This window comes from Hippoglossus stenolepis, chromosome 10, assembly GCF_022539355.2.
Source record: "Hippoglossus stenolepis isolate QCI-W04-F060 chromosome 10, HSTE1.2, whole genome shotgun sequence".
Classification (NCBI taxonomy): Eukaryota; Metazoa; Chordata; class Actinopteri; order Pleuronectiformes; family Pleuronectidae; genus Hippoglossus; species Hippoglossus stenolepis.
The window spans coordinates 1,571,923-1,640,717 of NC_061492.1; the positions used below are offsets into that span (position 1 = coordinate 1,571,923).

At 42.7% G+C, this 68,795-nt stretch overlaps 7 protein-coding genes and 1 pseudogene across 10 annotated transcripts; 4 read left to right on the forward strand and 4 right to left on the reverse strand.

Moving 5' to 3' along the window:
• Positions 1-4,999: 4,999 nt before the first annotated feature.
• Positions 5,000-6,451, reverse strand: LOC118116584 (zinc-binding protein A33-like). The gene has a single exon (XM_035168365.2). The coding sequence runs from the start codon at positions 6,449-6,451 to the stop codon at positions 5,069-5,071; it is 1,383 nt and encodes a 460-aa protein (XP_035024256.2). The 3' UTR covers positions 5,000-5,068.
• Positions 6,452-17,586: 11,135 nt separating this feature from the next.
• Positions 17,587-19,120, reverse strand: LOC118116449 (annotated as a pseudogene).
• A 3,504-nt stretch (positions 19,121-22,624) lies between these two features.
• Positions 22,625-25,699, forward strand: LOC118116450. Of its 2 annotated transcripts, XM_035168151.2 has the most exons (3): positions 22,625-23,999; positions 24,228-24,383; positions 24,459-25,699. In XM_035168151.2, exons 1-3 carry the CDS (start codon positions 23,412-23,414, stop codon positions 24,771-24,773), a joined length of 1,059 nt encoding a protein of 352 aa, XP_035024042.2. In that variant the 5' UTR covers positions 22,625-23,411; the 3' UTR covers positions 24,774-25,699. The 2 variants fall into 2 exon arrangements, with proteins under 2 accessions (XP_035024042.2, XP_035024041.2); XM_035168150.2 differs by having other exon boundaries at positions 24,228-25,699.
• Positions 25,700-26,767: 1,068 nt separating this feature from the next.
• Positions 26,768-34,359, reverse strand: LOC118116638 (the record flags this gene model as incomplete). Its single annotated transcript, XM_047341678.1, is given in 3 exon segments — positions 26,768-27,018; positions 27,021-28,140; positions 32,986-34,359. Coding segments are annotated over 3 exon segments (2,745 nt in total), but the record flags the coding sequence as incomplete, so codon positions are not given.
• Positions 34,360-42,298: 7,939 nt separating this feature from the next.
• nubpl (nucleotide binding protein-like) lies at positions 42,299-51,000 on the forward strand. 2 transcript variants are annotated; one of them, XM_035168152.2, is made up of 12 exons: positions 42,299-42,392; positions 46,054-46,255; positions 47,244-47,385; positions 47,684-47,718; positions 48,622-48,712; positions 48,860-48,899; positions 49,017-49,107; positions 49,635-49,728; positions 50,061-50,155; positions 50,248-50,368; positions 50,477-50,559; positions 50,729-51,000. In XM_035168152.2, the coding sequence occupies exons 2-12, from the start codon at positions 46,127-46,129 to the stop codon at positions 50,789-50,791; spliced, it is 984 nt and encodes a 327-aa protein (XP_035024043.2). In that variant the 5' UTR covers positions 42,299-42,392; positions 46,054-46,126; the 3' UTR covers positions 50,792-51,000. The 2 variants fall into 2 exon arrangements, with proteins under 2 accessions (XP_035024043.2, XP_035024044.2); XM_035168153.2 differs by having other exon boundaries at positions 42,302-42,392; positions 50,061-50,146.
• Positions 51,001-51,447: 447 nt separating this feature from the next.
• Positions 51,448-53,879, forward strand: dtd2 (D-aminoacyl-tRNA deacylase 2). Of its 2 annotated transcripts, none has more exons than XM_047341549.1 (4): positions 51,448-51,703; positions 51,822-51,953; positions 52,173-52,242; positions 52,328-53,879. In XM_047341549.1, exons 2-4 carry the CDS (start codon positions 51,840-51,842, stop codon positions 52,639-52,641), a joined length of 498 nt encoding a protein of 165 aa, XP_047197505.1. In that variant the 5' UTR covers positions 51,448-51,703; positions 51,822-51,839; the 3' UTR covers positions 52,642-53,879. The 2 variants fall into 2 exon arrangements, with proteins under 2 accessions (XP_047197505.1, XP_047197504.1); XM_047341548.1 differs by having other exon boundaries at positions 51,450-51,762.
• A 343-nt stretch (positions 53,880-54,222) lies between these two features.
• On the forward strand, positions 54,223-63,867 carry LOC118116161. Its single transcript, XM_035167544.2, has 18 exons — positions 54,223-54,456; positions 55,615-55,738; positions 56,063-56,199; positions 56,286-56,455; positions 56,948-57,143; positions 57,414-57,673; positions 57,748-57,833; positions 57,921-57,982; positions 58,159-58,397; positions 59,096-59,285; positions 59,434-59,554; positions 59,866-60,007; positions 60,140-60,304; positions 60,718-60,814; positions 61,207-61,751; positions 62,236-62,359; positions 62,624-62,693; positions 62,978-63,867. Exons 2-18 carry the CDS (start codon positions 55,615-55,617, stop codon positions 63,304-63,306), a joined length of 3,057 nt encoding a protein of 1,018 aa, XP_035023435.2. The 5' UTR covers positions 54,223-54,456; the 3' UTR covers positions 63,307-63,867.
• Positions 63,868-63,975: 108 nt separating this feature from the next.
• im:7136021 lies at positions 63,976-67,761 on the reverse strand. Its single transcript, XM_035167547.2, has 4 exons — positions 66,856-67,761; positions 66,008-66,211; positions 65,585-65,795; positions 63,976-65,497 (listed from the first exon to the last, which is right to left on the reverse strand). Exons 1-4 carry the CDS (start codon positions 67,541-67,543, stop codon positions 65,245-65,247), a joined length of 1,356 nt encoding a protein of 451 aa, XP_035023438.1. The 5' UTR covers positions 67,544-67,761; the 3' UTR covers positions 63,976-65,244.
• Positions 67,762-68,795: the final 1,034 nt, after the last annotated feature.

The following is a 68,795-nucleotide window of genomic DNA, read 5'->3' on the forward strand; positions in this document are numbered from 1 at the left end:
GTTTTGTCCAGGGCCATCTTGGTTTTTTGAAACCAGATGTAACCATATTTGGAGCCAGAGAGCTCGAAGACACTGCACGCCCACCTCCACCTGCCGCCTGCACCCATTGGACGCTGCTAGCTGTCAATCCAGCTGTCAATCCAGCAAGGAGCATGGACCACACAGACGCAGAAAACACGAGTGTAAAAATCTGTCAAAGTACTTGTGGTCAAGTTAGAGAAGAGAGAGAATAGAGTGTGAAAGTAACAAAGAGAGTGAAAGTGAAAGAAGAGAAGAAGGTGACAGTCAGAGAGAGAGAGAGAGAGAGGGAGAGAGAGAGAGAGAGAGAGAGAGAGAGAGAGAGGGAGAGAGAGAGAGAGAGAGAGAGAGAGAGAGGGAGAGAGAGAAAGGTGACATTTAAAAATAGCAGAGGACGGAGGAGGCATGTTTAATTGTGTTTAATTGTGTTTAATTGTGTGTGTGTGTGTGTGTGTGTGTGTGTGTGTGTGTGTGTGTGTGTGTGTGTGTGTTGCAGCAGTTGCAAAATTAAAGTAATTTCTGTATCGTTGGCACTGCATCAATTTTCCCACAATCCTCACCTTCTGTGCCGAGTGTCACTGACAATAGAAGAAGATTTAAAAACCGTCCAAATCTTCCCCTTCGTCTAATCAGATGAGAGACTAGCATCACGTGATGAAAACACAGCTTGTTACCGGGATCAGACCACACGACATGAACCCGATAAAAGGTTTGAACTGACAGACGTGAAGCCCAGAGAGGAAATGCTAACTGTTTCCCCCCCCCCCGCCGCCAGTCTTTATGCTAAGCTAGGCTAACTCCTTCCTGAAACTACAAAACAACAGACATCAGATACAGATCAGGAGTGGCAGCAGGTACAACGACCTCCCTCTGCGCGAGCTTCATTAACTGTGCGTACGTGCGTCGCTCACTTTTTCAAAATAAAAGTGTTATTGTGTCGTTTTTCTATTTTTGTATATCTCTGCACAATTTGCATAATGTGTCATGCATTTGATGTAGTGAGTTCAGGTTTCATGACGTTTCTAATTCAATCTTTTCCATTTACGTTTCTAACATGCAGAACAAACAGAACGGAGGATTTGTTTTATTCTTTCCACATCAATAAAGTTATTAGTATTAATTATTACATTTCGCATTTCTGTGCATCGTCACAGAACCACAATAGAAACCAACGGAAAAGCTCAGACTCACAACAAACACAGTGACGTTCAAACATTAACCCGAACACAAGAAAACATCCAGAGTAGAGTTTGTTCCCAGCTGGGGGTGTAACCCAGTCCGTCCGCCAGTAATATTTCATAAAGTACTTCAGTTCACCTGTATCGCCATAGCAACCTCAGCCTTTTTTAATTGGAGCCTGAGGCCAGTCTGCATCCCTTTCATCCCCCCCCACACACACACACAGATGCACTTTTCTCACACAAACACACACTCTCTGCTCCGAGGCGTCGTCTCCCAGCGGGACGGAGCGATGTGGTGTCAGTCGTAACGGTTGATGTTGCAGGTTCAAATCTGGTTCACGGGCGCAGCAGCGTCGTCTCTGTTGCACCTTCAATACGCTCACAGTCAAACGCAAAACACTTTTCTAGGTCAAAAATATCCAACGACAAAACTCGGGTTGGGTCCAGGAAAAGAAATTGGATCTTTATAACAATGTCGTATCTCCGAAAAACGCAAGTGGAATTTTCTGTAACCGTACAAGGACGTGCTCGTTTGTGCAGGAAGCTGAATCGAGCCAGAGTCGTTCCATTTCAAAGAGTTTTGGGGAGAGGTTAGTACGTAAAAATGTAACATCTGCTCTTCCCTGTTGAGGTTTACTTGTATAAAATGTTATTAGCTTCCGTCTTCTCACCAAATGTCCCAGAACGACATGTTAACCTGCAAGTGACAACGCCCTCTAGTGGCTGTAATAGCTTTGATGGGAGCAAAGGAGGAAGTGAGGTCACGTTGTTGTGGTGTTGCGACAAAAGCTGCGTCCTCGCCCAGGGACCTAATGGGCTTAGAGGACTGCGAAGTGAAAACTTGTCCACGGAGGATTTCTGTGATCGGCTTTACTAACTTGTCCTTATTCCCGTCGCCTAGCAACAAAAGCAGCAGTTGGACACGAGTACGTTTTACTGCCAGTGTCCGTATCAGACGTTTTGGTCTCATTTATCTCTTTGACACACAGTTTGTCGCCGGAGAGCAATGAATCCTGGGATAGATTGGCCCCGATAAGGATCCACCTGTTGGGGCCTTGGTTGCTCGGGGATGGAAGGATGCTTTTGTTGACCAGGTTAGAAATGGGACAGTCTAGTCGCACCAATGTGATGCAGTCGGTGTTAAAATGCAGCGTCTGAATTGAGACACGGCTAAAGTGTGTTTGGACTCAGGAGGTCGGGGGTAATGAGGAGGTTAGGGTCCGCAGCAACCCTGCAGCTGCTTCCTCTTCTTCTTCTATTGTTTAATGCCGTCTCCACTTCCTGTGATTGGTCCGAAACGAACTTAACCACGGTTCAGTTTGATCCAGACCACCACTACATTTTGGTCCCGTTGTTTTTTCCGAGGAACATTTCACACCTGATGTTTTGGTTCCAACTGAAAAGTCTGAAACGCCGAACCAAACAACCCAGGTGTGAAAATGCTCTTAATCTAAGATCTATAGAAATCACAGCTCTGAACTCGGAGGATCACAGCAGCTGAGTCACTAACTTCCTTTGAATCAAAACAAACTGGTTAGTGTTCTTATTCTTATATTTATTGTTATGTCATTTTTTTGTATGTTTTACTTTTACGTTTATCTATTTAATGTCTTATTTATTTTATTTGTAACTTTGCTTTGAGAACGTTCATGTGAGTAAAGACATTATTAATATTATAGAAAAAAGCAATACGTGTGGACATAGCCTCAATCTCTCTGATGAACATCTTACATCTTTATTTATCTAATATTTATCTTCATCTTATTCCTTTAATAAAGCAAAAATCCACAAACCAAAGAAAGGAAGAAGGGAGATCAGACTTTCAAAATAAAACAGGAAACAGAGTGGAACACAGAGTGGGACACAGATAGGGACACAGAGAGGGACACAAAGTGGGACACAGAGAGGGACACAGAGTGGGACACAGAGAGGGACACAAAGTGGGACACAGAGTGGAACCAGGGAAACGCAGGTAAAGGTCAAATACAAACAAAGAAGCGATAATCCAAACTCTCCTTAATCAGGAGGCAAAGTCATGACGGTTCTATAGTTCAACGGAAGTAGTTCCAGCTCGTTAATCCTTTACTGTGTTTGCATCGCTCCGTGAAACTGATTCGTGAAGCAGAGCTGTTCAGAAACTGAAATTATGAAGAGAAAGAAATGGAACTGCTTTTTGCAGAGTTATAAATTATTCACACACACACGTCTGTCCGTCTGTCCTGAGGCTCGAGAGACTCAGGTGAACCACAGAGGTTATTAACACACACACACACACACACACACACACACACACACACACACACACACACACACACACACACACACACACACACACACCTTTAACAAGACAAAGGGAGGCACCATCTTGACAGGAGAAGTGAGCAGGGTGTTGTACTCCATCTTTGTTCTGTTTCAAACCAGTGGAGCGCAGAGCATCATGGGAAATAAGACGGGTGGGGGAGGGGTTTCCCCCGAAACTACAGTCAATCAACCTGAGACTTAAAAAGTGAAGTTTATGATTCAGAGAGTTAATGGAAAAGGAAGGAAGAGAAGGAAGAGAGGGGGAGTTGAGAGTAGGAGGAGAGCGGGAAGAAGAAGAGGAGGAGGAGGTTTCACCTTGTGAGACGGAAGACTGGAAGAGTGTGTGTGTGCTGCCTTAATGAGAAGACACACACACACACAACACACACACACACACACACACACACACACACACACACACACACACACACTGATGACACAGCACAATTGGAACCAGCTGCTGCTGTTTATCCGACCACAAGCGGTACAGCTGCGTCGTCATGGCAGCGAGGCAACGCTCAGGGGCTGCAGGCGGCAAGGTCAACGAAGAGTGTGTGTGTGTGTGTGTGTGTGTGTGTGTGTGTGTGTGTGTGTGTGTGTGTGTGTGTGTGTGTGTGTGTGTGTGTGTGTGTGTGAGAGTGTGGGAGTGTGGGAGAGACTCTTTCTAAGAAGACGAATGTGTCCTTCAGTATGAAGCCACTAAGGGAAACGTCCTAAAACTGTGACGTTACTTTTTAAAAGCCACTTTAAACTGTTTGAACTTTGACCTTTTTGTCCTGGTTACACTCTTCTGTTCTTCTTGTGCGTCGCTAAACTGATGATGATGATGATGATAATAATGATGATGATGCTTCACTTCGACTGTTTTGCTACATTTTCATGTGAAAGGTTTTGAATTGCTGCTGGTCCAGAAACGCAGATGCTAGGAAATAATGATGGAGACGCTCACAACCTGTCATGACCATAGTATGACAGGTTGTGTATTCAGTGTTTCCAAATCAGCTCAGGTTTGCTTAATAATTTGTGTGTGTGTGAAGTAAAAAGTATGACATTAAAAAGTAATAATTCATGAATAAACGTATATATAACTCGATTTAAAAACCTGAAACTATCTGAGTGTTAAATCCTACTTAATGACAGATAATGTTATATTTACATGTCAACTTAAAAAAGGTCAGAACTCTGTTTCTGTTTCATAGTTTTTATTATTTTGATCACAATATTAAAATCACATCACTAGGCTGCTGTTGAATAAACACTTTTACAGACAGAATCATTTTGGCTTCATCACATCAAACAGACAAATGTTCATATATGTTGGATTATTTCATATGTGAACAGACTTTATGTGATTAAACATGAATCATGTCTCATGTGAGTTTTAATAAAGTTTGTTGAATGTGAACAATGATCAGCTGTTATTGATAAATGTGTTTTTATGTGGATCTTCATCAGTTTGCTCGACTTCATGGATCCACACAAAATCTAAATGATAGAAAACATTTTCCATGAAAGTAAAAAACAAACCAAAGATAAAAATCAGAAAATAATGAATAAAATCTTTCTCTCTAACTGCTCTGATCCAGCGTCACAGAGACATTCACAGGTAACAGCTTCAAGTGATCTATAATGCTAAAGTATGGAAATATCTTCTGAGTGAAAGTGTGTCTGAAGGTGTGAATGTGTTTGTTAGTATCAGGATCAGAGAACGACAGTTCTCCTCTGTTCCAGTCCAGTTTCACTCTGATCCTCTGGATCTTCTGCACAGAGAGAACAGATGATGCTGATGGTGACACTGCTGTGTATTTACCTTCACGGAACCTTATTCTCCATGATCCAGACTGTTTGTTTCCCTTCCTCTGGACAGGCTCTGCTGACACACCCAGTGTCCAGTAAGTACTGTCTCCAACCAGGACGTCCCAGCTGTGAGTCCCTGAGTTAAAACCCTCAGATCCCAGGACTAAGGAGTAATAATCAAACCTCTCTGGATTGTCAGGAAGCTTCTGTTTCTCTCCTCGTCTCAAACTGGTCAGATCTTCAGACAGGACGAGTACTGGATGAGCAGAGTTTGGGTCCAGAACCACAGGACTGTAGGAGACCATGTCCTTCATCTTGTTCCAGATGTTGAAGCTCAGGTTGCCCAGATGTTTGGCCTCGTCTATCAGAGCTCCTGAGGCCAGCTGTGGATCATCCAGCAGGGGGCGCTGCTGGACTCGTTCCACTGCAGCCTTGTAGTTGAGCAGGAACGAGACGTCTTCAGCTCTCAGCTCGTCCTCTGTGGTTCTGATTGTGTCTGAAAGAGTCGTTATGTCTCTGCTCAGAGCCTCAATCTTCTTCTTCATCATCCGACTCTTCTGCTCCTCTTCCTCCCACAGTGCAGCCATCCTGGCCTCCTCTTCCTCCTCCAGAAACTGATGAAGCTTATTAAACTGCTCCTTGATCTGCGTCTCTGTGAGTCCGGCCTGGACCTTAATGTGTTTTGCTGTTTGTTCACACTTTACTTTAACACGTTCAAAACACTGTAACTTCTTCTTCAAGGGCTCCAGAGTTTTCTGAAGCTGCTTCTTGTGTTGTGGTGCAGCTTCATCGATGGGTCTGAATCTGTGGTCGCTGTGTTTTTTTGAATCTCGGCAGACGAGACACACTGGCTCCTGATGGTCCAGACAGAAGAGTCTGAGTTTCTCTGAGTGCAGACTGCAGAGAGCATGTGAAGAGCTCTGATCTCTCTCCTGTAAGAAGGTCTCACACAGGTTCTTCAACACCAGGTTACAAGGTGGTTCTGACCTTGAAGATCTTCTCTTACAAAGTGGACACTCTTTTACTTCTTTGTCTTTCCACCAGCTCTTCACACAGTCTTTACAGAAGCTGTGGCTACATGACAGAAGAACAGGATCTCTGAAGACATCTTTGCAGACGGGACAGCAGAGATCCTCTTCTAATCTGGAAGCCATTGAGTCTCCAGGTGAAGCTGAAAACAGACAGCCAGTCAGTCACAGCTCCACGAACTTCACTGAGGTTCACTTCCTCTCTGAGTCGAGGTGTTTGTTAAACTCACGGTCAGTGTGTGGAGCGTCGGCAGGTTGTAGTTTGACTCTTCTCTCCTGTAGCTGGACTCACTCAGGACGTCTGGTCTGGTTTGGTTTAGTTTGGTCTGGAAGGTGAATGTGATCGTCTGGTTTTCAGCCTGCGTCTCTTCAGGGAGGAACAGATGCTTCCTGGTTTCTCTGGTGTGTCAGGACACGATTGTAAAAAGTAATTCAAGCCTTGGATTTGATAACTGGTCAAAAGTCATTAGGCAGCAACAAGCTCACACAGACAAGAGACTTGGTGTAAAATAGCTGCTTGAATATGTTTGTGATCTGCTGAGTGTTCAAAATTCAGAGGAAGTTCTGCTCGAGTGAAAGTGAAAGTTAAATATCAACAGGAAGTGCAGGGGGGGGGAGTCTGTGACGTAACTGCAGAGCTGAAGTCACATTAAAGAGACAGAAGCAAAGTGCAAACAAATGGACACAAGTTCAGAAAATTAAAAGATGGTTTTATAAAATTCAAATCAGCTCAAGTTTGCTCATTAATTTGTGTGTGAGTGCAGTAAAAAGTATGACATCATCAGATGATTGTACATTTTATTGTGATTATTATACCTTAAGTGTGACAGCATTATATGATGTGACTTTGGGCATTCAATAAATGTGTCTGTCAGAAACATATTTAATATTAATATTAAATAATAACTTTAGTTTACATTAAAGCTACCTCGGGGCACCAGCCTTCAAAGGAAGGAAAAGAGAACATTTATTGATTATGTCTCATGAAAGTATTAACTACAAATTTGGAACTTTGATGAATAATTTAATAATTAACTTTAACCAAAATGACCACGTCAGTAGCAAAGATGAAGGATATGGAGTTCAGAGGTTGGAAAACTTCACACTTATGCAACATTAATGAAGACAACATTTGTGTTTCAGAAAAACATTTATTTTGAAAATAATAAAAATATAAACACAAACTAACCAAGTGAACTTACTATATACATGTGAATGTGAGTATACGTGTGTGAGCGTGTGTGTGTGTGTGTGTGTGTGTGTGTGTGTGTGTGTGTGTGTGTGTGTGTGTGTGTGTGTGTGTGTGTGTCTGTGTTTGAGTGAGTGAGTGACAAAGTGTGGTTTCAAAATGGCGGCTGGCCACTATGAAGACAAAAGACCCCCTGGAGTGTTGTGATCATGGGGCTGAGATCACATGTGTGTGTTTGGGGAGAGGAGTGTGTGAGGTGTTGGTGCCGGGTCAGAGGAAGTAGTTAGTTACATGTAAAGAAAGAGTCAGATTCTATGAAGAACATCACAGAACCAACATTAGCTTTCAAATAACGTATTACCAAATATCACAACAACACAACTCAAATTTATAAAACTAAATGTCGTGCCCTTGGGCAAGAGAAACTGTCACGACTACGCCACCTCCCGCTCAGGGGCAGGAGGAACCCTCAAACCCTTACTCCTTATCAGCGAGCCTACGACAGCAACATGCACTATACCATCAAATAAATACTAAAAAGTTCATGTAGTACTGAGGTTTACAAATACACACCACTACAAGATTACCCAGTGCAGCCTGACCACAGGACGGAGACAGTGTGTCGGTATGGACCCGGCCTTTTACAGAATCCTCTGCAGAGAGGAGGAGAACAGACTCGTTACAGCCAATCACCAAGAAAGAAAATGAATGAACTACATTCAGATTCACTAGAGGTTAGCAAATTAAAACATATCTATATGCGGGTCGTCCACATAACCCAGCAAGCAGACAGCTGTTAAGAGATAAAACAATTCGAACAAAGAAATGAAACCATAAACTAACAACAGGAAACAGTGGCTGGCCCGGTCCCTTTTAAGGAAACAGACAAAACACGTTAGTTGCCAGCCCCACATGTTGCATTGGTTTGTTCAGGAAAAAAAAAACATTCTTCAAAGACGAAATCAAATATCAGCCTCCTTTGAAAACACACAGACCTGTGGCACAGTAATGCAGGACGGGGCCGAATGCCAGTGTTACTGCGACACTTCGGGGTCTCTATATCGCCACGGCAGCTTGTCGGTGGTCACGTCACTGAAACATACAGATATGATTTTACACAATACCCATTTTTTGGTGTTGATAAACACAGGTTAAAAAATGCTGTGACCATGTGAAGCGTCCACGAGGCGCCGAACAAACGGTCACGTAGCGAGACACAAGCTGGATCGAACAAGCCGCAGCTATTCAGTGCTGTAGAAAGAAGCTTACGGTGCTATAAACATTACCATCAGTTATGTTTGCTCCCGTTCCCTCGGTTATGGACGGGATGCTGGCAACCGGCTATCACCCTGGTAGGATCAGAGTCATACAATCAAACTCATGCTGCGCTCATTATAAACGCTGCCAGAGTGAACGCTGCCACAATCAATTCACACACCTGCATTAAAGGGAGATGTCCACCGCAGCAATCCGCATGCAGCAGAGTCAAGGGACCCTCTGCTGAACCCGGTAGACTTTTCATGTTTCCTGCCTACCGGCTGGTCATGTGACCTTGAGCCACGTCACAGGAGCCAGTCGTCTAGATTCCCACAATCACATGAATAGAATTCAACAGTCCTGTGCATAGGCCTCGTGTAATTAGCCCAGTTATGTTACCAGTTCATGAAACGGGGGAAAGGTCCTTTTTGAGGTGCTGTTTAAAGTCCAGTGAACTGGTCTTGCTGGTGGTGGCTCCTGTTGTTGTGCATCTGCTGGTCAGACTTTGTGTCGTGGCCAATTGCTTGTGCTGAAGTTCTTAGGCAGGCTCTCGTGTCCCTTGTCGTGTTCTTTTGTCCCGAGATATGAGAAGAGCCGGACTCGGTTTGGTTCAACAAGTATTTATTCAGAAGCAATGAAAAGGTACAGCATAGCTATGAGCACATAGCTATGGGCACTCAATGCACAGCCTCGGCTATCTAGTAGCACAGGGTAGTCAAGAGTCGCCCCGAACGGACGGCGGGTGCAATACTTATAATAGTAGGTAGAACTTCATTGGTCAATAACGAGGGGGAGTCACCGTGGATTAGACCTGGCTCTCCCTTGCTGGTGCGCAGGCGTGGTCCCAGCCTCTTGGCACTGGAATCCGCGAATAGTGAGGAGCCTCTCCCAGGTTCGCCCCTCCTTGACAGTTTGCTGGGCAAATCTTCACATTCTGACAGTGTTTGGTTTTGTGTTTTACAAACAAGCCTTGACCCGGCTGAAGCCTCGTGGGTCTTCAGTAGTTTTGCAGATACGGTGTTGTTGTTCACTGGAGTGAGAAACATTGTGTTCCTGCTTTATCGGCTGTATGTTCTGTGTGCGTAAGCATGCGTATTCATCAGACAAGACAACGCCTTTCCTATCTGCCCTTCAGAACCTGGGGCAGCTGCTTGAATACTTTCTAAGGCATAGGTCACAGTTTTTTATGAGCACAGTGCATTCATTTATGTGTGATGTTGAATAAAGCTAAGGGAATACTGTAATATATATAAAGGTTAGGTATGAGAACAAGTTTAAGTACAGTGTATTGTATGCCACGGTTTACAGTCTCCACACTACTCCGCTCCTCCGCTCCCTTCACTGGTTACCGGTGGCTGCTCGCATCCGTTTCAAAACACTAGTACTTGCGTACCGTGCTGCGAACGGATCGGGTCCAGTCTACATCCAGGACATGGTCAAACGTTACACCCCAGCCCATTCACTCTGCTCTGCATCTGCCAATCGGCTTGTTGCTCCCTCACTGCGAGCTGAACACTCAACAAAATCAAAACTGTTTTCTGTCCTGGCTCCTAAACGGTGGAATGAGCTCCCCATTGACATCAGGACAGAAAGTCTACACATCTTCCGCCGCAAACTAAAAACACCCCTCTTCCGACTATACCTTGAATATAAGTTTAAACTAACAATTTAGTAGCACTTCAATGGCACTTACTTATAGCACTTTGTAGTTTGGCTTTCTTGACCCAGAGCAACTTTCTTGATTCTTGTTGTTCTGGGTTTGTTCCTCATGGTTGATGCACTTATTGTGAGTCGCTTTGGATGAAAGCGTCAGCAAAATGAAATGTAATGTAATGTAAAGAATGGTGGCTAGTGGGTAATGTTAGCTAACAAGGTTAATGCTAACGTAGGTAATGCTAGTGCGGCTAATGCTAACTAGCAAGCGGATGCTAAGTTTGCTCTTTAACCAAACGATGTGAGACAAGAAACATGACAATGAGGTAAAAGTGTGAAATGTAATCACAGTTAACTGAGACTCCACCACAGAGTAATGATGTCATCACATTGTTTAAATGAATTTACCCTGAATGTAGATCTCCAGCTCCAGACCAGAGTTTGTGACAGCAGCATTTTGGCTTTATATTTACATCTCAACTTAAAAAAGGTCAAAACTCTGTTTCATAGTTTTTATTATTTTGATCACAATATTAAAATCACATCACTAGGCTGCTGTTGAATAAACACTTTTACAGACAGAATCATTTTGGCTTCATCACATCAAACAGACAAATGTTCATATATGTTGGATTATTTCATATGTGAACAGACTTTATGTGATTAAACATGAATCATGTCTCATGTGAGTTTTAATAAAGTTTGTTGAATGTGAACAATGATCAGCTGTTATTGATAAATGTGTTTTTATGTGGATCTTCATCAGTTTGCTCGACTTCATGGATCCACACAAAATCTAAATGATAGAAAACATTTTCCATGAAAGTAAAAAACAAACCAAAGATAAAGATCAGAAAATAATGAAATCTTTTTACACACGTGGAAAAGTCGACAGGAGAAATAAAAATGAGTGAGAAGTAAAAGGAGAAATAAACAAAGCTTTAGAATAACGAGTTTAACATTTAGATTCAGCAGATTTCTCTTGAAGAAATAAACATGATGAATAAAATCTTCTTTATCTCAAACTGCTCTGATCCAGCATCACAGAGACATTCACAGGTAACAGCTTCAAGTGATCTCAGTGTTAAAGTATGGAAACATCTTCTGAGTGAAAGTGTGTGTGAAGGTGTGAATGTGTTTGTTAGTATCAAGATCAGAGAACGACAGTTCTCTCTGTTCCAGTCCAGTTTCACTCTGATCCTCTGGATCTTCTGCACAGAGAGAACAGATAATCCTGATGGTGACGATGCTGAGTATTTACCTTCATGGAACCATATTCCCCATGTTCCAGACAGTTTTGTCTCCCTTCCACTGGAGAGGCTCTGCTGACACACCCATTGCCCAGCAGTACTGTCTCTAACCAGGACGTCCCAGCTGTGAGTCCCTGAGTTAAAACCCTCAGATCCCAGGACTGAGAGTAATAATCAAACCTCTCTGGATTGTCAGGAAGCTTCTGTTTCTCTCCTCGTCTCAAACTGGTCAGATCTTCAGACAGGACGAGTTCTGGATGAGCAGAGTTTGGGTCCAGAACCACAGGACTGTAGGAGACCATGTCCTTCATCTTGTTCCAGATGTTGAAGCTCAGGTTGCCCAGATGTTTGGCCTTGTCTATCAGAGCTCCTGAGGCCAGCTGTGGATCATCCAGCAGGGGGCGCTGCTGGACTCGTTCCACTGCAGCCTAGTTTGATGAGCAGCAACGAGGCGTCTTCAGCTCTCAGCTCGTCCTCTGTGGTTCTGATTGTGTCTGAAAGAGCCGTTATGTCTCTGCTCAGAGACTCAATCTTCTCCTTCATCATCCGACTCTTCTGCTCCTCTTCCTCCTCAGTGCAGCCATCCTGGCCTCCTCTTCCTCCTCCAGAAACTGATGAAGCTTTTTAAACTGCTCCTTGATCTGCGTCTCTGTGAGTCCGGCCTGGACCTTAATGTGTTCTGCTGTTAGTTCAAACTTTACTTTAACACGTTCAAAACACTGTAACTTCTTCTTCAAGGGCTCCAGAGTTTCCTGAAGCTGCTTCTTGTGTTGTGGTGCAGCTTCATCGATGGGTCTGAATCTGTGGTCGCTGTGTTTCTCTGAATCTCTGCAGACGAGACACACTGGCTGCTGATGGTCCAGACAGAAGAGTCTGAGTTTCTCTGAGTGCTGACTGCAGAGATCATGTGAAGAGCTCTGATCTCTCTCCTGTAAGAAGGTCTCACACAGCTTCTTTAACGCCAGGTTAGGTGGTTGATCCTTTGAAGATCTTCTCTTACAAAGTGGACACTCTTTTACTTCTTTGTCTTTCCACCAGCTCTTCACACAGTCTTCACAGAAGCTGTGGCTACATGACAGAAGAACAGGATCTCTGAAGACATCATGGCAGACGGCACAGCAGAGATCCTCTTCTGATCTGGAAGCCATTGAGTCTCCAGGTGAAGCTGAAAACAGACAGTCAGTCAGTCACAGCTCCACGAACTTCACTGAGGTTTACTTCCTCTCTGAGTCGAGGTGTTTGTTAAACTCACGGTCAGTGTGTGGAGCGTCGGCAGGTTGTAGTTTGACTCTTCTCTCCTGTAGCTGGACTCACTCAGGACGTTTGGTCTGGTTTGGTTTAGTTTGGTTTGGAAGGTGAATGTGATCGTCTGGTTTTCAGCCTGCGTCTCTTCAGGGAGGAACAGATGCTTCCTGGTTTCTCAGGTGAGTCAGGAGAGGGTGGAGCTTGAGATGCTGGATGATGAAACCTGTACAAGCTGAAACAAATGTACAAGCAGCTCTGCTGCCAGTACAAACTATGCACCCCCCCCTGATGGACTGCACTCTAACACTTTAACTCTTAACTGTGCCAGATTCATCTGCCTGTGCAATATCAACGGTTCATGTGCAATACATTCACTGTACATATTCTACACTGCATATATCTTTACTGTCTTTACACTGTATACATTAGTTTAATTACATTCATATATTTCCATATTTCTATTTTCCTCACAACTTAAGTATTACAAATTGTCACAACTTCAGTCAGCTCATAGCATTTTCATTTTCTGTTATCTGGTTTTTCATGTACTAATTCTCATGTCGTTTCAGAATTCAGCCACTCCCCCCTGCTCTGCATCACCCCTTCCCACGGATCCCATTACCTGCCCCACCCCCAGACTCACCTGCTTTCCATCAGTCACCCAGTATATATAAAAGGCCCATTTCCTCTGTTCTTTGCCAGATCGATTCATGGGTGAACTAAATGTCGTAGTTTTTAATTTGTTATTTGTTCTATTTTTTTTACAAAGGTATCTTCTTTTTAATAATATTGCAGCGTGCGTCCTTGTGTCTGGGATCTTAGTCAGCTGGGGACTGAATAGGCTCCAATCAATCACGGAACCTGACAGAGCCAGCGTGTAACATGCGGCCTCGTGATTGGCACAGCAGCGAGGCGGGTCCTCCTGTTTGTGTCCAGGAGGCGTGGAGGGACAGGTCCAGGCTCGTCTCCTGCTGTGAGTGAACCGGTGCCCAGCTTGAGAGAGCTCCTGTGTGTCGCTGAACGTGTGCATTGCTGAAAGATAACGTCTTCTGCCTCCATTTATCCGTTCGCTACAATATGTTGGATTCATGTTAATGTGTATTTAACGACATTTAAATTAAATTGGTTGAAAAAAAAATTACAAAAATATATAAAAATTGTAGAATCAAAAATGTTGCGACCCCCATGCAGTACCTCCGCGGACCCCCTTGTTGGGACCTGGTTTTTGTGAGACAACACTTCGGTATCACATGTTCAGTCAAAAGCCTGAAGCCGCATGTTCCCCCAGGACTCAGTCTCCCAGGGACCATCAAAAACCAGAGCAAGGAACTCAGTCTCCCAGGGACCATCAACGTCACACAGAGGTGTGAAAACCCCCCCAGGGACACAGGTTTCAACTCCCATTGGTCACTCTGGACCCCATGATCTGTGAAGTCACCGGGCCAATATAAGGCTTGTTCTCCCCCTCTTCTGTCTCTTCTGTCCTCTTCCTACAATCCTTCTACAGGAGGGAAGGCTGTCGACCCTCTTCTCCAGCTCACATCTTCTCTTCCCATCCAACTCTTCGAGAGGAGCACAAAGGTGCAGCTTCCAGCTCATCTCACCAAGGAAACCTCCTCGTACTCCAAGCTCTACCAACGTCCTAGCAGTGACTCGATGTCCTGCTTGACAACTTCAACCAGCAACTGAGCTACACAGCTCAACAGAATCACTAAGGCAGGAGCCACAACCAGCCAGAAGACTTCACAGAACTTCGAACTGCACAGCAACTTCCTTTTCCCCCTTTCCACAGACGGGTAACACAACTGGGCTTAATAATTATACTAGGCTAAGCAAGACTGTTTATTCGATTCTGTGTGAGGTTTATAAGTTTGATTTGTGGTGTTGTGATATTTTGGGTACAAGTTATTGAGAAAGTAATGTTAGTCTGTTATGCTCTTCAGTCTTTCATTGCATCCAATCTAGTAACTTTGTCTAATTTGGCACACACACAGACACATGCATATCCCTTCACCTACTTAGCTCGGACCCCCGCTACATGTCGCAAAGATTCCAATAGGGGGGGAAAGGGTGTTATGTCTTTGGCCAGCCGCCATTTTGAAAGCACGCTGACTCACACAGACACACACATGCATACTCACATACCTGTCTTTGTTTAGTAAGTACACCGTTAGTAATTTGTGTTTTTATACTTTATTATATTCATAATAAATGTTTTCCTTTGACAAATGTTTTTTCATTAATGTTGCATAAGTGAAGTTTGCCAACCTCTACACTGAGAATGTTTCCTCTTCCATTCCCACACTCTGTTCTTGCTTTAGAGTTACATTAATACCACTAAGGCATTTCCAAACTAAAACGCTCTCTGTGCTCACAGGTGTTTTGTCTCTGCATCAGTTTTAATCTCCGTCCAACACGTCTCACACGCCTGCAGAGATCATGTGACCACTCACATGCACTGGACATGCACGTCCCCCTGGACACAGGTTGTTGGAAGTTTATTAAAATTCAAGTGTCCATTTTCTTCTTCATGATTCAAGGACCCTGGTGTTTCCTTCACTTCTGTTTGAGTTACAATGCAGAAGATGTGTTATCCTGTCACCGCAGAGAGGGGGCGCTGCAGCAGTCAGCTGGAGTCTCGGAGAAGAAGAAGAAGCAGCGGAAATGAGGCAGTTGTGTTTTGAAAGAGGGAAATTTAAAACTCGACGGTGTGAAACAGAAATGAATAAAAGCATCGAGAGCCAGAGGAACATGAGCTGAACGGAGCCGAACTTAAAGTAGCTTCATGGACGTTTTCTCACTTACACGTTGTTTGAATCCGATAAAACCAGTGAAGCTAGTTTCTTGTGTTTTGAATCGAATCTCTCGGTCGCGTTCACTTCACTTAAATCTCTGTTTCCCACAAACACCAGTGTTACATCTGTAGATCTTTGTTATTTGTGAATAATCATTTATTTTCACTCTCGTTCTATAAATTCACCTCGTACACTTTTATTTGACTGTGTTTTTATTTTACATCGTCACATTTAGCTTCAGTAAAGAAAAGCTCCACAGTCACTGGGCTACATGAGGATGATGAATAAGAATATGACTATCATGTTGATTCTAATGTACTGTGTGTGTACTTGTGTTGTTATTTACGTATTTGTATGTTTTTCTACCATCAACCTGCAGATGAAAACTAGCCTGCATCATTAAATCTGACCCATTATATGATGGACTCCACTACACTTGTTAATTAATGTGCATTTTCCTTTTTAAATGCATAAATACGAACATGCAGCAGTTTGTGTGGGTGAAGCTGCTGAAGTGAAGTTAATCCAACCGCTGCAGCGAACAGACACCAAAGATGAACTTTGTATTTCATCAATTAAAGATAACATAGACAAAATAAACAGTAATTCTATGTTCAAAAGACGTCGTAGAGACAAAGGTGAGAGAATCAGTAACACACAGCATGGAACATGGTAGAGTTCAAATTTCTATTTGTTTTGTATTATCATCATTGGTGAGGACAAGGAAACTACGAGGATGAAATCTTCCATCTCCACATCTCACTGTAGTCATCAATAGTTAATTCATATATATATATATATAATTGTTTTTCAAAAGATTACTTACCCTCCCATGTTAACTGCAGGTCAGACATACGTTAAACCTTTAACACTAAATATATAGAAAATAATATCAGTGATACTTGTGATTGTGTTTAATTAATCACACTATAACACTTGGCCTGTTTGTAGATGAAACATGGAGAACGTCACTAATTCAGCATGTACTTTATAATTTGTTGAATTGTGTGTCGGCCATGACCTTCACTTTAACGGCCTCAAGAATGGTGGCTAGTGGGTAATGTTAGCTAACAAGGCTAATGCTAACGTAGCTAATGCTAGCGCGGCTAATGCTACCTAGCAAGCGGATGCTTAGTTTGCTCTTTAACCAAACGATGTGAGACAAGAAACATGACAATGAGGTAAAAGTGTGAAATGTAATCACAGTTAACTGAGACTCCACCACAGAGTCATGATGTCATCACATTGTTTGACTGAATTTACCCTGAATGTAGATCTCCAGCTCCAGACCAGAGTTTGTGACAGCAGCATTTTGGCTTTATATTTACATGTCAACTTAAAAAAGGTCAAAACTCTGTTTCTGTTTCATAGTTTTTATTATTTTGATCACAATATTAAAATCACATCACTAGGCTGCTGTTGAATAAACACTTTTACAGACAGAATCATTTTGGCTTCATCACATCAAACAGACAAATGTTCATATATGTTGGATTATTTCATATGTGAACAGACTTTATGTGATTAAACATGAATCATGTCTCATGTGTGAGTTTTAATAAAGTTTGTTGAATGTGAACAATGATCAGCTGTTATTGATAAATGTGTTTTTATGTGGATCTTCATCAGTTTGCTCGACTTCATGGATCCACACAAAATCTAAATGATAGAAAACATTTTCCATGAAAGTAAAAAACAAACCAAAGATAAAGATCAGAAAATAATGAAATCTTTTACAAGGAAAAGTCGACAGAGAAATAAAACAGTGAGAAGTAAAGGAGAAATAAACAAAGCTTTAGAATAACGAGTTTAACATTTAGATTCAGCAGATTTCTCTTGAAGAAATAAACATGATGAATAAAATCTTTCTCTCTAACTGCTCTGATCCAGCGTCACAGAGACATTCACAGGTAACAGCTTCAAGTGATCTCCAGTGTTAAAGTATGGAAACATCTTCTGAGTGAAAGTGTGTGTGAAGGTGTGAATGTGTTTGTTAGTATCAGGATCAGAGAACGACAGTTCTCCTCTGTTCCAGTCCAGTTTCACTCTGATCCTCTGGATCTTCTTCACAGAGAGATCAGATGATGCTGATGGTGACTCTGCTTTGTATTCACCTTCATAGAACCATATTCCCCATGTTCCAGACAGTTCGTCTCCCTTCCTCTGGACAGACTCTGCTCTTACACCCACTGTCCAGTGTGTACTGTCTCCAACCAGGACGTCCCAGCTGTGAGTCCCTGAGTTAAAACCCTCAGATCCCAGGACTGAGATGTATTCATCAAACCTCTCTGGATTGTCAGGAAGCTTCTGTTCCTCTCCTTCTCTCAAACTGGTCAGACCTTCAGACAGGACGAGATCTGGATGAGCAGAGTTTGGGTCCAGAACCACAGGACTGTAGGAGACCACGTCCTTCATCTTGTTCCAGATGTTGAAGCTCAGGTTGCCCAGATGTTTGGCCTCGTCTATCAGAGCTCCTGAGGCCAGCTGTGGATCATCCAGCAGGGGGCGCTGCTGGACTCGTTCCACTGCAGCCTTGTAGTTGAGCAGGAGCAGGAGCGTCTTCAGCTCTCAGCTCGTCCTCTGTGGTTCTGATTGTGTCTGAAAGAGCCGTTATGTCTCTGCTCAGAGACTCAATCTTCTCCTTCATCATCCGACTCTTCTGCTCCTCTTCCTCCCTCAGTGCAGCCATCCTGGCCTCCTCTTCCTCCTCCAGAGACTGATGAAGCTTTTTAAACTGCTCCTTGATCTGCGTCTCTGTGAGTCCGGCCTGGACCTTAATGTGTTCTGCTGTTTGTTCAAACTCTACTTTAACACGTTCAAAACACTGTAACTTCTCCTTCAAGGGCTCCAGAGTTTCCTGAAGCTGCTTCTTGTGTTGTTGTGCAGCTTCATCGATGGGTCTGATTCTGTGCTCGGTGTGTTTTTCTGAATCTCTGCAGACGAGACACACTGGCTGCTGATGGTCCAGACAGAAGAGTGTGAGTTTCTCTGAGTGCAGACTGCAGAGAGCATGTGAAGAGCTCTGATCTCTCTCCTGTAAGAAGGTCTCACACAGGTTCTTTAACGCCAGGTTAGGTGGTTGATCCTTTGAAGATCTTCTCTTACAAAGTGGACACTCTTTTACTTCTTTGTCTTTCCACCAGCTCTTCACACAGTCTTCACAGAAGCTGTGGCTACATGACAGAAGGACAGGATCTCTTAAGACATAATGGCAGATTAGACAGCAGAGATCCTCTTCTGATCTGGAAGCCATTGAGTCTCCAGGTGAAGCTGAAAACAGACAGTCAGTCAGTCACAGCTCCACGTGGTTCACTGAGGTTTACTTCCTCTCTGAGTCGAGGTGTTTGTTAAACTCACGGTCAGTGTGTGGAGCGTCGGCAGGTTGTAGTTTGACTCTTCTCTCCTGTAGCTGGACTCACTCAGGACATTTGGTCTGGTTTGGTTCAGTTTGGTTTGGAAGGTGAATGTGATCGTCTGGTTTTCAGCCTGCGTCTCTTCAGGGAGGAACAGATGTTTCCTGGTTTCTCTGGTGTGTCAGGACACGATTGTAAAAAGTAATTCAAGCCTTGGATTTGAAAACTGGTCAAAAGTCATTTGGCAGCAACAAGCTCACACAGACAAGAGACTTGGTGTAAAATAGCTGCTTGAATATGTTTGTGATCTGCTGAGTGTTAAATGTTCAGAGGAAGTTCTGCTACAGAGTGAAAGTGAAAGTTAAATATCAACAGGAAGTGCAGGGGGGGGGAGTCTGTGACGTAGCTGCAGAGCTGAAGTCTTATTAAAGAGACAGAAGCAAAGTGCAAACAAATAGAAACAAGTTCAGAAAATGAAAAGATGGTTTTATAAATTCAAATCAGCTCAAGTTTGCTCATTAATTTGTGTGAGTGAAGTAAAAAGTATGACATCATCAAATGATTGTACATTTTGTTGTGATTATTATACCTTAAGTGTGACAGCATTATATGGTGTGACTTTGGGCTTTCAATAAATGTGGCAGTCAGAAACATATTTAATATTAATATTAAATAATAACTTTAGTTTACATTAAAGCTACCTCGGGGCACCAGCCTTCAAAGGAAGGGAAAGAGACAATTTATTGATTAAGTCTCATGAAAGTATTAACTACAAATTTGGAACTTGATGAATAATTAAATTGTTAACTTTAACCAAAATGACCACGTCAGTAGTTAGTAAAGATGAAGGATATGGAGTTCAGAGGTTGGAAAACATTTGTGTTTAAGAAAAACATTTATTATGAAAATAATAAAAGTATAAACACACAAACTAACTAAGTGAACTTACTACTCTCAGAAAAATCAACTTGGTGATGTGTTTGATTAGTTCACAAGAATTATGTTTCCATTAAATGAATTAATCGTGTTTATGTTCATTACATGATTCGTTCTTGTTTGATGTTCATGACTTAAAGACATTTCTGATGAATATAATTCATTCATGTCAACCTCATGAGAACGAGGTCCTTCAAAACAATGAATCCGATATGGTTAGCTATTGCGCATGCGCTTCGCCGACCGGATCCTGAAAAAGTTCGAACAGGCGGGAGTGGAACATTTCATGGACGTTAACCGACTAACCAGCACCTGCAACGCGACTCTCACCTGTTCGTTTGGCATCCTTGATATTAAGGTGAGTTATTCAGATATATGAATTTATTTAGTTAAATAGGGCGAGTAATAAATAGTAGTTAATCGACATATCTCAGTTGGTCCCTCGTGTTTCTCACCGTTAGCGCTAGCTTAACTTTGCTATGGCTAGGTTTCACTTAAGTGTGTGTTTCTGTGTTCAACACGAGCGAATCCGGGGGATGCCCGGATGTAGTCGAGTCACGGTAAACGGTTGTGTTTCGAGTGGTGCAGTTACTGTAAGTCATTGTCAGTGTCCAGAGAAGCTCAAGTTATAGCCCAACACTTATCGACGGACCCGTGTGACGTTGAGGGGGGGGGGGGAGTAGCGTGACCACAAATGACAGCAAGACGCAGTCGAGGCTCTCACACTGAGCTGACATGAACTGAGTTCACGTACATTAGGACAGTAACATATATAGGCTCTACTGTGTTTTGCTGTCATGGACGCTGTCGTTTCTTCTCCTCTGCGTTTCATCGCGGTTGGGCCTCAGCCCCCCCCCCACGGAGCTCAGCGGAGGAGAGCCAGACAGCGTCGGAGAGTTGATGACAACTACACGAGTTATATGTTACTGTAAGTTACTGTAAAAGCCTTCACGAGTAAAGAGCCAATAAGAGTCATTTATTCATATAATCCGCAAAAACGATCGACTTCAATTGATGAACAATAGACGGACTTGTGACACTACAAAACAAACTGGCACCTAGTATGAAAAACGTAAGTACCATTCTTCACATTTCAGTCTATGTAATTATAGCTATTGTAATACTTAGCCCATATAATATAAATATTACTTCTCTTTTAACTTTTTTAAACGATTTATCTTTTTACCAGAAATACATCACAAAATAAAGCAGTGTCCCCATGCTTTGAGGTCTGTACGCACCTCCTCAACAATACATGGTAAGTTAATATTTTTGTCACATTATTGTTTATCTGTTAACTAGTTGGCATGCAGCATGGTCCAGGAGTTTATCCACCCTTGTTTGTCCCCCAAGCCTGTATTTGAGAAATATGGTATATTTATTTTTATCATTTGTTAATTCATTTTATTTTTATTTTCTTTCAGTGACGTGTATGTGGCAGTGCAAACATTGTGTTGCTCGGGAGAGTAGTAGGTACAACTTACTAAAACATTATAAACTAAATCATCATCATGGAAGAGGCCAACAGTATCTGTGCATGTATGTGAATTGTCCACATTCAAGACGTGGAGTGGACTCAACACCCATGTCTATAAAGCACATTCATCTCAGTTTACACAGACCGTTTCCAGTTCAGTAACTTCTAAATGTGAGTTATGTGAATGCAGTGACCTCTCCACAGAGAGAGATTCTTTTGTTCGTAGTGGAACACATCTCCGAAGTAACGAGACTGTTAGTTGTGTGTTTCTTGGTTGCCCTTTCAAGACAAATATTTACAGCACATTTTATACACACAAAAAGAGAAAGCATCATCCACACACACTAAAAGATGTAAAAGCCAGTGTGGTTGCATCAGTGCACCCATTGCAAGTGTCAGATACCTCTGATAATGTGAGGGCTGGCTGTTCTGCTGACGGATCATATGGTGATGTTGAAACTGAGTCAGTGACAGAAAGTGATGATGGTGCTGTTGAAAACGTGCCCGAACTAATTGAGCGAAAAATAGCCGTAATGTTATTAAAATTGGAAAATATATTTCAGCAAAAGGCGTAGATGAGTAATTGGAAGAGTTGCATTTTTTTGTTAAGTTCAGCTAGTGTGCCTGTCACAAAGCGTACAGTTACAGAAATGTTCAAAAGCCATAAACCTCCATATTTGTCAGGCTGTTATTGAAAAACTTGCCAATTCTGTGTGTTTCTAACTCTGTGGCTAAACTTTTGGTAAAGTTTGGCCCTCTTGCCACTTCTTATGAAAGAAAGCAACAAGCTAAATGTTAGATCCTATTGAATATTTATTTGTTGACCAAAAGAGGTCATTTCAGTACATCCCTTTATTACAGTGCAGGAAATACTGAGTCACAATAAATTACTGGATAGAGAAATTGAAGGACATATAACTCAAGTATGTTGGGTCTTGGACAATTTGCCTCCTGGCTCTCATTCTGCTCTCTCATCAATTTATTTGGCTGTTCTTTGTGAAAGTGAAGATTTGAGGACATTTGGATATGATGAAGTGTTGGATCCACTTTTGAAAGATCTGCTCATTTTGGAGCAACATGGCATTGTCTTCATGAAGTTGAACGAGTTTATCAAAGGGACTGTGAACTGCGTAATAGCTGACAGTCTAGGGGCCCATGGGCTGGCAGGTTTTGTAGAAAGTTTTTCCTGCTGAATATATCTGTAGATTTTGCACAGCCAAGAAAGCAGAAGTCCAGTCATTGACTGCTGGTTATTTTGAGCGTAGAAGACGGGAACTTCATGAAGCCCATTTGAAGAGTGCGCTCGAAACGGCAAGTGCGTGCTGTGGAGTTAAACGGGATTGCATTTTGAGTAGGAATCTCACCCATTTTCATGTCCCAGCAGGCTGCCCTCCAGATGTAGCACAGGATCTATTGGAGGGCATAATAGTGCCTCTGAGTTTTTTTATCGTGAAATATTCAACCAGTGTTTTTGTTGTTTATTGTTTAGGTTCATACAATGGCCCAGACTATAAGACTGAGGATTATCTGAGTTGAAGATGATGCCAGGAAGCTGATTCTGCCAGCAGGGATACCGGACTCCATAGAGGAATTGTGCCAGACAATAAAGACAGGTTTTGGATTGCAACAAGATTTCCGTCTTCAATATCAAGATGCTGATTTTGGAAATGACTTCATAAACCTGTCGGAAATCTCTGAAATAAATGACAAAGCAACTTTAAAGGTTGTTTACTTGTATACTTTAAACTTGCAAAGTTATACAGAAGCTGATGCAATGACACGTCAACCTCTAGCAGTCCAAAGCTCAACAAGTTCCTTTTAAATCTCCTCTGTTGACACGGACAACACAGACCCCGCTTCATCTTCAGGTTCATCAGCATCTCCAAGGCACTGGGTTTGGCCAAGTGTCTTCACGGTCCCTAGTTTTAGCTATGAGGCTGAACTGTAACTTGAAAAGGCCAAAGCTGAGTGCAGTTCTAGTGGAACTGAAACTGAAATCCCACATTCTAGAAGGACTGGCAGAAGAAATTATTAAACACAAAGCCTACCCAACTGACAATGATCTGAATGATGTTGCGGAAGCCCTTGTGAAAGAACCTCCCTGTCTGAGGGAGCAGGGGTCCTTCAATGGCTGTTACGGGTGGAAGATTAGCCTCAAGTATAAACTGGCCAACTTCCGGACCAAACTAAGAGGCCTGGGATGTTATGAGGTGACGATAAATTCACTAAAGAACAAGGCCCAAGATACATTTCAGGCAGCGTTGAATATGAAAAAGCCCAGAAGGGCAGAAGTCAATTACTGTCCGCAGCATCCAAAAGGAGAAACCACTGACACTCTGGAAAACCAGAGAATTGCACTGCTTCCAGAGATTAAGAAGAGAAACAACGGCCATAGAGTGACAGAGAAAATGGAGAAGACTGATGAGTGTTTCTCATATAGAAGGCAAGAAGTTCCTCAAGGACAGCCCTTGGTTGCCGACTTCAAAAGCAGATGGCCGGCTCTGTTCACTCAGAACGAGGTACATGTCGTGGTTTTACGTATGCCCCCTGACTGTGTGCACACACAAGTACAAAAAGATAATGACAAATCAAATATAATAGTGTTGAACAGTTGTTTTTCTCCTCACTGACACTGATGTAATATAGTGATCAAACAGCTAGTAATTCATTGTTCCTCCTTCCTATGTTGTATATTGTTGTAATTTTCGAATAAGGTGAGTGACAAGTGCATTGTTGATGTTTTTCAGATGGATAAAGAGTTCATGCTCATATCAACTGTGCCTCTGCTCTCTACATTCTTTGCTGAGCTTGACCGGCACTCTCCACGCATGATGGAGATCTTTAGATGCAAAGGTCGGGCAGCTGGAAGAAAAATGAGACATCTCATGGTGGCCATCTCCAGGGTTTGTATTAAAATGGGTAGACCTCTGCTTATAAAATACTTTTTATGCCCCTGTATTTATTGTCATACTTCACAGAACATAGACACTGGGGCCAACACTTCCATGGGGCAAACTGTGATGGGAGTCTGCGTCATACAGAAGGTGGGTGCGGAGCCTGAAGATGAGCCAGAGGACATTGGTGTCCTGATTGAGGACGTGGAGGTCCTCAGTGGTTTGGGTAACATTGCGATTGCCTGTGCTCTGCTCTTTGGACTGATATACTGTCTGAACCTGAGCTACCCACCAGAGCTCAAATGCACTTTTGAAGTCCTGCAGAAGATTCTCCTGAACCTGGATGGGCAGAGGTTGTCGTCCAAGGCCCAGTTCCTGAAAAACAAGCTTCTGCAGTGAATAAGCTTGAAGAAGACCGATAGAAACCTGGTATTTGTACATATCTCTGATTTCTTTTTTTAGTTTTTCGTTTTGAAATTTCAAAATTTGAAGTAAGCAATGGACTGAGACTGTTGTTGAAGATTGTTGTCTCAGGTTGAAAAGTCTCCTACGTTTGTGTGTGGGTGGAGCAGACACACAGCATTGTTTTTGAACACACATCTACACTGATTTTACTACATGGACAATTGTGTCTTTTCTGTGAGTGGAGCAGTCATACTCGCACACGAACACACAATGAATGCCTTCTCTTAAATGTTAAAGAGAATAAATACACCAGTAATGTTTATAGACTCCTTTAAAATTGAGTATTTGTATTTACAAAGATTTTTTGTAAAGACTATTTCTTTTACAGTAGCTTTTACACTACTGATTTATTTTAATGTTTTTGGGCAGTGCACGACACGTGTTGTAATAATTCAGTGTTTAAAATGGTGTTAATATGCATATTGTTGTCATGCATGTTTTTTTATTATGGGCCAAGAATATTTTGTAGATTCCAATGTCTATTTTATTGCATTTTTATAAATGGGTTCAAAAAGTTGAATTGCTGCACTTAGAGTTTTAAAACTTGAAATGACGAAGTCAGGCACAAATCCTAAAATATATTTTTTTAGGCTGTTTTGTTAATGAGTCTCGACTATTTTGTTGGCAAAATATTCTACATGCTTTTGTTCCAAAGGTTGGAAAAGATTCTAATCCTCTTGCTGCAGTTAGGACTGTTGTTTTTTACATTCTAAGGTGGAACGCAGGTAATTTGAGGATGTGGGTCGGTTTCTAATATGAAAACCAAAGGGAAGTTTAGCATGAGATGGTTAAAGGGGGAAAGCTGAGAACAGGATCTGGGCAGTTGTAAAAGCCACATGTTGAATAAAATGTCAAATGGTTTTGCATGTTGTCCTTTTTATGTATGTTAGTGAATATTTGGTAATTTAATTAAAATGAATGCTTACACTCGCAATGAAAACAACACTAATTAAACAGACAAAACCTACATTAGTTCATTCAACAAGACTGAATTGTGTTGCACTAAAGTGTTTGACCAATTCAAACTAAATTTAAATGAATTAGACTCGACTAAGTAGCTACAAACATTTAGTTTCAATTAAAAGCACATTAGTTGAATGAACATATTCAAATGACATTCCACCCACAAATCTATGTGGTGTTCACGTAACACAATCAAGATAGACTGATGTAACTTGATTTGTTTAGATGAAATATAGGTGGCAAGATAAAATTACGTTCATCCAATGAACAACTATTGTTCACAACTATGAGCTCCCAACATTTAAATAAGTAATAATTCATGAATAAACGTATATATAACTCAATTTAAAAACCTGAAACTTTCTGAGTGTTAAATCCTACTTAATGACAGATAATGTTATATTTACATTTCAACTTAAAAAAGGTCAGAACTCTGTTTCTGTTTCATAGTTTTTATTATTTTGATCACAATATTAAAGTCACATCACTAGGCTGCTGTTGAATAAACACTTTTACAGACAGAATCATTTTGGCTTCATCACATCAAACAGACAAATGTTCATATATGTTGGATTATTTCATATGTGAACAGACTTTGTGATTAAACATGAATCATGTCTCATGTGAGTTTTAATAAAGTTTGTTGAATGTGAACAATGATCAGCTGTTATTGATAAATGTGTTTTTATGTGGATCTTCATCAGTTTGCTCGACTTCATGGATCCACACAAAATCTAAATGATAGAAAACATTTTCCATGAAAGTAAAAAACAAACCAAAGATAAAGATCAGAAAATAATGAAATCTTTTTACACACGTGGAAAAGTCGACAGGAGAAATAAAAACGAGTGAGAAGTAAAAGGAGAAATAAACAAAGCTTTAGAATAACGAGTTTAACTTTTAAATTCAGCAGATTTCTCTTGAAGAAATAAACATGATGAATAAAATCTTTCTCTCAAACTGCTCTGATCCAGCATCACAGAGACATTCACAGGTAACAGCTTCAAGTGATCTCCAGTGTTAAAGTATGGAAACATCTTCTGAGTGAAAGTGTGTGTGAAGGTGTGAATGTGTTTGTTAGTATCAAGATCAGAGAACGACAGTTCTCCTCTGTTCCAGTCCAGTTTCACTCTGATCCTCTGGATCTTCTGCACAGAGAGATCAGATGATGCTGATGGTGACGATGCTGAGTATTTACCTTCATCGAACCATATCCCCATGTTCCAGACAGTTTGTTTCCCTTCCTCTGGACAGACTCTTCTGACACACCCATTGCCCAGTCAGTACTGTCTCTAACCAGGACGTCCCAGCTGTGAGTCCCTGAGTTAAAACCCTCAGATCCCAGGACTGAGAGGTAATAATCAAACCTCTCTGGATTGTCAGGAAGCTTCTGTTTCTCTCCTCGTCTCAAACTGGTCAGATCTTCAGACAGGACGAGTTCTGGATGAGCAGAGTTTGGGTCCAGAACCACAGGACTGTAGGAGACCATGTCCTTCATCTTGTTCCAGATGTTGAAGCTCAGGTTGCCCAGATGTTTGGCCTCGTCTATCAGAGCTCCTGAGGCCAGCTGTGGATCATCCAGCAGGGGGCGCTGCTGGACTCGTTCCACTGCAGCCTTGTAGTTGAGCAGGAACGAGACGTCTTCAGCTCTCAGCTCGTCCTCTGTGGTTCTGATTGTGTCTGAAAGAGCCGTTATGTCTCTGCTCAGAGACTCAATCTTCTCCTTCATCATCCGACTCTTCTGCTCCTCTTCCTCCCTCAGTGCAGCCATCCTGGCCTCCTCTTCCTCCTCCAGAAACTGATGAAGCTTTTTAAACTGCTCCTTGATCTGCGTCTCTGTGAGTCCGGCCTGGACCTTAATGTGTTCTGCTGTTTGTTCAAACTTTACTTTAACACGTTCAAAACACTGTAACTTCTTCTTCAAGGGCTCCAGAGTTTCCTGAAGCTGCTTCTTGTGTTGTTGTGCAGCTTCATCGATGGGTCTGAATCTGTGGTCGCTGTGTTTCTCTGAATCTCTGCAGACGAGACACACTGGCTGCTGATGGTCCAGACAGAAGAGTCTGAGTTTCTCTGAGTGCTGACTGCAGAGAGCATGTGAAGAGCTCTGATCTCTCTCCTGTAAGAAGGTCTCACACAGGTTCTTTAACGCCAGGTTACAAGGTGGTTCTGACTTTGAAGATCTTCTCTTACAAAGTGGACACTCTTTTACTTCTTTGTCTTTCCACCAGCTCTTCACACAGTCTTCACAGAAGCTGTGGCTACATGACAGAATGACAGGATCTCTGAAGACATCATGGCAGACGGCACAGCAGAGATCCTCTTCTGATCTGGAAGCCATTGAGTCTCCAGGTGAAGCTGAAAACAGACAGTCAGTCAGTCACAGCTCCACGAACTTCACTGAGGTTTACTTCCTCTCTGAGTCGAGGTGTTTGTTAAACTCACGGTCAGTGTGTGGAGCGTCGGCAGGTTGTAGTTTGACTCTTCTCTCCTGTAGCTGGACTCACTCAGGACGTCTGGTCTGGTTTGGTTCAGTTTGGTTTAGTTTGGTCTGGAAGGTGAATGTGATCGTCTGGTTTTCAGCCTGCGTCTCTTCAGGGAGGAACAGATGCTTCCTGGTTTCTCAGGTGAGTCAGGAGAGGGTGGAGCTTGAGATGCTGGATGATGAAACCTGTACAAGCTGAAACAAATGTACAAGCAGCTCTGCTGCCAGTACAAACTATGCACCCCCCCCTGATGGACTGCACTCTAACACTTTAACTCTTAACTGTGCCTGATTCATCTGCCTGTGAAATATCAACGGTTCATGTGCAATACATTCACTGTACATATTCTCACACTGCACATATCTTTACTGTCTTTACACTGTATACATTAGTTTAATTACATTCATATATTTCCATATTTCTATTTTCCTCACAACTTAAGTATTACAAATTGTCACAACTTCAGTCAGCTCATAGCATTTTCATTTTCTGTTATCTGGTTTTTCATGTACTAATTCTCATGTCGTTTCAGAATTCAGCCACTCCCCCCTGCTCTGCATCACCCCTTCCCACGGATCCCATTACCTGCCCCACCCCCAGACTCACCTGCTTTCCATCAGTCATCAGTCACCCAGTATATATAAAAGGCCCATTTCCTGTTCTTTGCCAGATCGATTCATGGGTGAACTAAATGTCGTAGTTTTTTAATTTGTTATTTGTTCTATTTTTTTTTTACAAAGGTATCTTCTTTTAATAATATTGCAGCGTGCGTCCTTGTGTCTGGGATCTTAGTCAGCTGGGGACTGAATAGGCTCTCGGCCAATCACGGGAACCTGACAGAGCCAGCGTGTAACATGCGGCCTCGTGATTGGCACAGCAGCGGGGCGGGTCCTCCTGTTTGTGTCCAGGAGGCGTGGAGGGACAGGTCCAGGCTCGTCTCCTGCTGTGAGTGAACCGGTGCCCAGCTTGAGAGAGCTCCTGTGTGTCGCTGAACGTGTGCATTGCTGAAAGATAACGTCTTCTGCCTCCATTTATCCGTTCGCTACAATATGTTGGATTCATGTTAATGTGTATTTAACGACATTTAAATTAAATTGGTTGAAAAAAAAAAAATTACAAAAATATATAAAAAATTGTCGAATCAACCAAAAATGTTGCGACCCCCATGCAGTACCTCCGCGGACCCCCTTGTTGGGACCTGGTTTTTGTGAGACAACACTTCGGTATCACATGTTCAGTCAAAAGCCTGAAGCCGCATGTTCCCCCAGGACTCAGTCTCCCAGGGACCATCAAAAACCAGAGCAAGGAACTCAGTCTCCCAGGGACCATCAACGTCACACAGAGGTGTGAAAACCCCCCCAGGGACACAGGTTTCAACTCCCATTGGTCACTCTGGACCCCATGATCTGTGAAGTCACCGGGCCAATATAAGGCTTGTTCTCCCCCTCTTCTGTCTCTTCTGTCCTCTTCCTACAATCCTTCTACAGGAGGGAAGGCTGTCGAGCCTCTTCTCCAGCTCACATCTTCTCTTCCCATCCAACTCTTCGAGAGGAGCACAAAGGTGCAGCTTCCAGCTCATCTCACCAAGGAAACCTCCTCGTACTCCAAGCTCTACCAACGTCCTAGCAGTGACTCGATGTCCTGCTTGACAACTTCAACCAGCAACTGAGCTACACAGCTCAACAGAATCACTAAGGCAGGAGCCACAACCAGCCAGAAGACTTCACAGAACTTCGAACTGCACAGCAACTTCCTTTTCCCCCTTTCCACAGACGGGTAACACAACTGGGCTTAATAATTATACTAGGCTAAGCAAGACTGTTTATTCGATTCTGTGTGATGTTTATAAGTTTGATTTGTGGTGTTGTGATATTTTGGGTACAAGTTATTGAGAAAGTAATGTTAGTCTGTTATGCTCTTCAGTCTTTCATTGCATCCAATCTAGTAACTTTGTCTAATTTGGCACACACACAGACACATGCATATCCCTTCACCTACTTAGCTCGGACCCCCGCTACATGTCGCAAAGATTCCAATAGGGGGGGAAAGGGTGTTATGTCTTTGGCCAGCCGCCATTTTGAAAGCACGCTGACTCACACAGACACACACATGCATACTCACATACCTGTCTTTGTTTAGTAAGTACACCGTTAGTAATTTGTGTTTTTATACTTTATTATATTCATAATAAATGTTTTCCTTTGACAAATGTTTTTTCATTAATGTTGCATAAGTGAAGTTTGCCAACCTCCACACTGAGAATGTTTCCTCTTCCATTCCCACACTCTGTTCTTGCTTTAGAGTTACATTAATACCACTAAGGCATTTCCAAACTAAAACGCTCTCTGTGCTCACAGGTGTTTTGTCTCTGCATCAGTTTTAATCTCCGTCCAACACGTCTCACACGCCTGCAGAGATCATGTGACCACTCACATGCACTGGACATGCACGTCCCCCTGGACACAGGTTGTTGGAATAACATCTGTAAACAGTTGGTTCTGCAGATTGGAAGTTTATTAAAATTCAAGTGTCCATTTTCTTCTTCATGATTCAAGGACCCTGGTGTTTCCTTCACTTCTGTTTGAGTTACAATGCAGAAGATGTGTTATCCTGTCACCGCAGAGAGGGGGCGCTGCAGCAGTCAGCTGGAGTCTCGGAGAAGAAGAAGAAGCAGCGGAAATGAGGCAGTTGTGTTTTGAAAGAGGGAAATTTAAAACTCGACGGTGTGAAACAGAAATGAATAAAAGCATCGAGAGCCAGAGGAACATGAGCTGAACGGAGCCGAACTTAAAGTAGCTTCATGGACGTTTTCTCACTTACACGTTGTTTGAATCCGATAAAACCAGTGAAGCTAGTTTCTTGTGTTTTGAATCGAATCTCTCGGTCGCGTTCACTTCACTTAAATCTCTGTTTCCCACAAACACCAGTGTTACATCTGTAGATCTTTGTTATTTGTGAATAATCATTTATTTTCACTCTCGTTCTATAAATTCACCTCGTACACTTTTATTTGACTGTGTTTTTATTTTACATCGTCACATTTAGCTTCAGTAAAGAAAAGCTCCACAGTCACTGGGCTACATAAGGATGATGAATAAGAACATGACAGTATTATGTTGATTCTAATGTACTGTGTGTGTACTTGTGTTGTTATACATGTATTTGTATGTTTTTCTACCATCAACCTGCAGATGAAAACGAGCCTGCATCATTAAATCTGACCCATTATATGATGGACTCCACTACACTTGTTAATTAATGTGCGTTTTCCTTTTTAAATGCATAAATACGAACATGCAGCAGTTTGTGTGGGTGAAGCTGCTGAAGTGAAGTTAATCCAACCGCTGCAGCGAACAGACACCAAAGATGAACTTTGTATTTCATCAATTAAAGATAACAGACAAAATAAACAGTAATTCTATGTTCAAAAGACGTCGTAGAGACAAAGGTGAGAGAATCAGTAACACACAGCATGGAACATGGTAGAGTTCAAATTTCTATTTGTTTTGTATTATCATCATTGGTGAGGACAAGGAAACTACGAGGATGAAATCTTCCATCTCCACATCTCACTGTAGTCATCAATAGTTAATTCATATATATATATATATAATTGTTTTTCAAAAGATTACTTACCCTCCCATGTTAACTGCAGGTCAGACATACGTTAAACCTTTAACACTAAATATATAGAAAATAATATCAGTGATACTTGTGATTGTGTTTAATTAATCACACTATAACACTTGGCCTGTTTGTAGATGAAACATGGAGAACGTCACTAATTCAGCATGTACTTTATAATTTGTTGAATTGTGTGTCGGCCATGACCTTCACTTTAACGGCCTCAAGAATGGTGGCTAGTGGGTAATGTTAGCTAACAAGGCTAATGCTAACGTAGCTAATGCTAGCGCGGCTAATGCTACCTAGCAAGCGGATGCTTAGTTTGCTCTTTAACCAAACGATGTGAGACAAGAAACATGACAATGAGGTAAAAGTGTGATTCTGTGTGAAATGTAATCACAGTTAACTGAGACTCCACCACAGAGTCATGATGTCATCACATTGTTTGACTGAATTTACCCTGAATGTAGATCTCCAGCTCCAGACCAGAGTTTGTGACAGCAGCATTTTGGCTTTATATTTACATGTCAACTTAAAAAGGTCAGAACTCTGTTTCATAGTTTTATTATTTTGATCACAATATTAAAGTCACATCACTAGGCTGCTGTTGAATAAACACTTTTACAGACAGAATCATTTTGGCTTCATCACATCAAACAGACAAATGTTCATATATGTTGGATTATTTCATATGTGAACAGACTTTGTGATTAAACATGAATCATGTCTCATGTGTGAGTTTTAATAAAGTTTGTTGAATGTGAACAATGATCAGCTGTTATTGATAAATGTGTTTTTATGTGGATCTTCATCAGTTTGCTCGACTTCATGGATCCACACAAAATCTAAATGATAGAAAACATTTTCCATGAAAATAAAAAACAAACCAAAGATAAAGATCAGAAAATAATGAAATCGTTTTACACACGTGGAAAAGTCGACAGGAGAAATAAAAACGAGTGAGAAGTAAAAGGAGAAATAAACAAAGCTTTAGAATAACGAGTTTAACATTTAGATTCAGCAGATTTCTCTTGAAGAAATAAACATGATGAATAAAATCTTTCTCTCAAACTGCTCTGATCCAGCATCACAGAGACATTCACAGGTAACAGCTTCAAGTGATCTCCAGTGTTAAAGTATGGAAACATCTTCTGAGTGAAAGTGTGTGTGAAGGTGTGAATGTGTTTGTTAGTATCAAGATCAGAGAACGACAGTTCTCCTCTGTTCCAGTCCAGTTTCACTCTGATCCTCTGGATCTTCTGCACAGAGAGAACAGATAATCCTGATGGTGACGATGCTGAGTATTTACCTTCATGGAACCATATTCCCCATGTTCCAGACAGTTTGTCTCCCTTCCTCTGGAGAGGCTCTGCTGACACACCCATTGCCCAGTCAGTACTGTCTCTAACCAGGACGTCCCAGCTGTGAGTCCCTGAGTTAAAACCCTCAGATCCCAGGACTGAGAGGTAATAATCAAACCTCTCTGGATTGTCAGGAAGCTTCTGTTTCTCTCCTCGTCTCAAACTGGTCAGATCTTCAGACAGGACGAGTTCTGGATGAGCAGAGTTTGGGTCCAGAACCACAGGACTGTAGGAGACCATGTCCTTCATCTTGTTCCAGATGTTGAAGCTCAGGTTGCCCAGATGTTTGGCCTTGTCTATCAGAGCTCCTGAGGCCAGCTGTGGATCATCCAGCAGGGGGCGCTGCTGGACTCGTTCCACTGCAGCCTTGTAGTTGAGCAGGAACGAGACGTCTTCAGCTCTCAGCTCGTCCTCTGTGGTTCTGATTGTGTCTGAAAGAGCCGTTATGTCTCTGCTCAGAGACTCAATCTTCTCCTTCATCATCCGACTCTTCTGCTCCTCTTCCTCCCTCAGTGCAGCCATCCTGGCCTCCTCTTCCTCCTCCAGAAACTGATGAAGCTTTTTAAACTGCTCCTTGATCTGCGTCTCTGTGAGTCCGGCCTGGACCTTAATGTGTTCTGCTGTTAGTTCAAACTCTACTTTAACACGTTCAAAACACTGTAACTTCTTCTTCAAGGGCTCCAGAGTTTCCTGAAGCTGCTTCTTGTGTTGTTGTGCAGCTTCATCGATGGGTCTGAATCTGTGGTCGCTGTGTTTCTCTGAATCTCTGCAGACGAGACACACTGGCTGCTGATGGTCCAGACAGAAGAGTCTGAGTTTCTCTGAGTGCTGACTGCAGAGAGCATGTGAAGAGCTCTGATCTCTCTCCTGTAAGAAGGTCTCACACAGGTTCTTCAACACCAGGTTACAAGGTGGTTGTGACTTTGAAGATCTTCTCTTACAAAGTGGACACTCTTTTACTTCTTTGTCTTTCCACCAGCTCTTCACACAGTCTCTACAGAAGCTGTGGCTACATGACAGAAGGACAGGATCTCTGAAGACATCATGGCAGACGGGACAGCAGAGATCCTCTTCTGATCTGGAAGCCATTGAGTCTCCAGGTGAAGCTGAAAACAGACAGTCAGTCAGTCACAGCTCCACGAACTTCACTGAGGTTTACTTCCTGTCTGAGTCGAGGTGTTTGTTAAACTCACGGTCAGTGTGTGGAGCGTCGGCAGGTTGTAGTTTGACTCTTCTCTCCTGTAGCTGGACTCACTCAGGACGTCTGGTCTGGTTTGGTTCAGTTTGGTTTAGTTTGGTCTGGAAGGTGAATGTGATCGTCTGGTTTTCCGCCTGCGTCTCTTCCGGGAGGAACAGATGTTTCCTGGTTTCTCAGGTGAGTCAGGAGAGGGTGGAGCTTGAGATGCTGGATGATGAAACCTGTACAAGCTGAAACAAATGTACAAGCAGCTCTGCTGCCAGTACAAACTATGCACCCCCCTTATGGACTGCACTCTAACACTTTAACTCTTAACTGTGCCTGATTCATCTGCCTGTGAAATATCAACGGTTCATGTGCAATACATTCACTGTACATATTCTCACACTGCACATATCTTTACTGTCTTTACACTGTATACATTAGTTTAATTACATTCATATATTTCCATATTTCTATTTTCCTCACAACTTAAGTATTACAAATTGTCACAACTTCAGTCAGCTCATAGCATTTTCATTTTCTGTTATCTGGTTTTTCATGTACTAATTCTCATGTCGTTTCAGAATTCAGCCACTCCCCCCTGCTCTGCATCACCCCTTCCCACGGATCCCATTACCTGCCCCACCCCAGACTCACCTGCTTTCCATCAGTCATCAGTCACCCAGTATATATAAAAGGCCCATTTCCTGTTCTTTGCCAGATCGATTCATGGGTGAACTAAATGTCGTAGTTTTTAATTTGTTATTTGTTCTATTTTTTTTTTACAAAGGTATCTTCTTTTCAATAATATTGCAGCGTGCGTCCTTGTGTCTGGGATCTTAGTCAGCTGGGGACTGAATAGGCTCTCGGCCAATCATGGGGAACCTGACAGAGCCAGCGTGTAACATGCGGCCTCGTGATTGGCACAGCAGCGAGGGGCGGGTCCTCCTGTTTGTGTCCAGGAGGCGTGGAGGGACAGGTCCAGGCTCGTCTCCTGCTGTGAGTGAACCGGTGCCCAGCTTGAGAGAGCTCCTGTGTGTCGCTGAACGTGTGCATTGCTGAAAGATAACGTCTTCTGCCTCCATTTATCCGTTCGCTACAATATGTTGGATTCATGTTAATGTGTATTTAAAGACATTTAAATTTTTAAAAAATTACAAAAATATATAAAAAATTGTCTAATCAACCAAAATGTTGGGACTCCCATGCAGTACCTCCGCGGATCCCCTTGTTGGGACCTGGTTTTGTGAGACAACACTTCGGTATCACATGTTCAGTCAAAGCCTGAAGCCGCATGTTCCCCAGGACTCAGTCTCCCAGGGACCATCAACGTCACACAGAGGTGTGAAACCCCCAGGGACACAGGTTTCAACTCCCATTGGTCACTCTGGACCCCATGACCTGTGAAGTCACCGGGCCAATATAAGGCTTGTTCTCCCCTCTTCTGTCTCTTCTGTCCTCTTCCTACAATCCTTCTACAGGAGGGAAGGCTTTGAGCCTCTTCTCCAGCTCACATCTTCTCTTCCCATCCAACTCTTCGAGAGGAGCACAAAGGTGCAGCTTCCAGCTCATCTCACCAAGGAAACCTCCTCGTACTCCAAGCTCTACCAACGTCCTAGCAGTGACTCGATGTCCTGCTTGACAACTTCAACCAGCAACTGAGCTACACAGCTCAACAGAATCACTAAGGCAGGAGCCACAACCAGCAGAAGACTTCACAGAACTTCGAACTGCACAGCAACTTCTTTTTCCCCTTTCCACAGACGGGTAACACAACTGGGCTTAATAATTATACTAGGCTAAGCAAGACTGTTTATTCGATTCTGTGTGATGTTTATAAGTTTGATTTGTGGTGTTGTGATATTTTGGGTACAAGTTTTGAGAAAGTAATGTTAGTCTGTTATGCTCTTCAGTCTTTCATTGCATCCAATCTAGTAACTTTGTCTAATTTGGCACACACACAGACACATGCATATCCCTTCACCTACTTAGCTCGGACCCCGCTACATGTCACAAAGATTCCAATAGGGGGAAAGGGTGTTATGTCTTTGGCCAGCCGCCATTTTGAAAGCACGCTGACTCACACAGACACACACATGCATACTCACATACCTGTCTTTGTTTAGTAAGTACACCGTTAGTAATTTGTGTTTTTATACTTTATTATATTCATAATAAATGTTTTCCTTTGACAAATGTTTTTCATTAATGTTGCATAAGTGAAGTTTGCCAACCTCCACACTGAGAATGTTTCCTCTTCCATTCCCACACTCTGTTCTTGCTTTAGAGTTACATTAATACCATGAAGGCATTTCCAAACTAAAACGCTCTCTGTGCTCACAGGTGTTTTGTCTCTGCATCAGTTTTAATCTCCGTCCAACACGTCTCACACGCCTGCAGAGATCATGTGACCACTCACATGCACTGGACATGCACGTCCTCCTGGACACAGGTTGTTGGAATAACATCTGTAAACAGTTGGTTCTGCAGATTGGAAGTTTATTAAAATTCAAGTGTCCATTTTCTTCTTCATGATTCAAGGACCCTGGTGTTTCCTTCACTTCTGTTTGAGTTACAATGCAGAAGATGTGTTATCCTGTCACCGCAGAGAGGGGCTGCAGCAGTCAACTGGAGTCTCGGAGAAGAAGAAGAAGCAGCGGAAATGAGGCAGTTGTGTTTTGAAAGAGGGAAATTTAAAACTCGACGGTGTGAAACAGAAATGAATAAAAGCATCGAGAGCCAGAGGAACATGAGCTGAACGGAGCCGAACTTACAGTAGCTTCATGGACGTTTTCTCTCTTACACGTTGTTTGAATCCGATAAAACCAGTGAAGCTAGTTTCTTGTGTTTTGAATCGATGCTCTCGGTCGAGGTCACTTCACTTAAATCTCTGTTTCCCACAAACACCAGTGTTACATCTGTACATCTTTGTTATTTGTGAATAATCATTTATTTTCACTCGCTTCTATAAATTCACCTCGTACACTTTTATTTGACTGTGTTTTTATTTTACATCGTCACATTTAGCTTCAGTAAAGAAAAGCTCCACAGTCACTGGGCTACATGAGGATGATGAATAAGAACATGACCATTATGTTGATTCTAATGTACTGTGTGTGTACTTGTGGTGTTATACATGTATTTGTATGTTTTTCTACCATCAACCTGCAGATGAAAACGAGCCTGCATCATTAAATCTGACCCATTATATGATGGACTCCACTACACTTGTTAATTAATGTGCATTTTCCTTTTAAATGCATAAATACGAACATGCAGCAGTTTGTGTGGGTGAAGCTGCTGAAGTGAAGTTAATCCAACCGCTGCAGCGAACAGACACCAAAGATGAACTTTGTATTTCATCAATTAAAGATAACAAAGACAAAATAAACAGTAATTCTATGTTCAAAAGACGTCGTAGAGACAAAGGTGAGAGAATCAGTAACACACAGCATGGAACATGGTAGAGTTCAAATTTCTATTTGTTTTGTATTATCATCATTGGTGAGGACAAGGAAACTACGAGGATGAAATCTTCCATCTCCACATCTCACTGTAGTTATCAATAGTTAATTCATATATATATATATATATAATAGTTTCTCAAAAGATTACTTACCCTCCCATGTTAACTGCAGGTCAGACATATGTTTAACATCTAACACTAAATATATTGAAAGTAATATCAGTGATACTTGTGATTGTGTTTAATTAATCACACTATAACACTTGGCCTGTTTGTAGATGAAACATGGAGAACGTTACTAATTCAGCATGTACTTTATAATTTGTTGAATTGTGTGTCGGCCATGACCTTCACTTTAACGGCCTCAAGAATGGTGGCTAGTGGGTAATGTTAGCTAACAAGGCTAATGCTAACGTAGCTAATGCTACCTAGCAAGCGGATGCTTAGTTTGCTCTTTAACCAAACGATGTGAGACAAGAAACATGACAATGAGGTAAAAGTGTGAAATGTAATCACAGTTAACTGAGACTCCACCACAGAGTCATGATGTCATCACATTGTTTGACTGAATTTACCCTGAATGTAGATCTCCAGCTCCAGACCAGAGTTTGTGACAGCAGCATTTCTACTGACCCCCCGGCTCGGCCTGGCTGCCTCGGGACACATCAGCTCCTCGTGTGTCACAGAGGCAGCCATCACTTCCTCCAGCAGATAATCAACCTGTGATGTTGGAGAAAGACACGAGGTCACGTTGAAGCTTCCCTCGTTTCTTTTGAAACCAAACTCCGAGTTCCTCCATCTTTGTTTGCAGCTCATTCACACGTGTGTATTCCGTGCTGCTGCGTTTGGGATGCGAAACATTTCTACTGTGAATCTGCGTCTGTGTTGGAACACGTTGATGAAACATTCAGTCAGTAGATCGATGTGCAGTCACACACTGGGGACGACCCCATGAGGACGGAGCGGTCAGAAACAAGATGGCTGCAGACACTTTACTACTGAACGTGTGTGTGTCACAGCAGCAGGAGACGGTTCAACATGAAGCAGAACATGAACCACAACATGTTTTATGATGTTGCTCACAAACAGGAGTCGATGCACCTTCAGCATTTAGGAGGAATTTAAATGTTGAAGCTGAACTAAACCTCTGTTGTTTTGTTGTTGAGGAATGAATGAAAACACTTTGACAGACACAATCATTTTGGCTTTATATTTACATCTCAACTTAAAAAAGGTCAGAACTCTGTTTCTGTTTCATAGTTTTTATTATTTTGATCACAATATTAAAATCACATCACTAGGCTGCTGTTGAATAAACACTTTTACAGACAGAATCATTTTGGCTTCATCACATCAAACAGACAAATGTTCATATATGTTGGATTATTTCATATGTGAACAGACTTTATGTGATTAAACATGAATCATGTCTCATGTGTGAGTTTTAATAAAGTTTGTTGAATGTGAACAATGATCAGCTGTTATTGATAAATGTGTTTTTATGTGGATCTTCATCAGTTTGCTCGACTTCATGGATCCACACAAAATCTAAATGATAGAAAACATTTTCCATGAAAATAAAAAACAAACCAAAGATAAAGATCAGAAAATAATGAAATCTTTTTACACACGTGGAAAAGTCGACAGGAGAAATAAAAACGAGTGAGAAGTAAAAGGAGAAATAAACAAAGCTTTAGAATAACGAGTTTAACTTTTAAATTCAGCAGATTTCTCTTGAAGAAATAAACATGATGAATAAAATCTTTCTCTCTAACTGCTCTGATCCAGCGTCACAGAGACATTCACAGGTAACAGCTTCAAGTGATCTCTAATGTTAAAGTATGGAAACATCTTCTGAGTGAAAGTGTGTGTGAAGGTGTGAATGTGTTTGTTAGTATCAGGATCAGAGAACGACAGTTCTCCTCTGTTCCAGTCCAGTTTCACTCTGATCCTCTGGATCTTCTGCACAGAGAGAACAGATGATGCTGATGGTGACACTAATGTGTATTTACCTTCATAGAACCATATTCCCCATAATCTAGACAGTTTGTTTCTCTTCCTCTGGACAGACTCTGCTCTTACACCCAGTGTCCAGCTTGTACTGTCTCCAACCAGGACGTCCCAGCTGTGAGTCCCTGAGTTAAAACCCTCAGATCCCAGGACTGAGATGTATTCATTAAACCTCTCTGGATTGTCAGGAAGCTTCTGTTCCTCTCCTCGTCTCAAACTGGTCAGATCTTCAGACAGGACGAGATCTGGATGAGCAGAGTTTGGGTCCAGAACCACAGGACTGTAGGAGACCCTGTCCTTCATCTTGTTCCAGATGTTGAAGCTCAGGTTGCCCAGATGTTTGGCCTTGTCTATCAGAGCTCCTGAGGCCAGCTGTGGATCATCCAGCAGGGGGCGCTGCTGGACTCGTTCCGCTGCATCCTTGTATTTGAGCAGGAACGAGACGTCTTCAGCTCTCAGCTCGTCCTCTGTGGTTCTGATTGTGTCTGAAAGAGACGTTATGTCTCTGCTCAGAGCCTCAATCTTCTCCTTCATCATCCGACTCTTCTGCTCCTCTTCCTTCCTCAGTGCAGCCATCCTGGCCTCCTCTTCCTCTTCCAGAAACTGATGAAGCTTTTCAAACTGCTCCTTGATCTGCGTCTCTGTGAGTCCGGCCTGGACCTTAATGTGTTTTGCTGTTTCTTCAAACTTTACTTTAACACGTTCAAAACACTGTAACTTCTTCTTCAAGGGCTCCAGAGTTTCCTGAAGCTGCTTCTTTGTTGTTGTGCAGCTTCATCGATGGGGCTGAATCTGTGGTCGCTGTGTTTTCTGAATCTCTGCAGACGAGACACACTGGCTGCTGATGGTCCAGACAGAAGAGTCTGAGTTTCTCTGAGTGCAGACTGCAGAGAGCATGTGAAGAGCTCTGATTCTCTCCTGTAAGAAGGTCTCACACAGGTTCTTCAACACCAGGTTACAAGGTGGTTCCTCCATTGAAGATCTTCTCTTACAAACTGGACACTCTTTTACTTCTTTGTCTTTCCACCAGCTCTTCACACAGTCTCTACAGAAGCTGTGGCTACATAACAGAAGAACAGGATCTCTGAAGACCTCATGGCAGACGGCACAGCAGAGATCCTCTTCTGATCTGGAAGCCATTGAGTCTCCAGGTGAAGCTGAAAACAGACAGTCAGTCAGTCACAGTTCCACGAACTTCACTGAGGTTTACTTCCTCTCTGAGTCGAGGTGTTTGTTAAACTCACGGTCAGTGTGTGGAGCGTCGGCAGGTTGTAGTTTGACTCTTCTCTCCTGTAGCTGGACTCACTCAGGACGTTTGGTCTGGTTTGGTTTAGTTTGGTTCAGTTTGGTTTGGAAGGTGAATGTGATCGTCTGGTTTTCAGCCTGCGTCTCTTCAGGGAGGAACAGATGTTTCCTGGTTTCTCAGGTGAGTCAGGAGAGGGTGGAGCTTGAGATGCTGGATGATGAAACCTGTAAAACCTGAAACAAAGTACAAGCAGCTCTGCTGCCAGTAACAACTATGCACCCCCTTATGGACTGCACTCTAACACTTTAACTCTTAACTGTGCCTGATTCATCTGCCTGTGAAATATCAACGGTGCATGTGCAATACATTCACTGTACATATTCTCACACTGCACATATCTTTACTGTCTTTACACTGTATACATTAGTTTAATTACATTCATATATTTCTATATTTCTATATTCCTCACAACTTAAGTATTACATGTTTCTTATTACCTGCTGATGTCTTTTTGACTCTCGCTGCTGTAATACTACAAATTGTCACAACTTCAGTCAGCTCATAGCATTTTCATTTTCTGTTATCTGGTTTTTCATGTACTAATTCTCATGTCGTTTCAGAATTCAGCCACTCCCCCCTGCTCTGCATCACCCCTTCCCACGGATCCCATTACCTGCCCCACCCCCAGACTCACCTGCTTTCCATCAGTCATCAGTCACCCAGTATATATAAAAGGCCCATTTCCTCTGTTCTTTGCCAGATCGTCTAGTGTGTTTTCTCCTAGCTTTCCAGCGTTATCCCGCGTTTCACTGCTCTGCCTGATCTCCGCTCTGACCTGCCTTCTGGACCCTGGATTCCCTTTTTGCCTTCCCTTTGTGACCACTCACATGCACTGGACATGCACGTCCCCCATCTGTCAACAGTTGGTTCTGCAGATTGGAAGTTTATTAAAATTCAAGTGTCCATTTTCTTCTTCATGATTCAAGGACCCTGGTGTTTCCTTCACTTCTGTTTGAGTTACAATGCAGAAGATGTGTTATCCCATCACCGCAGAGAGGGGGCGCTGCAGCAGTCAACTGGAGTCTCGGCGAAGAAGAAGCAGCGGAAATGAGGCAGTTGTGTTTTGAAAGAGGGAAATTTAAAACTCGATGGTGTAAAACAGAAATGAATGAAACCATCGAGAGCCAGAGGAACATGAGCTGAACGGAGCCGAACTTAAAGTAAGTTCATGGACGTTTTCTCACTTACACTTGTTTGAATCCGATTTATAATTATAGTTAGCTAAGTTGAAGGATATAGAGTTCTTGACAGTGTCTCTTCAGGGAGGAACAGATGCTTCCTGGTTTCTCTGGTGTGTCAGGACACGATTGTAAAAAGTAATTCAAGCCTTGGATTTGATAACTGGTCAAAAGTCATTTGGCAGCAACAAGCTCACACAGACAAGAGACTTGGTTGTAAAATAGCTGCTTGAATATGATTGTGATCTGCTGAGTGTTCAAAGTTCAGACGTCTTTCTGCAAAAGTAAAGATAAGTTATGATAAAATATTAACTTCGTCGAGAAGATGTTTGCGTCAGATCCTATAGACAAAGGTCAGGTGATGCAGAGGAGAGCCATCAATGACCTTTTGACCACACTTCCTGTCTAGCATGCTAACGCTAGCACGCTCGCAATCTTTTTTTAAGGTTGTTGTAATTAAAAAGGACAATAATACATTGAAACTAAGATATTACAATCATAATCGTAATTTTAATCCTTATTCATGGAGAAAATACTACATTTGTGGGTGTCTCTCCCAGCTTGCCGGTGATTCGCAAGGCATTCTGGGTCCCCCTTGCTCTGAAGTGTGGTTCTGAAAAATCTTCGTTTCGAGGGCTAGACAGCCGTAACACTTGGCCAAACCCCTCCGGCCCAACGGTTATTGGGACAGCCCACCCCCACCCCTACTCGTGATCGCCCAAGACGACGGGCTAAGGGCTAGGGCCAGGGGGTGAAATGGGATCGGGCCTTAGAGTCACAGAGGGGTGGCCGTCCTGCACTCTGGGAAAAACTCCAACTTAACGCTGCTCAGCAGGTGTTTTGATAACTAATGTAATTGGGAGCTAGGCTTTTCAGTTAATATTGTGATTTCCACCTTGCCTGGGTGGTTTTCAAAATAAAATCAGATAGGTGCAAAAACATTGTCTTTATTTTTCAATATAGTTTTATAAAGGTCCAATGAAATCTTATGCCATCTGTGTTTTGAAATTAGATTTTGTTGCTGGAGTCTGGTCCTCCTCCTCTACTCCTGCTCTCCTCCTTCTCTCCTCACCCCTCCTTCATTTCCTGAGCTGAAATAGAATTGACTTCCTGATCCAAGGTTAAATGAGTTTGATGTCAATTATCTGGAGAGAGAGAGAGAGAGAGAGAGAGAGAGAGAGAGAACTGACTCAACATCATGGAGTGAGAGTGTTTTGTGTCAGTGATTTCCTCTCAGTGTGTTTTACGTCTGCAAATAAAATCTGAGACGTGTCTGACAGTTTGTTAAATAAAGATGCCAAAACTTCCTGATCGCCCCCTGGTGGCTGGCTGCAGTGTAGGTCATAAAAACCTCCTACTCCTTGTTTGCAGATGGGACATGGACCAAACTTCATCAAAGAAAACTTTAAATAAATGTTTGTCGAAGGTGGCTTCTGTCATGTCAGGTAGTTCATATCATACTTATTTTACGATATCAAAATTTAAATGGTTCATAGCAGATTTTGAGATTTGCTTTGGTTCAATGTCCTGTTGTAGAAATCAGCCTCTTTTCACGGTCTTGACATTTGTCTGCCGATATTCAGTCTTTGCTTCACTCTTCACTTCACTCGTCTCTCTCTCTGAATCGTTTCCTGCGTCTCTGACGGCCACTGAACGCCAAAGCAGAATATTCCTCGCGTCCCCTGATTTACGATCTCCACATCAAACGCACCTTTTCGGATTGAGGCCAAATAGCTCGGTTTGGACTTCACAGCACTTGTTGCCAAAACCACAATGTTGCTTCGCAGACTTCAGATGTTGACATTTGTGATGGTGAGGTTTCCGTCTGACGTCCACGTCTTGCACGTCGACCGTGGTTTGTTTGCACATGTGAGACGCTGCACCACCTCCTGTGTCAGCTCCTCTGCAGCCGTACAGACTCCACATCTTCCTACAGTTCCTCTTGTGTAACACTGGAATAAAATAAACTCTGACTCTGCAGCTTTTTGTCCTAATTCTGATCTCAGAAAGTGATTGTGGTGGAAAACTGAACTGAAAACAATTGTGTGTTTGTTCCAAGTGCAAGTGGGCTCTGAGTCATCTGGGATATTTTCTCTTATCTCTGTGTGTGTGTGTGTGCATGTGTATGTGTGTGTCCTTGGCCGAGGCAAACTGCCAGTCACAACACCAGCCAGGAATCAAGAGTGTGGGCGGGACACACCTTACCCTAACCCTAACCATCCAAACTAAATGCCTAACCTAATTCTAACCCTAAAACCAAGTCTTAACCCCCAAAGTCCATTAAAGGGGGGTCAAAAAGTGAGGACCGGCCAAAATGTCCTCACTTTCCCAAAATGTCCTCACCCTGTGGGTTGTTGGCTCAAACTGGTCCTCACAAAGATAGCTGTACAAGAGCACACACACAGTTTAAAACACAAAAAAGACTAACAGAGAGAATTTCCCAGATGAGGCGAGTTGTTGTCCGTTCATTCCTGTCACCTGTCCAGAGAAACCCCTCCTGTGTGTGTGTGTGTGTGTGTGTGTGTGTGTGTGTGTGTGTGTGTGTGTGTGTGTGTGTGTGTGTGTGTGTGTGTGTGTGTGTGTGTGTGTGTGTGTGTGTGTGTGTGTGTGTGTGTGTGTGTGTGTAGCTACACACTGAGACATTTTGACGAGTGTGTGAAGAAAAGGTTCGAGCTGCGAACCAAAGTCTCCGTCTGGTCACATCAGCGACTCCTCCTCTTCCTGGAAACAGTCATGTGACTCCGTCCAAATCAAAACAAACAACAGATTTATATCTGTTATAACAGATATTCACTCGGACTGTGATGATGTCGAGCTGCCAACACGTATTTTTGTCAGTCGAGCACATTAAACTGCGTCTTTTTCATCCTCTACTTTAGTCACATGGTTCTTAATTTCATTTTTACAGTGTTATTTCATAGTATGAATCAGTTACCAGTCAAACCATCAAGATACATTTTAATATTATACTTGCTCAGCATGCAGGTCATGTTATCATCAGTCATCATCAGTTGCAATTCGACTCAGCTTTTCATGAGTCGAAGTTTTTCATTTGATATATAGTCGAGTGCAAAAGTAATATTACATGGAAATACTCATGTAGAGTACCTTGTTATTTTCAACCACCGCTCATCAGCAGTGAAGAGGTCACATGAAAGTGTCAATATGTTTGTGTGTGTGTGTGTGTTTGATATTTACTGGTTTATTGTATGTTTTGAACCATCATTTGACTCTCCAGTATGTGACCAGCACTCTCTGCTGTCGAATCATCAAACTGCATGGAGCTGAAAATCCTCCAGTCTGTTTATATTGAACACAATATAATGTACATTATATATATATATAACTATAGCTGAGCTATATATGGTATGTTTGCAAAATAATACTATTTTTGTCAGAGAAAAACAGAGAAAATTATTCCATGAATGTTCTCACAAACTTTATTTCTGACATGAACCTGGTCAACGTGACAACGATCCACAAGCCAACATGAGAGAAATATATATATATATTAATATGTATTATTTAATTGTATATTATTATTATTATTATTATTATTATTATTATTATTATTATTATTATTATTATATTGTTACTTGTTACTGATCCGTCACATTTTCTTTTTCCTATTTAAAAAATAAAGATGATTTTACGTAATTGACGCAAACTTGACGCTGCAGTGTTCTGTGAATCAGAGGAGGAGCCTCCAAACAAACATGGCGCCCTTCACGTACAGCAGACTTTCTCATTTACTGAGAACATCCGTCAACAAAGCTGCAGCTTCACGAACAGCGACAGAAATAAAACGCGGACCTGCGTGTTGTTTGCACTTCACACGCTGTCAGGTAACGTGACGTCTGCTCCCTGAGCACAACACAGCCAATGCTAGCTAACAACACAGCCAATGCTAGCTAACAACACAGCCAATGCTAGCTAACAACACAGCCAATGCTAGCTAACAACACAGCCAATGCTAGCTAACAACACAGCCAATGCTAGCTAACAACACAGCCAATGCTAGCTAACAACACAGCCAATGCTAGCTAACAACACAGCCAATGCTAGCTAACAACACAGCCAATGCTAGCTAACAACACAGCCAATGCTAGCTAACAACACAGTCAATGCTAGCTAACAACACAGCCAATGCTAGCTAACAACTCAGCCAATGCTAGCTTACAACACAGCCAATGATAGCTAACAACACAGCCAATGATAGCTAACAACACAGCCAATGCTAGCTAACAACACAGCCAATGCTAGCTAACAACACAGCCAATGCTAGCTTACAACACAGCCAATGATAGCTAACAACACAGCCAATGCTAGCTAAGAACACAGCCAATGATAGCTAACAACACAGCCAATGCTAGCTAAGAACACAGCTAATGCCAACTAACAACACAGTCAAAGCCAGCTAACAACACAGTCAATGCTAGCTAACAACACAGCCAATGCTAGCTAACAACACAGCTAATGCCAACTAACAACACAGTCAAAGCTAGCTTACAACACAGTCAATGCTAGCTAACAACACAGCCAATGCTAGCTAACAACACAGCCAATGCTAGCTTACAACACAGCCAATGCTAGCTTACAACACAGTCAATGCTAGCTAACAACACAGCCAATGCTAGCTAACAACTCAGCCAATGCTAGCTAACAACACAGTCAGTTAGCACCATTGACTGCTAGCTAACAACACAGTCAATGGTAGCTAACAACACAGTCAGTTAGCACCATTGACTGCTAGCTAACAACACAGTCAATCCTAGCTCCCCTTGTGTTCCCAGTCTTGTTTTGGTTGTGTAGGTGATTGTTGTTGTGTTGCAGAGGTCAGCGGACAGTAACTTACAGGAGAGACAGAAGCAGCAGATGGCCAGAGGTCTCCCCAAACAGAAGCCAATCACAGGAGTCAAACAGGTCATCGTTGTGGCTTCGGGGAAAGGTGGCGTGGGCAAGTCCACCACAGCAGGTACAGCAGGAATCTCTCAAACTTTCTTCTTCTACAGGAAATAACAGCCAGAGCTTTAAAACACATGAGTGTACGTGCAATATTTGAGAATGAAACCCTCTCATTTAGATTTTCTTTTGTACTTTTTCAAATGTATGGAATTGCAGCACTAGAGCTCAGTGATCAGTGCATCTAGAGAAAATAAACAGGAAAAACAATCTTTTGAATTAGAACATTATTATTGAACCACATTTTAACCAGGCTGCTTTGTTCAGTTTCCGGTCCGAGGTGTTTAACGTCTGTTTTTTTGTCTCTGCAGTGAATCTGGCACTTGGATTAATGGCCAACGATGCTGTAAGAACTCCTCTCTCTTATCTTGCATTTATTTTTCTTTGGTAATTTGTTAAATTGGGAACCTTTCTGTATGAGCCACGTAACCTTGTCAGCGACCAAATGGTAGAAACAACAAAACCTAGCATATAAAACCTTCTAATACACGAGGTGTGAAAGTAGGAGCCTTCGAACACAAAGACAGTTCAGTGTTTTTACATCAGGTGAGCACACATAAGTGATGAGCAATAAAACAACACAATGAAAAGGATTATAAGTCAATTTAGATGAAAAAAATAAAAAATTCAAAGGTAGTGACCCAGTAAAAGGTTTTGTTTTCTTGAAAGGCTCAATTATCACCAAATAACATCAGAAACATTTAAGCAGCGAAGAAAATGCACCGTAAGAAAATAACCATGAAATCTCAGAGAACAACCTTGTTAATTGAATTATAAACAGGTTGTAAAGACAGTACTTCTCTACGACTAGATTAGTCAGCTCGTCGTCTGAGGCCATCCACACGAAAACGTTTTAGTTTAATTTGCATCCCTGTCACCATGGTTACGCCTGCTGCTAGTTGTCGAGCGCTGAAAACATTGACGTTTGGAAAAGGCTGCTGCCCCAGTTTCAGAAATGAAATCCCTGCTCTTACTTTTCACCACCGCTGTTCTTTGACAATTTGGAAGGGTCACGTGATTTGCGTTTTCAGATGTGTTGGTGTGGACGAGGATTATTTGTGGTTTGGAGCTAAAACGTTTTTGTGGACGGAGATGGAAAATGTAGGAGTGTGGATGTTGCTGCTCAGTCGCTCACTTCCTGTCTGTCATCACCAATAAGGACGTCTGTCAGCAGGAAGTGCACGTCTCTGCCTTCCTTCTGAGTTTTGAGATTCGTTGATAATAACAGATTCTTCTCTCTCTCTTTAAGACAAAGTCAGTCGGTCTGTTGGACGCTGACGTCTACGGTCCGTCGATTCCCAAACTGATGAACCTGAAGGGAAACCCAGAGCTCACTGACAGTACGACATATACTTTATCCTCCTTTCTCCATCTTTGCTACACAAACATCACCTGGTGCTCAGTCATGAATGTGATGATAGTTTAGTGCAGTTAAACATCTTAGAAGTTGTTGTTAAATGTGATAAACATGACTTTCTTTCTTCCAGACAATCTGATGATCCCACTCACCAACTATGGGATTCCTTGGTGAGTCTTTCCACCCAAAATACTAGATTCACTCTTCCTAGTCTTGTTCCGATTGATCTTTCCACTGCTGTGACCTCCGACCTCACCCCCTGCTCTCTTTTACATCTCTTATCTCAGCATGTCGATGGGTTTCCTGGTGGAGGATGTGGCTCCGATCGTGTGGAGGGGGCTGATGGTGATGTCAGCGATAGAGAAAATGCTCAGACAGGTTGGATTCTGTGTCATTGTCTGATTTCAAGAAAGCGACGGCTGAAGTCACATCAGCAGAGACTCAGACCCTGTTCAGACCTGCTGTTAACATCAGTCCTGACTGATCCGCTTACCAGTTCAGGTCTGAACGCACCCGAATGTGTCCTGAGATCCGGTCACTCAGACCACATTCTGTTCACTGTGTGAACGCAAACGTCTTGGGCCACATATGAAAGATTGTCCTCTCAGCTGATGTCTCTGACCTGCTGCCGACACACAGACACACAAACAAACACAATGATGATCGGATACATCTGTAAACTCATTATATAAAAATAACATAATTTGGTGATCACGAACACAAATGTCGTACGTGATTATTTGCAGATAGATCAGGAAGTGAGGTCTGATCACAGGACGTGTTTTAACAGCAGATGTGAACTTAAGGCTGTCCACTTGTGTTCGGATCGCTCAGGACCGATGTTGATACCAGGTCTGAACGGGGCCAAAGTGTGTGTTCATGTGTGTGTTTGCTGGTATTTGTAGGTGGACTGGGGGTCGTTGGACTATCTGGTCATCGACATGCCTCCTGGGACAGGAGACGTCCAACTGTCAATCACCCAGAACATCCCGATAGCAGGTCAGACACAATAACAACACACACTGCAACTCTATATATTGCCACATTTAAACGATAGACTCAATTCCATTAAACCCTAAAGCTGTGTCTAAACCTTCAAACAGTGCTTTACCTCTGAGGACAGGTGAGAAGTCTTCTTTCTCCAGGACGTCCCCACTTTAGTTCAGGAACATCTCGAGGGAATATCTGCAAATTTGACTTTTTATCTTAAGTTTGGACTTCCCTTGTCTCAAATTGACCACTACAAGCGTTTGTTTTAATGTAGAATTAAATGACATTGTGCAGAAGTTCTCAGTTTGAAGTCTCATTTGTTTGTTTGTATTGTTGTGCAGGTGCTGTAATCGTGTCGACGCCGCAGGACATCGCTCTGCTGGACGCTCGCAGAGGAGCCGAGATGTTCAAGAAAGTTAATGTGCCGGTAATCTGTGTGTGTTAATGTAAACAGTTCTTTTTATTTACCGATGGCATGAAGTTACAGGAAGTTGAGAATGTTTTGTGGTTTGTGATTTGGTCCTGCAGGTTCTCGGTCTGGTTCAGAACATGAGCGTCTTCCAGTGTCCGAACTGTAACCACCAGACTCACATCTTCGGCTCTGACGGGGCCCGACAGCTCGCAATCACTCTGGGGGTCGAGTTATTGGGTAAGAGGATCACCAGCGTGAACTATTATTTTTCAGTAACATTTCTTTCAGGCATCTTTGGTGGGTTTGGTGCTTTAACGTCTGATTTTTATCTCCGTCTGCCTCCAGGTGACGTTCCCCTTCACCTCAACATCAGAGAGATGTCGGACAGAGGGCAACCAGTGGTCATCTCCTCCCCAGACAGCTCCGAGGTTTCTATTTTATTCTATACTGTAATGAAGATTAACGAAAACGTGATTACTATCTTACTGTGTGTGTGTGTGTGTGTGTGTGTGTGTGTGTGTGTGTGTGTGTGTGTGTGTGTGTGTGTGTGTGTGTGTGTGTGTGTGTGTGTGTGTGTGTGTGTGTTACACTCTCCAGGCGGAGGCGTACAGGAAGGTGGCGTCCGCTGTCGTCCAGAGAATTAAGGAGGTCAACACTTGATTGACAGCTGCGCCACAGTCAGCTGGTTAACTGACAGGATGTAAACTGTGAACATACATGTTAGAGGCCGCATGACGCACAATAACCATGTAGACGCACACATACGCACAAGATGTTAAATCTAAAGCAACAGTTTATTACAGTTTAACTGAAGAAATATGATTCATGTAATTATGTGATGATATTTAATAAAACTACAGTGAACCAAAGTCTGTCTGTTGGTTTTCTAAATATTTTAAAGTATTATATACTGTATATAATTATGATGTACAGGAGTAACTGTCTGATATATTTAAACTTCATTACTCAAAGTTCCAGTGGAGGCAAAACAAATGACAATGAAATGGAAAAAAATAAACAAACGCCTGTTTCACACTTCATATTGTTGTAGATTTACTTCATCATGACAAACTTTTTGATTCAAAGATTTGAATTAATAACTTAATATTGAGGAACTAGCTCAGTGCTCATGTGTTTGTAATGTTGTTATTTAGTCCTTTGTGATGCTCCACTTTTTAAATAATATTTTCAGAATTACAAAAACTTCAAATGGATGTTACCAAATTCTATTTTAGTATTTTTAAATATATATATTTTTTTACTGTAAGGAGATGTTCTGCTCCTCACCAGGTGGTGGCGGTAGTGCGGTAATTCATTGTTTGCAACTGCCAAGAAAAGAAGAAAGTGACGTCAATGCGGAAGTGGCTGCATGTTTTCCTTTTTCATTCAGTGGATTATTTCTGTTCATCGAGACGATTGAGGTCGTAATGTTCAGGTTAACAGTGAGTTTAGGTTACCAGTCTGTTAGTTAAGGTTATTTCTAAAGTCCTGTTAGTTGACCTGGTTAGTTAAGGTTAACAGTGTGTTAGTTAAGGTGAAGTTAAAGCCTGTTAGTTGACCTGGTTAGTTAAGGTTAACAGTGTGTTAGTTAAGGTGAAGTTAAAGCCTGTTAGTTGACCTGGTTAGTTAAGGTTAACAGTGTGTTAGTTAAGGTGAAGTTAAAGCCTGTTAGTTGACCTGGTTAGTTAAGGTTAACAGTGTGTTAGTAATGACAGAGAGGAGCAGTGCACCCCCGGCTGCTCGCACCATGCTGCAGCAGTGTCTTCAGGCCAGACTCCAGGTGACACCAGCAGAGGAACAGTCCCACGCTCAGTTTGTCCAGGTGAGAAATAAAAAAAATGAATTTAAAATATCCACGATATAAGTATCACTCTTAATATTTTCATATTCATATACAAACTGCGCTCTTATAATTTGATTTCCTGTTTTACAAAATCTGAACGTGAAAATAATACATCTCAAACTGAAAGACCAGGCTCATGAGTAAAGATGGAAAACGAAAACCCTCCGACTGACACGTGGTTTGTTGTCCCGCCCTCAGATCGACAGAGGAATGGTGATCTACATCTGTTTCTTCAAAGGAGCCACAGACGACATCTTGCCCAAGATGGGTCAGTGACCTCTCTGACCTTTGACCTCCATGTTTTCACTCCTCCCTCAAAGTTAGATATAAATATTGTCTCCTCCTCCGTCCAGTGTCCACTCTGTTGAACCTGCGGCTGTGCGAGTCCGACTCGGGGAAGATGGTGTCGGTGCTGGAGCTCCCCGGCAACCTGCTGATCGTCCCTCAGGCCACGCTGGGCGGCAAAGTCAAAGGCAGGGCCATGCAGTACCACAACAACATCGGCAAAGAGGAGGGGCTGCGGCTGTACGGCGCCTTTGTTTCTCTGTGTGAGAAGGAGCTGACGGCTGCTTCAGCTGAGGTGACGGTGAAACACGGGACGTATGGGAACAGACAAGTGCTGAAGCTGGACACCAATGGACCGTACACACATCTGATGGAGTTCTGAACTCTTGGAGTTAAAGTTGCACACTTAATGCCATAGTTGAAATTAGTTGTTAGTTAAAGGATCCTTCTGGTATTACCAAACATATTTCACGATATTTTCATTTTTTGAGATGCACGTGTAGAGATGGAGCTTTTTGATTATCCCCCTGTTAGAAGCCACCAGACTCCATGGACCGAAACTATAATTTTACAGAACACAGGAGTTGGTCTTCTTCTGCCTGGGTCATTTTCTGAGGTTCTTATGTGACTATGTGAAACTGATCAGTTCTGTGTCGGACTGTGACCGACTCCTCTTCACCCAACGTCAGGGATCATGTGTGTGAATGTGAGCAAAATCCCTACAGTAGAACAGCATCCAATGTGACAGCAGCAGAGTAACGTGCATGTAGCTGGAACCATGTGTGTTTACATACTTTGTTGTGTTGTGTATTTGGTGAAGCTCATTTTTTGGTTCTCTTGGCTCATGGATCACTGCGGCAGCCGACAATAATGATCCTGGAGACTGATTCAAAATATGTGTGTTGATGACATTAGTCCTCCGGACCTGCAGGGGGCGCTCTGCTCTGGTTCAGGAAACGGAAATGAACATTTTGAAAGATTTGGTTACTGCAGCTTTTACAACCTGCACTTTCTTTATTTGTCAAGTTATCAGCAAGTTTCCTGAATGCAACTTCTGGTTCATCATTTTCCTCCAAAGGCTAACATAATAAAAACATGTTTCAAAGGTTTTATTGCAAGATACAAATTCAACAGGCAACAATAACTAAAACTGAGCTAAAAACTAATTAGTGAAACAATTCAAAATTTATAAACTAAACTATAGGTGAGTGAATGGAATCTAATGTATCGTCTCTGTGGAAACTAACCCAGTGATACTGCTGACAAGGATTCATATTACAGGGCTTTTCCAGTTTTTATCAGGTTCATCAGAATCTAAATAAAACAATAGTACCTTTCAAAAATATACTGAGTATCTGGTTCTTAGCAATTTACATTTGTGTGAAAAAAAGTCTATGTTTAAAAAGGGCAGTTAACTGAGTACAACTGGGTAAAAGGGGCAACCACTGTTGGACAACATCTGCAACACTGGATATTTGAAGAATTCATATTTGATCCACTGTGTTTTTGGTCGATCACATTAAATGTAAACTTTTTACACACAATACACCTATTGACTGTAGTTTTGCTTTTTGTAAATAGGGTTTAAACATCTTTTAAATAAACATAAATGCACTTTAACTCTGGTTTAACTGTCTTAACGGTGCAATATTCATTCTCACTGTGCATTACATTGAATCATGTGCAATCCATTGACTGCACATATTCTCAAACTGCAGATTTGTCTTTTCTTTTACACTCTATTAGTTTTTTATTCCATTCTTATTTTACTATATTTCTTATATTTCCTTACACTTATTAATTATTATTATTACACTTGTTTTAACTTGCTGATACCTATTTTTGAATCTTGCTGCTGTAATATTGCAAATATAATAAAATAATACTAATAATAGACTTATCATCCTATTTTATTTTATTCACAGCTGTTATTTTGAAAAGTCCCGTACCGGAAGCTCCTCAGTTTCCTGTCGCTAGCGTAAATCTGCGCAGCACCGCGCGTCACATTTTTCCTCAAATTCGACCCGAACTTTCCCACTTTTGTGAATTTATCGGAACTTTTGGACGAAGCGAAAAACGTGACGTTGTTTATTTGCGCATTTTTTGTGAAAATCAACGTCCGGAAACGAGCCCTTCGGCTGAAAGTTGTCGGTGGTGTAACGAGGATTTGTGTCGACCGGACACAAGATGTTCTGAGGTGGGAACGTTTCTCTTTCAGCTGCTTCACTGATACTTTTATATCATGAACATCGAGTTATGGTGTTTTTATCTTTTTATTACTGTTCGTGATTTTAAAGACCGGAGAGTTATTGTATTAAACAGTTCATTACTTAATTACTTGTTTGTAAAAGGTCAATATAACGACTTAATATCAGCCACTGATTAATAATCAATTAATCAATTAATAATGTATAGATAATCACAAAACAATTTTTTTTTTCTGAATTAAAGTGTCTAATAGTTTATAATTGTTTTTATTAACCGATTGATAATTTGTTCTTAAATAGTCAAAAATAGCGACTAAACATCAGTTAAAAGTAAAGTCTTATATTTAACTTCACCGCTGACAAAAAGCTACATGCATTCAAATTGAAATTCAGAAAATCGGCAAATATGTAATAGTTTGTCCATATCAAAAGTTTAATAAACTATTACGAATTATTTTATCATTAAAAAAAACAATACTCGATCTACAAGTTGATTGAAGGCTGCGATTAATGAGTTACATTTTTTTATGTACAAAACTTTAAAAAGAATAAAATGATTAATTTCCTCAACACTGATTGTATTTCTTTTCATGAATGTTTTTCTAACAGCCCAAAGCCAAAGATATAAAGTTGTGTTATTTTATAAAACAGGGATAAAGACAGAGAATGTTTTTTTTCATTGGTTGAAAAATTACTTTTACAATTCGTCAATCAAAGCATCTGTACTGATGTATAATAATATTATTTTGCTCAACTAATCATAGCAGCTCTGCAGTTGATGATTTGTTATATGAAACAGTTATTTAATAATAATAATCATATTTTATTATAATAGGCTGTGACTCATAATGACTCCATAAAGTGACTTATGTTATTGTTTCTTTTTAAGGCCGTAACTAATGATTATTTTCACCTAATCAGTTAATCAGCTCTTTATTTTCTTTAATTATTCAGTGAAAAATGATACAAGAGTCGGTAATAATGTATTTTGAAATTCTTGTTTTATCCAAATGCAGAATCGTACCATATTAAATGCACTTTCACAGATGACAGACAAAAACAGCAGATTATTATGTGACAGTCATGGATGGATTGCTGCAGCTCGGCCTCTGTGTGACTCTCTTTGTGTCTCACCTCTTCACTTACAGATGCCGTCTTTCGACCTGATAAATAATGTGGAGCTTTTTGTGCGGAAAGGAAAGTTTCCCGTAGACGCCTCTAAAAGTTCCAAGACTGTGATCAGAGCTGCCAGCAAACACTTCATCTACAAAGGTGCTTGAGCCTCAGAGACACACAGAGACTTCCTGTTTCTCAGAGACCAGACTCATGAACAGTTTTCATTTCTTTAACAGACACAGATGCAGTGGAAACTGTTTTGAATGTTTCAGGCTTCACAATCAAGCATTTATTCATCTGCATTACATGTGAACAGAGGCAGACGACCCTTAAAGACTGAACGGAAAACAGCAACAGATAAAAACCAAATGAGAAAATATGTTATTTGTCATTGGGTTAAAATGCCTTTTTAAATGTTTTTAAAAAACCCTGAGAGACTGGGACCGGTTTCTGACTGGAGTTCCTCCCTCTCTCCTCCAGATGGCTGCCTGTGGCGAACTTACCGAGGCCGCCTCCTCAAGGTCGTCAGGAGCGACGAGGAAGTGCGGGAGATCCTGACCCGTTATCACGATGACAACAACCACGCCGGCCGGGATCGCACAGTACGGGAGATCATGGTGGGTTCAGATCAGATCACGTGATTGACAGAAAGGTTCGTACACTGCAGCTTGTAACAGATCCTCCTCCTGTGTTTGCCGCTCAGCTGATGTATTACTGGGTCGGAGTGACGGAGGCGGTGAAGACCTGGGTCAGAGCTTGTCCTGCTTGTCAGAGCCGGAATCCCACAGAACCACCCAACCCGCCCGTCCAGTTCTGTCTGGCCTACGGCTGCGACGCCTCCAGCTACGTTGACGCTGATCTCAGCTTCTTCAGGTCAGTTACAAAGATGTGTGATGGGAGACAAACTGAGAATTCTTTGGTCTGACAGTTACTTCCTGGATCTACATGCTTTCGTTTCCTCTGGTTTGGGCGACTGTTACTCTGTCAATCAACAGAAGCTGAATAAATCCAGACTTCTACACGCTCACAGATATCAGTTCCTTCAATATTTTTTAAGATCCATGAATTATTCTCAGGGAAATCAGTGAAATTGTTTAATCTCACAATGTTTAAGAACGAAAAGTAAAAAGTTCCTCCCTGACCTGTACCACATTCTTCCACCGGGTATCATGGCAGTCCATTCCGTTGTTATTGTGTAATCATGCTTACAAACAAACAAACCCAACAAACAGACAGGGGAGGCAACACAACCTCCTTGCCGGAGGTAATAAAATGGGACCAAGGAGGGAACCCTGTGGTTCTCCGCAGGCAGATGTTCCTCTGGTTTGGCTTCATCTCCAGTTTTGTCTTCCCTCCGTCTCGCAGGTTCCCGAAGGAGGCCGAGCAGCGGCAGAGGTGGCTGATGGTGGCTCAGCGGGACGAAGGCTCACTGCGCTCAAACTCCTACCTCTGCTCCCGACACTTTGAGTCGTCCTGCTTTACGCTGAGCGCGGAGGGTCAGCTGACTCTGTCTCCTGACGCTGTACCAACCATCATCACCGTGACAGCGGAGGAAGATGAGGTGAAGCGATACAGATCACAGTTGAAATAAAACGAATCAAGTGAACATCAGCCTGCCGGTTTAAGATTTCAGCTCCAGAGAAAAATAGAAACGCGTCTTCTGGATTGTGAGAAGCTGATTCTGCTTTTTCAGTTTGATCATATTTACGTATATTTATGTGCAGAGTTAAAATGACTTTGCATCCAGAGCAGATAAGGAGGCTTTAGCTCGGCCGGAGTCGTCAGGCGTGGAGAGTTTGGGCCTGATCAGATGATCCTCCTCGTTTTTCAGGTTCCCGTCCCTTCAGATGAAGACTTCCTGTGTTCGAACTCCCTGGAAGACCTCCTCTCTTCAGCTGCTGCTGCTGCAGACACCACAGACCCGTCGGCACCAGGCTGCAATCGCTCTGTAATACCTGTGCAGCTGCAGGAACACCAGTACTGCCTCCCTGCTCCTGCTGCAGACCCCAGGGAGTTCCAGCCAGTAAGAGAGGAACAGAGGAGAAAGACCGTCCTCGAGCCGAGCTTCTCCACATACAACCAGATCGCCAGGTAGACACGAGATCCACCGATCACATCATCCACGTTCGACCCGTTACATGTTGTTACCTCAGTTGTCTCTGCAGGTATCTGAGCCACAGGGTCTTACCCATGCAAAGCAAGAAAAGCAGAGTTGCTCTGAAGAGGATGGCCAAGCGCTTTGGACTTACAGGTGAATCAACTCTCTGTGAATCAGCCTGAAGTATCTAACTGAGGTGAAATGTCCTGAGAAATAAAGTAGAAACATCTTGTGTTTCAGATGGAGTGCTGATGTTCACCCGTGTCTCTCCACCGCTCAGAGTGCCGCGCAGCAGAGAGGAGGTAATTACAAGAGACATTAACTCTGACCAACACCAAAAACTACCATTCACCTGCATCTTCAACCAAGTGAAGCTGCTCAGTTTCTGTCTGCACACTTCAGGAGAAACTATGATACAAATTGATTAAATCCAAGTTTTCTGCACTTCCGTATGTTCAAATCTGTCTTTCGATCCCAGGTAAACGCCATCCTGCAGCAGTTCCACGACAACCAGGGTCACTACGGTCAGGGAATCTGCCAGCAAGAGATCACAAAGCACTTCTACTGGAGCAGCATGACCCGAGACCTGGCCTCGTGGATCTCCAGCTGCCACACCTGCCTCAACAGAACCAAGAGGAAGTGGCTCCGCTGCAGCATCCACAGCTGCAACCACTGCTGCGGGCCGGTGGAGAGGGGCCTGGGCCTCGCCTTCCACAAGTACGAGTCCATGTCTCCTGGTTATTGTGCAGCATGAGAGAAGAACAGAGCTTGGTAGCAGCAATGAATCGGTTGAATTTCATTTGTCTAAAGTTATACATCCTTAAGATTTCTAAATCTTGCATGAGGTCGTTTTTGTGATGTGATTTTGTGTATGAGGATCAGCTTCTCTTAAAATCTCTCTGCAGCTCACACACTCAGCTCCCGTCAACAAGTGTAACGCTGCATCGACTCTGCTGCAGATACGTCAAGATACTGCAGATACATCCACACTACTCCGGAATTTTAGATCCACTTATACGGAGAAGTGTGTAAACGCTGCTGGTCCCGTTTTAGTTCGAAAACTCCGGGGGCTGCGTTTTAATCTGGACAAACAGAAACCGATGACATACCAACCTCACCACCTCTTGCTGATTGGGTCTTTTCACTCACTACCTTACTGAGTTAAAACCATTCACTGGATTTAAAGATGGACGACGTATCTCCACTTCCTCCTGGATACGAGTGCTGCCATCTTGTGCTGGTGACGTCATTCGGACTAAGTTGTCAATCAGCTTGTTTTTATATCATCAAATAACTAATTAGAACCAAACTGATCAGAAACACTTGAACAAGCATCAGTGTGAGAAGAACGACCTGAAATGACAGAAACCATCTCTGACAGTTATTTAATGTCTACTTTGATTTTTTTTTTTTAGGTTTCCTCTTCACAACCCCCCCCTGCTCGCTCAGTGGTTGAAGGCTGTCGGCCGGGCCAACTGGCACCCCCGGCTCGGCTCGTCGATTTGTTCCACCCATTTCACCGAGGACTGCTTCGACCGCACTGGAGAGAAAGTCACGCTCCGTCCAGACGCCGTTCCCACGCGGCTGGTCCACAACAGCTCGGCAGTAAGACGCAGCAGTTGGTGTTTCTGGATCTGTAGTCGGAGCACACTCTGCATTCATTAAAACAAAAGTCACCTGTGTGATCTGAAGCTTGTTTCTTCTACCGTCGAGTCTTGTATGTGCTTTTAATTCCCTCTTCGTGTGTGAACAGCCCTTATTTGCCAAGTACGATGCTGTGGAGCTCTACCTCCGTCAACGCATTTATCCTCACGGTCTGAGCTACGTAGAGAAAAACACCTTCAGGAGGTTCTGCAAGAAGTTCGTCATTAAAGGTTTGTGCCAACGAGAAATCCCTGTGCAGGTTCGAACTAGACTCACGCGTCCGTCCGCCAAGACTGAACAATCCTATCCTATGTTCGAACAATTGTCTCTAACCAACATATACAACATGTGTGTTACATGTGATGAGGTTTGCACAAAAACACAAACTCCCTCTGCTGAAAAAGACCCTGAGATGTTCAAATGTCAGAAATGTTTTATTTTCATCACAGAGACGACTCTCGTTACTGTAGAGGACAGATCCTCATCATCAAAACTCTCGACCCCATAGTCCAAACTATTGAGTTCCTCTCTGGTTTCCCAGGCGATGAGCTCCACATGGTGAAGGGGGATCGGGTGCGTTTGGTCCTGAGGAGCCGACAGCAGGTGGAAGTCGCCCTGAAGGATTATCACAACGAGCTGAACCACCTCGACACCAACAAATGTCTCCGACTGCTCAACGAGAGGTGAGAGAGGAACCTGCTGTCACGTTTGAACGAGACGTTGATCCCACAGAGACGCCGACGCACGTCACTGACGACAAACACGTATTTTGATAGATTAACTCTGGGCGTGCAAATGCTCTTCATCTCCGACAGATTCTTCTGGAAAACCATGAGGCCTGACGTGGTGCAGTGGATCAGCAGCTGCTCCGAGTGCAACCGGCAGACGAGGAAGAAGCCAGAGAACCAGGCGGCGGCGGGCGGATCAGAGTCATCGCTGCAGACGCACACATCGCCACAGATACACCGTGATGTCAGCAGGTACGTCACTGTGTCGCCCTTACTGTTAAACATGTCACAAAGTGGAGCTTCAGGTAAAAAGGCTCCACTCACACATAACTCGGGAAACTTTCACTTGTCTCATGTGCACAATACTTTACCTTTTAAAGTTACCTATTTATTTATTCTTAGTATTTATCTCTCAGTCTGTTGTATTGTGAGTCGGATACAACTTGTCTGGCCTGTAGCTTGAATGAGGATAAAAGTCTTTTAATAGTAGTAAGAGGAGCATTAGAATTATTAATATCAGCAGTGACAACAACACTAACACTTATAAATATCTCGTCGTAACAGTAGCGACAGGTGGTTTATGTATAACAGCAGCAACAGTGGTTTCAAATACGTTGTAGTAGAACTCAAGGGGTCTGATTCTCTCTGTCTCTGTGTATTGACAGTGAGACGGATGACGCAGAAGAAGAAGAAGAAGATGATGATGGTGGTGGTGGTGGGAGCGTTGGGGATGAAGAGATGCAGGAACCAGACAACAGAGAGGTTGAACTCCCAGCTTCATTCAGCAGAACAACACACAGACACCATCAACATGTGGGATGAGTTAAACAGTTTGTGAAAAGTGTTCACAGTCAAAATGTTCACTTGGACTCACTGATGATCTGATTAGATTAAAGTGGGCAAAGGTCAAAGGTCATGGTTGCTATGACATTGTGAATATATTATATCTCAGGAAGAAGAAGAAAAAGAATGACTATAAAAATATGCCGACCATTATAATGTTAATAGATAAAGTTTGATTCCATAACATTTATTACTATATTATATTTAAAAATCACTATAAATGCTTCTGCTACACCCTGAATACGCCGTCATCCCACATTCTTGTGAAATGTGGTTCATCTCTCACTTTCTGTCCCTCGTCTTCCTCATAGGATGAGCCCCCCCGGCCTGCAGCTCCCATCAACCCTCAGCGCAGAATTCCCATCATCCTCCAGCCTGGGACCAGAGTCCGGTCCGTTCAGAGAGGGAAGCGCTCGCAGGCTGACGTCCAGAAGGAGACAAACGGCGCTGACACTCACCCCGAGGGTCAAAGCGGCGTCCAGGATCATCCAGAGGAACAGATGGGACCCGGAGTCGTAGCACGAGACTCTCGGGGCAGCGCCAGAACACATCACTACGTCAGAGAGCTGCCTCCGCCTGACGTCCCCGCAAAACCCCAACTTCCACAAGCAACAACCAATGAGATTCAACCTGTAAGTCCCGACAGCCAATCACAAACAGCGACGGAAACGCAGAACGACGGCGGCGTGCAGCGCCCGCCAAAGAGGAGCAGAGACCTGGAGGCAGACTCTTCGGCTAGCAGGACGTCGAGCTGTGGCCTGGAGCCTGTGGTGGCCCCGAGCACCAAACCCTGGCCCGTCTTCACCATCGCCGGCTCTGCACCGGTTCACGCAGCCAAACCTGCTGAGGCCGACAGGTGCGACACAAACGCACACCGACCCCAAAACGCACACCGACCCCAAAACGCACACCGACCCCAAAACGCACACCGCCCAACCAATAAGGATTTATTTGAACTAATGCCGATATTAGGGAGCTAAAGATTTCTGATACAGATCTATCAGCTGATATAGAAAAATATCAATGATTTCTAAGATTATCAAACCCTTACGACAAACAAATGTACTTGAGGTTTGATATTTTACAGTTTACCCATAAACTTTATTATTAATAACGATTAAATAAATAAAAAAACAAATGCAACCAAATATATAGAGCCTGAATTTAGAAAATAAACATTTCTCTGTGAAATATCCACATAAATGCACATCTGTCCGTTTCTTCTGTAAAATGAAAGTTAGGCTCTCTTCCTTTGAAACCACGTAGTTAATCAATGTGCTCAGATAGTATTAGTAGTCGTAGTAGTTGTATCACTGCATATGTACTGACTGTGTGTGTAGGAGCAGCCCAGCTCTCTGTCGGGGACCCAGGACGCTCCAGGCCCGGACCGTCATCCAGCAGTGCAGTCGAGCGAAGGTTAAGATCAAACCTGCTCTGGACGGGGCTGAGGCTCAGTGGGCCGAGGTGGGTTCCTCTGTTCCTTTAGTTCGAAGTTCCCTCCCACGTCTCAACAAGTTGAGCAGAAATCTGTTCATTCAATTTTGCAACAAACCAACGAATAGAAAACGAAGCCTCCGCGGAGGGGATAGAAAAATACAGAAATAATAAAGACCCACAGGTTGGAAACAACAGAAGCCTCAATCGGAATAATTTGACAGATGCTATAATCATGTAAACATTGGGATATGTCAGTGGCTCCAGGTTGTGACTTCACTTCTCGGTCCTCAGATCCAGGAGGGAATGGTTGTGTACGTCTGCTTCTCCCGTGGAGCCACTGAAAACGTCACGTATGAAATAGGTAAGATGTTGTCTCATGTTTATGTCAGATACAGTTTGCAGGCGAGCAAACAATCTTTTAAATGTAGGATGATTAATATAAGTAAAGCCAGAGATTCATTTAGCTACTTTCATTGTTCAAGCTGCACTTGATAAAAACATTTCCTCATTTTTATTCTTTATAGGTTAATTGATTGTTAATCTGAATTTCTGTCTCAGCAGGAAAATGTCTCAATCATATAAAAATGAGTTATTTCATTAAAAATCTCAGTGGATTCAGTTTCGTTTGTGTTTTCCTCTCAACAGCCAACACTCTGATGACCACCAAACTTTTCCGAAAGGACACCCGGCACTGGGTGTCTGTTGTCGACCTTCCCGGGAGCGTTTTGTTTATCCCCCAGGACTCCCTGCTTGGCGAGCCCGTGCCCAAGAGGAAGATGCAGTTTAAGGGCGGGTGCGAGCCGTGGTGGGGCGCCCAGCTCTTCTCAAACCTGGTGTTCACCTGCAGGGAGCTCGTGCAGCGCTCCGTGAAGTGCACGAAGGCGGGCGTGAAGGTGGAGCAGGGAGTCTACGGCCAGAAACAAGAGATGGTGCTGAACTGTGCGGAGCCGCTGACGGTCCTGCTGGAGTTCTGAGGTACAGACGGACATGAGGACGTCCACTGATCTGAGTCTGAAGGTGCTGAGTCCAGGTCCAAGTCTCTCACCTGTTCTCACCACAGATCATTTTTCAGATCATCAGTTCCATATATATAAATATAGCGTAGACAGATCTACACGTCAGTTAAATAACAGGAGACTTTTTGTGCTTTTCTGTTTGAGTTCTGCTTCTGAAGAACAATTACGATGATTAAAAAGAGACTGAGACGTTTGAGATGTTCACACGTGAGAAAACAACGAAAAGACGTTTGTATTTACTGATTTGGATTCGTCCACATTAATACGGTTTTCACACACGTCACCTTTGCTACGTTTACATCTTCTGTCCCTTAAAGACTTTACTTTCCTCTGCTGGTGATTATCTGCTTCCTGTTTACACCACATGACCAGTACGTGAATCATCATCATGACATTTCAGCTTAACATCATGACTGTGTTTTTGAATCCGTTAAATGGACTTCATATATTTTTGTTAATGATTATACTGTATAGTTGAGAAAGTCTAAATCTTGATATTAAATAATTATTTTTTGTAAAATAAAATGTGTATTTGGTTTTATTCACAGTAATTAATAACCAAGATCAAACACCATAATTCCTTCATGATCTGAGTCACTTTTATAAACAAACATTTCTCTGATCATATGGATTTTATCATCATCTCTTATTAGCACAGATGTTCGGTTTAACATCAAACTGACAAAGTTAAAACAGAAATAAAGAGTCCTTTCCTTGGGCTAAATAAATAACAGAATTTAAGAATAACTGCACATGTAAATGATACACATTATATATTTTATTTTCAGCATACACAGTTCTACTCAATGTTGTGACCTGATAAACTTGAAAAACAGAACAATGAAATTATACACAGGTTTTTTTATTTTAAAAAGTCTTCCTGCTGCAGGATTCAGTCTCCTGTCGCTGCACAGAAACAAATAAATATTCATTCTTTCTGTAAATTGTGATGAAATAAGATAAAAAAAACTAAATACATAGAAATTAAAAGCTCACACAACCCAAACATGATGCTTCTGAAAACAACATCATATGACATGGTAGAATAAAATGACTCATTTGAATTAAATTAAATTAATAAATGAGTAATTTAATTTAAACTTTAGACGGTGTGTTTCTGTGTTTCTGTGTTTGTGTGTTTGTGCTCAGCTTCTTATCTGGGCTTTACTTTTCCCTTTTATTTGAACAATTTGAGAAACAACATGATAAACTATGATCGTGCATTCATTCACCAAAAGGAAAGAAATAATTAGTTCTTACAGTTGTGACAAATACTGATGAAGCTGCATCTACACATTCTATTTATGACGCATCAGTGGATAGTTGTAAGAAACTAAGGCTGTGATCCGCTGAAACGATGATTATTGATCAGACTGAAATAACAGCTGACTCTACCACCTGTTTATTCTCACGTTACTTGATGATGAAGTGATGGAGCTTCATGAATGTTGGTTAGTTTGCAAACAACTGGATCTGTTGTGGAACCAGTTACAAAACCCAGCCCCAGCTCCCGGCCTCGTTTGGTTCCTGCTGGTCAACTGATATTTGATTATTTTATTTCAGTCAGAGCTGAGTCGTCCGTCCGTTCTCTGGATCTCCTCCTCGATCAAACTTCACTTTGCTGGTTTGCTCAGAGCTCATAAATCCCAGAGTCGCCAGGGCTTCATTTTCATGTTTTAAGGCCCAAGTTTGCTCTAATCTTCAGTTCCATTGATTATCACAAGATTCTAACATCTGACGACTTTCATTACGTCTCATTAGTCTTCAAACCTTTTCCTTCAAAAGAAAACAGGCACCATCTGTCGCCGTCGACAGACGTACTCCTTTGTCCCCGACTCCGTCCTCTTCTCGCTTCAGGAGAATAAAAACTGATTTCCCAGTTTTCACTCCCGCTCTTCAGTCCCCCTCCCACACACAGTCACACTCTCGCAGAGGGTTTCTCTGGCGCATCGTGGTGATCACGGTGATCCGGTTCTCCGACAGCTCGCGGAGCTGGTCGATCAGCTCCTGCACGCAGGGGCTGGGCCAGGGGTGACCGTTCAGGTAATCTCTGAGGATGTAGGAGCGCTCCACCAGCAGCTCCAGCTGCACCAGGTGTCGCAGCCGGTGGAGGCTCAGCAGGTCTTTCTCTGGTTCTCGGCGGAAAAACCTGACAACACAAGAAGGAAGGATACATGATCAAACAACTGTATCTGTCCTCTGACCCCTCGGCTCGCCGCTTTGCTGTGAAACGCACCGTATCCTGAGCGTCCGGAGCTGAGGGAACAACATGGGGATCCGTCTGCAGAGGCTGCCGCTGGAGCGGTTCTGCTCGATGTCCAGGTGCTCGAGCGCCGGCACCTTAGGAGCGATGGAGTCCATGTCTTTCAGAGTTATGGCCACACGCAGCATCAGTCTGGTCACGCTGGACGGGATGGTGGTCGTATATGTGGCGAGAGAATTACCACCTGAGACGACAACAAATAAAACTGTCAAATAAAAGTTCTGCAGAACAAACACAGAGATAAAAATCATGTTTTTGGTTCCTGCACCACAGAATAACAAAATAATGGAAATTGACAAACAGAAAAATCCCAAATTTGTTGGTAGAAGAATGATCACAGCCGTCAATCAGACGCTTTCACACCGACCATGTTTGGTTCAGACTCAACAAACCCACCGATGATCTTGAGAGTTTCCAGCTGCTGCAGAGGACTGAGCCAGGACGTCAGGCGACACTGGATCCCCTCTCTGATGTACCTGTAGCGAACAGTCAGCGACCTGAGCGAGGTCAGGCTCCTCAGGGCGTTCTCCGGCAGGAGGGTTTCTGGGTAATCCACCAGCTCCAGATTGGTGAGCGCCGGGCCGCCATACCGGCTCGATCCTGTCGGACCCAAGAGGAAGAAGAGGACGCAGAGGTTTGTTTAAAAACTGTTTGTTGAGTTTTTTTATTGCTTTAATTAAAACAGTGGGGATGTGAACTTTGCAACGGCCATTTTGAAAGGTTCTATAATTGCTTTGTTTGTTGGCGGATCGTGGATCAAGATGGTGGATCCTGATCGAGGACTATGATCACACCAACACTGCTTGATACGCAAGATGTCTCCTCACATCTTCTACCATCACTGACACTAACTCCTAACCCTTTAAACACGATGTTACAAACTGGTTCTTCTCACGTAGTGAATCCTGTTGTTGTGTTCAGTTCCATCAGCATCTACTTGTGTCCTGGGAGAGGATCCTCACATGTGGTAATAAGGGTAGAATGTGTAGTTTCACTCTCAGAGACAAGCTGTGATTTGTGAATATGGGCTGTACTTATTTAATTGGATTGATTGACACGGGTCTTTGGCTGGACTTGAACCAGACCTGCTAAACTCGGAAATAAAAGGTGGATTGATAATGAAGAGTTTTTAGCTGTAGGTCTCCAAGAAATAAATGAAGTAAGTAATCGATTAATTGTTTGATTGCAAAGTGAACCAATCAATCAGCCAGGTAAGGGGCGGGGCCGACAGGTGTCAGCTGTACCTGGCTCAAGGGGACTCAGGTAATCGTCGGGCAGCGGCTCCGGAGGTTCCCCCCTCATCCCCCACGACAGGTGCCGGAGCTTGCTGAGGTCCCGCAGCAGCCGGTGGAAAACCCCGCAGGGCACCGGCCTCACCGTGTCCAGCCCGTAGCCCTCCCCCTGCTGGTGGAAGAGCAGGTACCGCAGGTTGACCAGGTGACACACGGTGCTGATGAACTGCTCCGTGCACGGCAGCCGCACGTTGCACACGCTCAGGTGCGTGAGTCGCTCCCGCAGGTGCTCGCTCACGCTCCGGCCGAGCATCGCTTCGTCCCAGGCGGCGTTCCGCACCCCGAGGTCCCTCAGCTCCGGGAACCGGGCCAGGTGATCCAGGTACCGCTCCCTGTACAACCGGCCCCCGTCCACGAACACGATGGCGGTGAGCGACGGGAGGAACCGGACGAGCCGCCGCCACTCTTTGCGCCGCAGGTGTCGCACCGACACCCGGGTGAGCTTGCGGTGGCGCAGCGTGTCCCAGAAGCCGTAGGTGTAGCGGCGCAGGTCGGACAGAACCACCGTGTGGTCCCGCCACAGGGAGCCGTGGTCGATGAGCCTCCGGAGGCAGCGGCAGCAGCGGCGGACCGTGTGCTTCTCCTCCGGGCTCAGGAAGCTGAACACGTGCACCCACACTTCAGGAGGCAGCTGCTCCATCTGTGACCGAGCTGAGGGCACCGCGGGCCGGGGAGCAGCGGGAGGTGCCACCGCCTCAGGGGGGGGGGGGGATGCAGCGGGAGGTCCCACTGTGCTGAAAGACAGTTTCAACCCCAACGTGTCGATCAGCTGTTCACTCTGTCCCGATGTTTACATGCACGAGCCGACTTGGAAGGAGCTGTCGCGCCGTGATGACGTCAAATGTTGTTGTTGTCGTTTTATATATATAAAAAGAAATCTCTTACATAATGTTCACTTTTTAAAAAATTCAAGAAACTACACAACATATATCCAACCAACTTATAATAAACAACATTCATATTCTAATAACATATAAAGAAAAAAACATTTTATCATTGCACATATTTAAACAAATTTTGTCCCATTAAAATATATATTTATACTTGGAAGAATGTTATTACACAATTTAATTTAACTTGTTGATCTTATATAAATATAACTACATGTAGGATTCAACCAAGGAGAGAGATTCTAATGTTTGATTTGTTTTCCAACGTGAATCACTTTCTAAAACTTTTATTTTGTTAGCAGTCGTTATTTTATGGTCTTTGTAAATTCAGTGATATGATTCTATTTAATGTTAAACCAAACCAGCCAGTGCACAACAGTGAATCTGTAAATGATGTATGCCCCATTCTAAATGAATATGATTTAATTTCAGAGGATAAAGTTTGTAGTAGCATGAAATTATACAGATACAAATTCATCTCTACAAAAGTTGGTCTGCATTTACGTCACCAAGGAGCTCAGAGTCTATATGTATCCGTATGAATTCATTATCCTCTGAAGTTAAGTAGTAAATGATGGTTAAGTTAATCCCACTTCCCCCGTGCACTGGACATGAGGCTGAAAGTCGACCTCGTGTTGTCAGTAAAGAACAGATTTGTATCTCGTTCCCACAACTTAATATTAACTTGTGTGTGTGTGTGTTTTATTATTTAACGATCATTTGCAAAAGAGATGACAACTACACAAATACTATTTATCCACCTGCACAGAACAATATCCTGAATGTTCCCCCTGGATTTTGTTGGTATTTACATTTTTCAAGTTAAAAGGGTAAATAATAAGAATGTTGCAGCTGGATTTAAAGTGTTGCTGCCGACAGAATGATTGACGCACTCTGAATGATTTATTCATTCTGTTAAATCAGTGTTTTTTTATTTAAACGAGTTGGATTTGTAAGTTAATTCATACAGAAAGTAAAATGTCTGATTTAGTCTGAGAGCCG

What these genes read in the sequence shown, in the direction of transcription:
- dtd2 (XM_047341549.1), top strand. Translation starts at nt 51,840, where the DNA reads ATGACAGAGAGGAGCAGTGCACCCCCGGCTGCTCGCACCATGCTGCAG. An exon ending in CCCACGCTCAGTTTGTCCAG is followed by an intron (nt 51,954 to 52,172) that starts GTGAGAAATAAA and finishes TCCCGCCCTCAG; the next exon opens with ATCGACAGAGGAATGGTGAT. An exon ending in CGACATCTTGCCCAAGATGG is followed by an intron (nt 52,243 to 52,327) that starts GTCAGTGACCTC and finishes TCCTCCGTCCAG; the next exon opens with TGTCCACTCTGTTGAACCTG.
- LOC118116450 (XM_035168150.2), top strand. Translation starts at nt 23,412, where the DNA reads ATGAGGCTGAACTGTAACTTGAAAAGGCCAAAGCTGAGTGCAGTTCTA. An exon ending in CTCTGTTCACTCAGAACGAG is followed by an intron (nt 24,000 to 24,227) that starts GTACATGTCGTG and finishes GATGTTTTTCAG; the next exon opens with ATGGATAAAGAGTTCATGCT.
- LOC118116584 (XM_035168365.2), bottom strand. Translation starts at nt 6,451, where the DNA reads ATGGCTTCCAGATTAGAAGAGGATCTCTGCTGTCCCGTCTGCAAAGAT.
- nubpl (XM_035168152.2), top strand. Translation starts at nt 46,127, where the DNA reads ATGGCGCCCTTCACGTACAGCAGACTTTCTCATTTACTGAGAACATCC. An exon ending in TGCACTTCACACGCTGTCAG is followed by an intron (nt 46,256 to 47,243) that starts GTAACGTGACGT and finishes GTTGTGTTGCAG; the next exon opens with AGGTCAGCGGACAGTAACTT. An exon ending in GATTAATGGCCAACGATGCT is followed by an intron (nt 47,719 to 48,621) that starts GTAAGAACTCCT and finishes TCTCTCTTTAAG; the next exon opens with ACAAAGTCAGTCGGTCTGTT.
- LOC118116161 (XM_035167544.2), top strand. Translation starts at nt 55,615, where the DNA reads ATGCCGTCTTTCGACCTGATAAATAATGTGGAGCTTTTTGTGCGGAAA. An exon ending in TGCCGCGCAGCAGAGAGGAG is followed by an intron (nt 57,983 to 58,158) that starts GTAATTACAAGA and finishes TTTCGATCCCAG; the next exon opens with GTAAACGCCATCCTGCAGCA. An exon ending in CTGGGCCTCGCCTTCCACAA is followed by an intron (nt 58,398 to 59,095) that starts GTACGAGTCCAT and finishes TTTTTTTTTTAG; the next exon opens with GTTTCCTCTTCACAACCCCC.
- im:7136021 (XM_035167547.2), bottom strand. Translation starts at nt 67,543, where the DNA reads ATGGAGCAGCTGCCTCCTGAAGTGTGGGTGCACGTGTTCAGCTTCCTG. An exon ending in CCTGAGTCCCCTTGAGCCAG is followed by an intron (nt 66,212 to 66,855) that starts GTACAGCTGACA and finishes TGGGTCCGACAG; the next exon opens with GATCGAGCCGGTATGGCGGC. An exon ending in CTCCGGACGCTCAGGATACG is followed by an intron (nt 65,498 to 65,584) that starts GTGCGTTTCACA and finishes TTGTGTTGTCAG; the next exon opens with GTTTTTCCGCCGAGAACCAG.